A 72,089-nucleotide genomic window follows, 5' to 3' on the forward strand; every position below is an offset into this window, starting at 1 on the left:
GGTCGTTAGCCGAATGGGTAGGATAGGACCTTAATCCTCATTAAAAGTATAATGAAATTATAAAGTAACTAAACCTTTATTAATTCCCAATCTTAGTTACTTTAGGAAAATGTGAAATAGGTGCTAACCCATGAAAGTACACTTTGCACCTTGTCAAGTCGTTAGTGTAGCGTGTGTGGTTAACCGGCACACTAACAAGGACTAGTAAGAGTGGCAAAGGGTGACTTAAGTTTTATCATAGATCGGTGGAGTGTGTGTGGTTAACCGTCACATCGATTAGGTGTTAAAATTAAGGGTACCAAGTCAAGTTGCATGGTTATTCACACCTTGTTTGTGATCCTTGGCATCCCAGTCACAAACTTGAGAGGGAACAATCGAGATTCAAACATGCAATTGAAAGTTCAATGTATCTCAAAAGATCTAGGAGTTTCAAATCCAATTAAAACTTAATAATTTATTTCGTTTATTATGGTGGAAATTAGTAAATTGTCATTTACCGACCTTCAAATATTTCATAGTTTGGATTACGGCATCCCTCTTCCAAGTTATGAAATAGTTTGTGAGGTCCTGGCCTTAATATTTCATTTGGGTGACTTATTAAAGACTCTTCATCTAATTAAACTTATCCTTCTTTCTTTCAGATGTCTTCCAACACTACTACTGGCTCAAACCCTACAGGCTCCTTTTCCCTCATGAATTTGTGTGGGAAAGTCACTTTTGATGGGTCTAACTTCAATGAATTGATTAGAAACATCAGGATGATTACCCGCTATGAGAACAAGGAATATGTCCTTGATAAGGAGCTTAGGGTCATCAAGGAGTCCACTGCTACTCCTGAGGAGCTTGCAGAGTACACTACACATGAGAGGGATGCTACCAAAGTGTCCTGCATCATGTTGGCTACCATGACTCCCGAACTCCAGAAATCCTATGAAGATTTCTACCCTTTTGAGATGCACTTGGATCTGATGGATAGATACCATCAGAGCGCGCGTCAAGAAAGGTATGAAATCATCTCCTCCATGATAACGGTCAGGATGAAGGATGGTGAACCCATAACCGGTCACTTGCAGAAAATGCAAAGGTTCGTGGACCGGTTGCTGAAGTTGAATGTGGACTTCCCTGAGGACTTGGCGATTGATATCATTCTTCATTCATTACCTCCAATTTATGATCAGTTTCGTATGACTTATCATATGAACAAGGAGGAAGTCACGCTTAGCAAAATTCAAGGACTTTTAAGGACCGCTGAAAGTGGCCTTCAAGGTAAGTCGATTGTTACTTCTACTCGTACTCCTACAGCAGCCCCTGTTTTGGCAATTGGGCAGGGAAAGGGAAAGAAGAGGAAAACCCCTTCGAAGGGTACCAAGGGAAAGTCCCTTTATGTCTCCTCTTCAATTGGAACCAAGAAATGTCTCATTCCTCCTTCTTCAAAACCAAAGGAAGCACAATGCTTCTACTGCCACGAAAAGGGGCACTGGAAGCGAAGCTGGCCCAAGTAGCTGCAAGTTGTGAAGGATGGGAAAGTTAAACCCACCCATGCAGGTATTTATACAATATTGTCTAATAAATCATCTAATTCTAATTCTTGGGTGCTTGATACAGGTTGTGGTATTCATATTTGTACTGATTTGCAAGGCCTAAGAAGAAGTGAGCAAGTGGAGCACAGGAAGATAAACTTAGTCATGTGCAATAGGAAAGCATCACCAGTCACCAAGATAGGAGTTTATTCTTTATTGCTTAATAATGGGTTAATGTTAGATTTGAATAAATGTAGTTACTCGCCTGAAATGGAAAGAAATATTATTTCCCTTCATAGTATGTACAAACAAGGTTTCACCTTTTCGTTTGATAATAAAACTGGTGTTATTGATGCTTTTTATAATGATGTGTTTTATTTTAAAGCATTACCTTGTGATGGTGTATATGAAACTGTGACGATTGTAGACAACTTAGGAAATAATTTATATCATATTGATTCTTCGATAAGCTTAGATAAAGCATCCTTGTGGCATTGTTGTCTTGGACATGTTAACAAGAAGCGCATAGGCCAACTCCAGAAGGCTGGAGTTTTGGAATCATTTGACCTAAGGTCGGATGATAGTTGCGAGTCTTGTTTACTTGGAAAAATGAAAAAGTCACCCTTCACTGGTACTTGTGAGAGGGGTGAGGGTTTGTTGGACCTCATACACACAGATGTTTGTGGACCCTTCAAATCAGCCACAAGGGATGCTAATCGGTACTATGTGACTTTCACTGATGATTACAGCAGATATGGATATATCTACTTACTCAAGCATAAGTTAGAAACCTTTGAAAAGTTTAAAGAGTTTAAATAGGAAGTCTAGAATCAATTGGGCAGGAACATTAAGATGCTTCGATCTGATCATGGTGGCGAGTATCTTAGTACAGAGTTCCTCGACTATCTCAAGGAATGTGGGATCGTCTCACAATTGGCACCTCCCAGGACACTACAGTTGAATGGTGTGGCTGAGAGGCATAATCGAACCTTGTTGGATATGGTTCATTCCATGATGAGTCGATCTTCATTACCAATCTCTTTCTGGGGGTATGCCTTAGAGACTGCCGCCCATATCCTTAATCTAGTCCCTACTAAAAAGGTTGCCAAAACACCTCATGAGATGTGGACTGGGAAAGTTCCCAATCTAGACCACATCAAGATTTGGGGTTGTGAAGCTTTCATGAGGCGTGAGACTCATGATAAGCTTGAACCTCGAAGTGAGAGGTGTATTTTCATCGGCTACCCACAGAGATCCTTTGGTTACCTCTTCTACAAACCCAGTGATAATGTGGTCTTTGTAGCAAGAAGAGGAGTCTTTCGTGAGAGAGAGAATTTTATAATCCAAGGGGACAGTGGGAGGCAAATTGACCTTGAAGAGCTTCAAGAGTCAAGTGGTGAAGGAACCTCAAATACTACCGACCAACTTGAGGAGGAAACTCCTGTGGAGCCGATAGATGAGTTTGTACCTCCGAGGCGTTCCACTAGAGTTAGGAACACACCTGAATTTTATTATGGTTATCACATCACAACTGAAGGTGATACATTTATTAGTGATAGTACACTATTAGATTTGGATGAACCTAATAATTACAGGGCAGCCATAGCAGGCCCCGATTCTGCTAAATGGAAGGAGGCTATGGACAGCAAGATTCAGTCCATGTATGACAATCAAGTGTGGAACTTGGTTGACAATGTACCAGGTCGTAAGACAGTTGGGTGAAAATGGATCTACAAAAAGAAGACCGACATGGATGGGAAGGTACACACCTACAAAGCAAGACAGGTGGCAAAGGGCTTTACTCAAACTCCAGGAGTTGACTATGATGGGACCTTTTCACCAGTAGCAAAGATTAAGTCTATTAGAGTTTTGCTGTCCATAGCTTCATTTCATGATTATGAAATATGGCAAATGGATGTCAAAACCGCTTTCCTTAATGGAAAGTTGGCTGAGGATGTTTACATGGCTCAGCCTGAGGATTTTGTCGATGCAAAGTACCCTAATAGGGTGTGTAAGCTTGAGAAATCCATTTATGGATTGAAACAAGCATCTCGTAGATGGAATCTTTGCTTCGATGAGAAAGTCAAAGAGTTTGGCTTTTCGAGGAGTGAAGATGAGTCTTGTGTATATGTTAGGGCTAGTGGGAGCATAGTCAGCTTTCTGGTATTGTATGTGGATGACATACTACTCATAGGAAATGACATCCCAACCTTGCAGGAGGTTAAGTCCTGGCTTGGGAAGTGTTTCGCTATGAAGGATCTTGGAGAAGCTACCTATATCCTAGGGATAAGGCTAATGAGAGACAAGAGTAAGAGACTAATTGGACTTAGTCAAAGTACCTACTTGGATAAGGTGCTGAAGAGGTTCTGCATGCAAGAATCCAAGAAAGGGGAATTACCTATCCAGAGTAATGCCAAGCTGAGTAAGACTCAGAGTCCGAGTACAGAGGCTGACATAGCAGAGATGAGTCATATACCATATGCTTCCGTTGTGGGCTCTATCATGTATGCTATAACTTGTACTCTCCCTGATGTGGCCTTTGCTTTGAGCATGGTCAGTAGATATCAAGGGAACCCTAGCAAGGCTCACTGGACTGTGGTAAAGAGCATTCTCAAGTATCTGCGGAGGACTAAGGACTGGTTCCTTACCCTCGGTGGCAGTGATGACTTGAGAGTGGAAGGATATAGTGATGCTAGCTTTCAGACTGATAGGGATAATTTCCACTCTCAGTCAGGCTGGATCTTTATCCTAAATGGAGGAGCAATAACTTGGAAAAGTTCTAAGCAGGAGACAGTAGCTGATTCTACTTGTGAATCAGAGTACATAGCAGCGAGTGAAGCAGCAAAGGAGGCGATATGGCTAAACAACTTCATCGGAGACCTTGGAGTTGTACCAGCTATAAAGGAGCCAATGGAAATTTTATGTGACAGTGAAAGTGCGGTTGCTTTGGCTAAGGAACCAAGAGATCACGGGAGATCTAGGCACATTGACAGAAAATACCATTTCATCAGACATCGAATAGAAGAAGGACTCCTCGTAGCGAAGAGGGTATCATCGGATGAGAACCCAGCAGATCCCCTTACGAAGGGACTGGGTAGGGTTAAGCATATACAGCATGTGAGGCACATAGGGCTGAAGGATGACATTAGTTTTAATAATTAGATAGCTCTATGAAACTTGTAAAATGTAATTGACATTTTGATGATTAAATAAAAGTTTTTATTTATTTATGAGTAAAGTGTTACTATCTTATGTTAATCGTTTACTATGGTTTCAATTTTGCATGTTTTGACTTCCAGGATAATTATTTTATTCAAACTCTCCACATTCGGTCATATGTCGGAAGTAGATATTAATCAAGACTGTCATGAATTTGGCTTGTAAGATTTGTCTAAGGTGCATTAGACATAGCAATGGTTGCTACAACATTCATGAGTGCTCATAAGTCCTGGGTATTGGATTCAACCCACGCTCACTTGCATCACTTCATGGAATTTATCTCGAGTGATCATGAGACGATAATATCATATAAATCTTCAAACCTAGAGATATGAGTTGTTGACTATGAGTTGGTTATCCATTGCTTGTACGAAAATGCATCGGTAACTCAATGTTATAAAACGTGCTTTTGTGCATAATTCAACAAGTATTCAGTACAAGCATATGAGCCGAAGTTTATTTGTTCCTTCTAGAAATAGAAGCGATATCTGGGCCCCTCGATGATTTGGTTTTGACTTATGTACCAGGCTTGGTCAGAACCTAATTGATGTGTTCAATTTAGTTCTATGTCGAAACAAATCAGAGATCGAGAAACAAATGATGGACAATAAGTAAGACCATGTTCCATGTGTTTGTCCGGATGATATCTTGAGAGCAGAGGATTATATGATCGCTTATCTTAAATAGCGTATCATTATCATCTCAGTTCCGAGAGACTTTTAAAGAGCTAAGATTGCTAGTCGGATCCTGAAGTCATATTTGCAAATATAGTTATTAGACTTATCCAAGTGGGAGACTGTTGGATATAGTGTCTAAGTCCATAACTTTATTTGGTATGTACTTGACCCGACCCGGCATGGTCCATTTGGGTTGCATGGCATTGCAATATTTGGATAAACTAAATGAGAAAAAGGACACTTGTGATTAATAATATACTATAAGTTCTAATATATTAATAATAGTATTATTTAATTAGTGTTGATCAAGTATTAATTTAAAATTAATTTGGTGATCAAAATGAGACTAATTAAATATATAGGGTTGATTATAACAATCATCTAATCTTTTATGCTGGAATTATGATCCATGGTTTATGGAGTTGGGTTATAATTTGGAGCTCCATGGATAGTTCATGGGAGATACAAACCCATGGATCAGTAGAAATGAAGAGTCATGACAATTAAGGGCATTCATGTGTAAACCCTAATTGTGACAACACTATAAAAGGAGCCCTATAGCTAGCAAAATTGGACTACTAGTGAGTTCCAAGAGGGCATAACCGATTTTGAGTGCAATTGTATTCTCTCAAGTTATTCCAAGTCTTGTAGTGTTGTGTGAAGCATTTGAGGCACAACATTTGGGGTTCTAGGCTCACAAAGTCTTCAAGGAATCCAAGAAACAACAAAGGTATGTACTTCTACTAGTTTTATATTACATGTTCCCCATGCCATGCTAGTTAGGAAGTAAACCTTGGAAAAATCAAATTTGCATGTGTATTAAAGAAAACATAGATCCAAGGTTTCTAGGGTTGCATGTACACCATAGGAGTGTTAGAATGCTCAAAACCCAGTAGTTACAACTTCAGATATTGGCTTAAGCACAAGAAACCTTTCTTAAAACTCATGCAAAATAGGGTTTAGGTGAAAATGAGCCAAGGAAAACAGTCTAGTACCTTCAAGAGAGTACTTACTAATGCAGATCTTGAATCCCACGAACTCTTGCTTCAACTAGCTTGTTTTCACCGAGTGTTTCCTTCACCAAAATCCTTCCTCCAAGCTTAAACTCTCCAAAATAACACGCACACTCGAATTAGGTTTAAAGAGAGACAAGAGGTTGTAAAGCGGAGGTTGGGGGAGGACAATGATCCTTTAAATAGGATGCAATGCCCCGAAATTTAGGATTTCATCTGCCACCTCCTACTCGTCAAGTCCTTTCTCGTACTCGGCGTGTAGGTCACTAAAACGCGTGGACCATCCCGCTACTACTCGACGATTAGGGCGACCAACTCGTCGAGTAGACCCAAAGACCAAAAAGGATTCATACATAATCAATACCTGAGAATCGGGGCGTTACAATTATCCCCCACTTGAACTAGACTTCACCCTCGAAGTCTGTTGAGGTAAAAAATGTCGGGTAATGGTCTCGCATCTCCACCTCCGGCTCCTGTGTCCACTCGGATCCCCTCCGATGTTCCCACTACACCTTCACCAAAGGTATCTCCTTGTTCCGTAGAATTTTCTTCTTCCTTTCCAAAATGGCCACAGGCCTCTCCACGTAATTCAGGCACTCATCGACCTGAATATCATCCAACAATACTACTGCCTCCTGGTCCATAATGCACTTTCGCAACTGTGAAACGTGGAATGTGCTGTGAATCCGGCTAAGCTCGTCTAGTAGCTCTAGCCTGTAAGCCACCTTGCCAATCCTGGGAATGATCCTGAATGGCCCAATGTAACGGGGACCCAATTTTCCCCTCTTTCTGAAGCGGATCACACCCTTCCAGGGTGAGACCTTCAGTAGCACCATATCACCCACCTGGAACTCTAACTCAGATCGGCATCTGTCGGCATAGCTCTTTTGCCGACTCTGAGCGGTTTGCAATTGCTACCTGATCTGCTGAATCTTCTCGGCAGTCTGTAGAACTACCTCCATCCGTCCCATCACTCAGTGTCCAACCTCACCCAAACAAACCGGGGTGCGACATCTTCACCCATACAATAACTCAAAAGTCGGGGCGCCAATGCCGGAATGGTAGCTATTGTTGTAAGCAAACTCTGCAAGAGGTAAGTGGGAACCCCACCTCCCACCGAAATCAATGACACACACCCACAACATATCCTCGAGGGTCTGAATGGTCCGCTTGCTCTGACCGTCTATCTGCGGATGAAACGTAGTGCTAAAGTGCAAGCGTGTGTACAGTTCCTCGTGGAACTTCTGCCAGAAACAGGAGGTAAACCTAACATCTCGGTCTGAGACAATGAAGACCAGAACTCTATGCCGAGCAATGATCTCACGGACATATATGTCGGCCAACCTCTCGGCCGAAGAACTCTACCGTATCGCTAAGAAATGAGCACTCTTGATCAATCGATCCACAATGACCCATATAGCATCGAACCCTTTCGTCATCCTTGGCAGCTTCGTAATAAAGTCCATCATGATCTGCTCCCATTTCCACATGGGAATCTCCAGAGGCTGCAACTTACCATCCGGCCTCTAATGCTTGGCCTTGACCATCCTACAGGTCAAGCACCTCTCACATACCAAGCGATTTCTTGCTTCATATGTGCCACCAGTAACTCAAACTCATGTCTCGGTACATCTTGGTAGCCCCCAGGTGTATGGAAAATGGAGACTTATGAGCCTCCTGCATCACTGTCAGTCTGACTCCACCAGTCATCGGAACTCAAACTCGACCACATCGGATCAATAACCCCCGGCTATCTTGAACAAACTGAGCACTTTCGCCCTTGATCCTTTCCAACTTCCAGTTCTCTGGTCGTATGCCCTCGACCTGGGCAACTCTGATCAAACTAACCAGCGGGGAATCCACCGCTATCCTCATACACCTTGCTGGGGTGGAAGACCCACCTGACTTGCGGCTCAAAGCATCCACAACCACATTCGCTTTACCAGGGTGGTAAAGGATCTGACAATCGTAGTCCTTGACTACATCTAACCACCTGCATTGTCTCATATTCAGATTCAGCTTATCCATGATGTGTCTCATACTCTTGTGATCCGTGTATATGGTACAACGAACCCCGTATGGGTAATACCTCCAAATATTGAGAGCGAATACCATCGCTCCCAACTCCAGATCATGTGTAGGGTATCTCGTCTCATGTGGCTTCAGCTGCCGCGATGCATAGGCTATCATGATGGGTTTTGAGCATTCTAACACCCCTAAGTGTACATGAAACCCTAGAAAACATTGGATCTATGTTTATCTAAAATACACGCAAAATATGATTTCCAAGGTTCATAATCCTATCTAGCATACATAGGGAACTTTTAATCTTAAAGATGGCTAGAATTACATACCTTGTAGTTGATTTGATTCCTTGAAAACCTTGAGAGCCTAGCACCCCAAGTGTGATACCTCTAATGCTTCACACAACACCAAATGCTTTGGAATAACTTTAGAGTATGTATAACACCTGTATAAATCGGCTTGCCCTCTCTAGTCCTTAGTGTGTAGCCAATTTTTGGTGAGTATCATGTTCTTTATATAGTGTGTCACATCTAGGGTTACACCATGTAAACCCTAATGTGACATGACTCTTCATTTCCATGACCCATGGGTTTGTAACTCCCATGGAGCTTCCTATGGGTTTAACCCAACTTGATAATCCATGGAGCCTTTTAGCCCACTATACAAGTTATGGATGATTTACATAATCAACCCATATATCTAATTAGTTATCTTTGATCACTTAATTAATTCCAAATTAATTCTTGATCAATACTAATTAGATAATACTATTAATATATTAGAAATTATAATAATAATAAACCACAAGTGTTATTTCTCTCATTTAGTCTATCTAAATGCATGATGCCATGCAATCCAAATGGACCATGTCGGTTCGGGTCAAGTACATACCAAATATAGTTATGGACTTAGACACCTTATCCAACAGTCTCCCACGTGGATAAGTCTAATAACTGTATTTTTAAGTATGACTTTAGGAACCGATCAGCAATCGTAGCTCTGTCAAGGTCTCTCAGAACTGAGAAGATTATGATGTGCCATTTAAGATAAGTGATCATATAATCCTATATTCTAGATAACAGCCGGACAAATACATGGAACAATGTCTTACTTATTGTCCAGCAGTTTGTTTCCCGATTTTCGATTTGTTTGACATAGAACTAAATTGAACACAATAATTTGGTTCTGACCGCGCCCGGTACATAGGTCAAAACAAAATCATCGAGGAGCCCAGATATCGCTTCTAATCCAAGAAAGAACAGTTAAACTTCGACTCATATGCTTATTATACTACTTGTCGAATCACACACAAAAGTACGTTTTATAACATCGAGTTACCAATGCGGTTTTGTACGATCAAGGCATAACCAAATCATAGGCAACAAGTCATATCTCTAGGTTTGAAGACTTATATGATATTACCGTCTCACGGTCACTCAAGATAAATTCCATGAAGTGATACCAGTGAGCGTGGATTGAGTCCAATGCTCAGAACTTATGAGCACTCATGAGTGTTGTAGCCATGTCCAACAACTTAGACCTCTGCAACCATCTCATGACAATCTTGGTTCATACCTACTTCCAACATATGACCGACGGTGGAGATTCGAGTAATATGATATACCAAACATAATTATTCTAGAAGTCAAAACATGCAAAAGAAATATAGTAAACGATTGATAAGAGATAGCAAGGCTCGTATCTCTCTGAGAGTGGAGTGTGGGCTAGGCCCGTATCTCCCAGATAGTAGAGTGATGGTGAGGCTCGTATCTCCCGGCTAGCAAAGTGTGGGCAGGGCCCGTATCTTCACGAGTGTGGGCGAGGCCCGTATCTCCCGGCTAGCGAAGTGTGGGCAGGGCTCGTATCTTCACGAGTGTGGGCGAGGCCCGTAACTCCTAGCTGAATGTTGTATGTTATATGCTTGCATGGTATGAGGTATTATGGGGGAACTCACTAAGCTTTGTGCTTACAGTTTACAGTTTTGGTTTCAGGTACCTCTTCATCGAAGGGGAAGGAGCTGGCGCGGTAGCGGCACATCATACACACACTGGTTTCCGCACTTACGAGATTCCTCTGGGATTTATACTCTGATATTTCGATTGGCTGTATGATTTGGCTTTTAGACATGGTTTACGTTGTGATGTGGTTTGATCAAACAATGTTTTTAATTATTAATGTTTTCTAAAGTAATATTTTAAAAACGAAATTTTTGGACGAGAAAATTGGGTCGTTACAAGTTGGTATCAGAGCCCTGGTTTGAGGGATTCGGACACACCTTCGGGGGTATCTGAACTCAAATCGAGGGGTCAAAAGATTCTGAAAAAGAAAACGTTTTCTAAAAGGTCAAGTAAAGTATTTTAAGAAGAAACGAAGCGTGTGATGTGCGCAACCGGCCGAGCTATACAAGCTTATGTTGTGTTTATCAGTTTCAGTAGAACAGCATGCTAGAATAGGACTAAGGATCTAGTAGTGATGCCTTACGTGCCTGCTTTATGTGCTTCAGTGTATGAAAATTGCATGCTAGAATCGAGTAGACAGCAGTAGGATAGCCTGTTAGGTTATGCCTAATAGTATGAGTTTAGCTCTGTATGCTAGATCAGTTTCTCTTTATGAGAGCGGATTTGCTGGAGATTGTTCCCTTAGTTCGAATGTTGCTTGCTTTGTGCTATGTGAGACTCCGAGTGGTGGGAGTTAGCCATTAGTTGAATACGTCACGTCACATGTGATCAGGGTTGAATAATCTTAGAGTGCTAGATTTGGCCCTATTGCGCAGCTCTTGTTTGAGTCTAACCGTTATAGGGACGAGTCTGTTACTCGAAGGATTATCCGAGCCTCACCCCATGTGATGGTATTCAGGTAATGGTTAATTGGCATTACTAGGAGGCCTTCAACAGTTGAGGACCTGGTAGGGTGGAGCCTGAGATTTCCTAGGGCAAGCCTAGGATGAGTATAGCGGTAATCAGCAGTAGTGGAAGGATTCTGGTGGAGTCGAGGCAGTCCTTGAAGAAGGTACGGATAGATGTGGAAGGTAGTATGGGCCCGTACTACTGAAAGCAGAGGATCCGTACCCGAACCAAGGAAGGCCAATATAAGACCAGGGAACTTGTAAGTAGTTGTGATCCCTCAAGAAGTATCAGTATCACTAATGATTGTTGTTATGTATTGTAGAATGGTGGTACTACAATCGAGGCCGATAGATGGCGGTTCAGGAGAGGGGTCAGGTTCGGGATCAGGTTCCAAGCCAGTAGATGAGGGACTACGCGAGTTCATCGCGTCAGAGATCACCAGGGGTATCCTTGAGTCGACCCCCATTATCTTCGGGTCGATCAAGGAGGAGATCATCGAGTTGATGGAAGATTGCCTTCAGGAATTCAGGAGCGACATGGCATCTGGCCAGTCGGGATCTCGCACACTGTCCTTTAAGGACTTCAGGGGCAGTGGTGTGCCGGATTTCCATGGGGTGAAAGACCCCATTGCCGCCAGACGATGGATTGCAGACATCGAGTCTGCACAGTTGACTAGCTTCTGCCCCGAGGGGTCGAAGGTGAGGTATGTAGCAGGGTGTTTACGAGACCGAGCTCGAGATTGGTAGGAGTCAGTGGGTGACTCGTTGGGAGCCTCAGCGATTGAGGCTATGACTTGGTCGGATTTTGTAACCAGATTCAGGGCAGAGTTTGCGCCGGCTGTCGAGCTTCAGCAGCTGGCCAGGGAGTTTTTGGACATGAGGCAGACGACGGAGATCACCGCCAAGTTCCGGGAGAGGGAGTTGTTGGTGCCCCAGTATGCGGGTGATGAGGATATGAGGAGGACCCGTTATCATGACATGTTGCGGGCTGACACCCGAGAGCATGTTAGCTTTTCAGCTTGCCCTACCCTCGAGTCCATGATTGCCAGAGCAAGGGAAAGGGAGATTGATTTAAAGCACATTCGGAAGAGGAAAGCAGAGGTGGGGCAAGTGGTTGGGGCTTCAGGGAAGAAGCCCAGGGGATCAGATCGGAGGCCGAAAGGCCAAGGGGGACCTGGCCGCTGCGGGAAATGTGGCAGGACGCATGAGGGAGCATGTAGGATGGGATCAGCAGGCTGCTACAAGTGCGGCAAGGCAGGGCTCTTTAGCAGGGATGGTACGACTCCAGTTTTGGCTATTCAGACATCGGAGTTGTTGTGTTTTCACTGCAACCAGAGGGGCCACAAGCAGAACAATTGCCCCCAGTTGACAGCATCGGCGCCAGTAAAGGCGCCAGCTACAGCGACCTTGCGGATCACTGATGGCCGGCAAGGCAAGGCAGAGGCTCCGGTGGTGAGGAGCCGGGCATTTCAGCTGACTACCGAGGAGGCACGCACCTCACTCGACGTGGTGACGGGTATGATTCTTTCCCTCTACTTTATTTTATGATGTTATGATATTGATATGTGCTCTGTGTGTGTATATGTATGCATTAGGATCGTTCCATGTGAACGGCATCCCAGTTCAGGTGTTGTTCGACTCGGGTGCCTCCCAATCATTTGTTTCCCTTGCGTTTAGCAAGAAGTTTCATGAGTCTTCAGGCATATTGGATTGCTCTTTAGAGGTAGATATTGCTGATGATCGATCGATGCGAGCATCGATGGTGTTTCGGGATTGCGTATTGCGTTTGTCTGAGGAGCGCTATTTGGTAGACTTGGTTCCCATTCCGTTGCGCGGGAACAAGGTGATTATATGCATGGATTGGTTGAGCCCTAATGGGGCGGTGATAGACTGCGCACAGCAGCTAGTACGAGTCAGGACCCCAGGTGAGGGAGAGTTAGTGATTCATGGCGAGAGGCCACATTGCGGACCCATTGTATGTTCAGCAGTGAGGGCTAGACGCTATCTTCAGCAGGGATGCGCAGGATATGTCGCGTATGTGATGGATACCCGGGAGGCGGGTAAGGCGACAGTGAGCGAGGTTCCGGTGGTTCGAGATTTCACAGATGTTTTCCCAGAGGAGCTTCCTGGGATACCTCCGGAGCGACAGGTAGAGTTCAGGATTGACCTCGTTCCTGGTGCGGCTCCGATAGCCAAGGCACCGTATCGGTTGGCTCCTCCTGAGATGCAGGAGTTGTCTACCCAGCTGCAGGAGCTGCTAGACAAGGGATTTATTCGTCCGAGCAGTTCACCCTAGGGAGCCCCGATCCTATTTGTGAAGAAGAAGGATGGGTCGCACCGGATGTGCGTAGACTATCGGGAGCTGAATAAGGTAATGGTGAAGAACCATTACCCACTCCCGAGGATTGATGATCTCTTTGACCAGCTTCAGGGGGCGTCTTGGTTTTCCAAGATCGATTTGCATTCGGGATACCATTAGATGAGGGTCAGAGAGGAGGATGCGCAGAAGACCGCGTTTCGGATGCGCTATGGCCACTACGTGTTCGTGGTGATGCCGTTTGGGCTCACCAATGCTCCTGTCGCGTTCATGGACCTCATGAACCGCGTGTGCAGGCCGATGCTGGATCGGTCTGTGATAGTTTTCATTGACGACATCTTGGTTTATTCCAAGACACAAGAGGAGCATGAGGAGAATTTGAGAGAAGTTTTGGAGACCCTGAGGAGGGAGAGCTTGTATGCCAAGTTCTCCAAGTGCAAGTTTTGGTTGCGCGAGGTGCAATTTCTCGGACACCTTGTCAACCAGAACGGGATTATGGTCGATCCGGCCAAGGTCGAGGTCGTGATGAGATGGGAGGTTCCGAAGTCTCCATCTGAGATTAGGAGTTTCCTGGGATTGGCAGGCTATTATCGGAGATTCATTCAGGACTTCTTCAAGATAGTCGTACCCCTGACACGGCTGACGAAGAAAGCCGTAGTCTTTCGGTGGGGACCCGAGCAGCAGGCTGCGTTTGAGACGTTGAGACAGAGATTGTGTGAGGCGCCAATCTTATCCCTGCCAGAGGGTGTAGAGGATTTGGGGGTTTACTGTGACGCATCTATTTCAGGGTTGGGCGCGGTACTGATGCAGAGGGGGCATGTCATTGCCTACGCTTCGAGGCAGCTCAAGCCTCACGAAGTGAACTACCCAACGCATGATTTGGAGTTGGGGGCGGTGGTTTTTGCCCTCAAGATTGGGCGGCATTACCTCTACGGGGTTCGATGTACCATCTACACGGACCACAAGAGTTTGAGGTACCTCATGGATCAGTCGAATCTGAACATGAGGCAGCGTCGGTGGTTGGGCGTGGTGAAGGATTATGATTGTGAGATCCTTTACCACCAAGGGAAGGCCAATGTGGTAGCCGATGCGCTTAGCCGCAAGGCGGCGCCGATCAGGGATATTTGTATGAGGATGACTGTGGTGACTCCCCTGTTGGAGTAGATCCGGGAGGCTTAACAGGAGGCTATGAAGGAGGAGCATCAGAAGAGTGAGCGAATAGTGGGTCAAGTCACCTCTTTCGATTATGATAGCCGGGGTTGTTGACACTACAACGTAGGGTGTGGGTGTCGTATCATGGAGGCGCGCGCCAGATCTTGATGGAAGAGGTGCACAAATCCAGATTCTCCATTCATCCAAGGGTGACGAAGATGTACTGGGATCTTCGCCTAGACTATTGGTGGCCCTGCATGAAGCGGGACGTGGGGTGGTACGCCGAGCAGTGCTTGACCTGCAGGAAGGTAAAGGCCGAACATCAGAGGTCGCATGGTAAGATGCAGCTGTTGGATATTCCACTGTGGAAATAGGAAGATATCACGATGGATTTTATCATGAAGCTTCCCAGGAATGCGCGTGGAGTAGATTCGATTTGGGTCATCATGGATCGATTGACCAAGAGCGCCCATTTTATTCCGATCCAGGAGAGCATCTCGGCCGAAAAGCTGGCCAATATCTACATCAGGGAGATAGTAGCGCGGCACGGGGTGCCAGTGTCAGTGATATCAGATCGAGATGTGCGGTTCACTTCCAGGTTTTGGAAGAGGTTTCATGAGGAGTTGGGCACTCGTCTGCATTTTAGCACCGCCTTTCACCCGCAGACGGATGGTCAGAGCGAGTGGACCATCCAGACTTTGGAGGATATGTTACGGGCATGCGTGCTAGATTTTGGTGGTAGCTGGGATACCTATCTTCCCTTGGCAGAGGTCTCATACAACAACAGCTACCACGCGAGTATTGACCGCCCTCCATTCGAGTTGTTGTACGGTCGGAGGTGCAGGACCCCGATATGCTGGGGGGAGGTTGGCCAGAGGGTCATGGGGAGCACCGAGGTGGTGCTCAAGACGACCGAGAGGATCCAGCAGGTTCGGAGCAAGCTTCAGACTGCTCAGATTCGACAGAAAAGTCACGCCGACAAGCGTCGATCCGACTTGGAGTTCCAAGTCGGGGATATGGTTCTCCTGAAGGTGTCGCCTTGGAAAGGCGTCATTCGATTCAGTAAGCGGGGCAAGTTGGGCCCCAAATTCATCGGAGCATTCAGGGTTGTAGCCCGGGTGGGCAAGGTGGCGTATAGGCTGGATCTGCCAGTCGAGCTCAGCCAGATCCACAACACTTTCCATGTTTCTCAGCTGCGTAAGTTCCTAGTGGACGATTCAGCAGTAGTGCCGATAGAGGATATACAGGTTGATGACAGTCTGAATTACATTGAGCGCCCAGTCGCAGTCCTCGACAGGAAGTCGAAGGATTTGAGGAACAAGCGAGTGGAACTCGTGAAGGTGCAATGGCAGCACCGGAAGGGATCGGAGTGGACTTGGGATCCGATGGAAGAGATGATGGAGCATTACCCCCGAGCTGTTTCAGGATCGAGCAGCAGACTTCGAGGACGAAGTCTAAAATAAGTGGGGGAGATTTGTAGCACCTGGTTCCTGGTATGTAAGATTTATCTGAGTATTTTGTATTATTGGCCTTGGAATTGGCGAGTTGGAGGCCCGACTCGCCGAGTAGAGACGAGACTTGGGACGCGGTTACGTTGGCGACTCGACGAGTCCATATTATGGACTCGGTGAGTCTGCGCTGTCTGATGAAACCCTAATTTCCAAGGGTTTGCACCCTATTTAAACGACCATTTGCGCCCCAACTCCGCCCCCTTCACCCTCAGAAGCTCTCCATACATTCTAGCCCTTGTTCTTGTGAGTTTGAGGCTTTTAGTGTGTTTCCTTGAAGATTTTGAGAAGGAAGAGGAGTAGATCAATAGGAAGGGAAGGAAGCCAGGCATCCTCGTGTTCTCTCAGTAATTTCTTTGAGGTATAACTCGTTTTCCCTCTGTTTCTATGCATATTACTCCATTAGAGTCCTTCTTGAACCATGTCCCAAGCTTGGTTGTGCATTGTTGGTTGATTCAAGTTGTTAGCCTTTAGATCTAGACCCTATTCAGTCCACGGAGCTTGGATCTACTGCCTTTATGGAGTCATATTGCACACAAGCCCTAGATCTACCCCTTTTGGTGCACTTTGAGCCTTAGAACCTTTATTGGTTATGATCTACACGTAAAGTTGGAAACTTTATGTGTAATCCAGGCCCTAGGAGCCCAGATCTATGAATGACATGGACTGGATTCGAGCAAAATCGTGTATATGGCTTTTGCATGAAGTAGACTCGGCGATTCGCTCATCTAACTCGGCGAGTCTGGTCGCGAGTCTCCGAGTTTGTCCCCTTTTCGTTGTGTCGAGTTGAGTAGTGAGTCCTGGGTGGACTCGGTGACTTGGTAGTTGAACTTACTCATGAAGGAACTCAGCGAGTCAACGCCCTGACTCGGCGAGTTCAAGGCAATCTTCTTAGATCAAGATCAGACTCGGCGAGTTGTTCATACAACTCGGCGAGTCACAGCATAAATTGTTCATCGGATGAAGATGAACTCGGCGAGTTGTTCATACAACTCGGCGAGTAGGATGAAGGACTTGGATATCAGTTTAGAAGGAGAACTCGTCGAGTCAACGCCCAACTCGACGAGTAGAGACGGGTTGCAGGACAATTGATTGGATAAGGACTAGGCGAGTTGGGGAGCCAACTCGGCGAGTCGGGTCAATTGAAAGATGACTCTGGCTTTGACTTTTAACTTGATCAAGGGTAAAATGGTCAATTTACCCGAGGGTCAGTTAGTGGTGTTTGATTGAGTGTTTTGCGGGAATTATAGCCGGAGGATTTCCGGAGCAGCAGCAGCAGCAGACAGTCAATTCCCACACAGACCAGCAGCTATTTCGAGGTGAGTTTCTTTCCAGTAGGAACAGGTCTAAGGCACCAAGGCCGACCCGTGCAGATGAGATGTTAGCACTAGAGTGTGAGCCGAGCCCGTATCTCTTGGTTTAGTTAATTATGATATATGTGTCGGTATGATAGAGTTGCCTATACTTGTTGTTTGTGTGATACTGGTATATTATGAGTTAGCGGTTGAGTGTGGGCAAGGCCCGTATCTCTCCGAGAGTGGAGTGTGGGCTAGGCCCGTATCTCCCAGATAGTAGAGTGTAGGCGAGGCCCGTATCTCCCGGCTAGCGAAGTGTGGGCAGGGCCCGTATCTTCACGAGTGTGGGCGAGGCCCGTAACTCCTAGCTGAATGTTGTATGTTATATGCTTGCATGGTATGAGGTATTATGGGGGAACTCACTAAGCTTTGTTCTTACAGTTTACAGTTTTGGTTTCAAGTACCTCTTCATCGAAGGGGAAGGAGCTGGCACGGTAGTGGCACATCATACACACACACTGGTTTCCGCACTTACGAGATTCCTCTGGGATTTATACTCTAATATTTCGATTGTCTGTATGATTTGGCTTTTAGACATGGTTTACGTTGTGATGTGGTTTGATCAAACAATGTTTTTAATTATTAATGTTTTCTAAAGTAATGTTTTAAAAACGAAATTTTTGGACAAGAAAATTGGGTCGTTACAAATATAGGCAGCTTCTCCTAGGTCTTTCATAGAGAAACACTTCCCAAGCTAGGACTTCATTTCCTGCAGGGTTGGGATGTCATTTCCTATGAGTAGTATGTCATCCACATACAGTACCAAAAAGCTTACTATACTCCCACTAGCCTTGACATAGACACAAGATTCATCTTCACTCCTCGAAAAGCCAAATTCTTTGACTTTCTTATCAAAGCAAAGATTCCATCTTCGAGGTGTCTGTTTCAATCCATAAATGGATTGCTCGAGCTTACACACTCTATTAGGGTATTCTCTACTGATAAAATCCTCTTGTTGACTCATGTAAACATCTTCAGCCAAACTTCCATTAAGGAAAGAAATTTTGACATTCATTTGCCATATTTCATAATCATGAAATGCAGCTCTGGCTAACAGAACCCTAATGAACTTAATCTTTGCAACTGGTGAAAAGGTCTCATCATAATCAACTCCCGGAGTTTGAGAAAAGCTCTATGCAACCAGTCGCGCCTTATATGTGTGTACATTACCATCCATGTCGGTCTTCTTCTTGAAGATCCATTTGCACCCAACTGTCTTACAACCTGGTACATTGTCAACCAAGTTCCAAACTTGATTGTCATGCATGGACTATATCTCGTTGTCCATTGCCTCTTTCCATTTGGTAGACTCGGGGCCTTCCATGGCTTCCGCATAACTGTTAGGTTCATCCAGACTTACCAATGTCTCATCACTGATAAGTGTCTCACCTTCCACAGTAATATGGAAACCATAATAATGCTCAGGTGCATTCCTAACCCATATGGAACGCCTCAGAGGTAGAGACTTGTCAATTGGCTCAACAGGAGTTTCCTCCTCAGGTTGAGTGTTTGGGTTTGAAGTTCCTTTACCACTTGACTCTTGAATTTCTTCAAGGTCAATTTGCCTCCCACTATTTCCTTGGCTTATGAACTCTCTCTCTCGAAAGATACCCCTCCTTTCTACAAAGACCACATTGTCACTGGGTCTGTAGAAGAGGTAACCAAAGGATTTCTGTAGGTAGCCGATGAAAATACACCTCACTTTGAGGTTCGAGCGTATCATGAGTCTCGCACCTCACGAAAGACTTGCAACCCCAAATCTTGATGTAATCTAGTTTGGGAACTTTACTAGTCCACATCTCATGAGGAGTTTTGGCAACTTTCTTTGTAGGGACCAGATTAAGGATATTGGCGGCAGTCTCTAACGCATACCCCCAAAATGAGATTAGTAGCAAAGCTCGACTCAACATGGAACAAACCATATCCAACAAGGTTCGATTGCTCCTCTCAGCCACACCATTAAGTTGTGGTGTCCTGGGAGGTGTCAATTGTGAGATAATCCCATATTCCTTAAGATAGCTGAGGAACTCTGTACTAAGATACTCACCACCACGATCGGATCAAAGCATCTTAATGTTCCTGCCCAATTGATTCTCGACTTCCTGTTTAAATTCTTTAAACTTTTCAAAAGTCTCTGACTTATGATTGATTAAATAGACATATCCATATCTACTATAATCATCATTAGAAGTCAGATAATAACGATTAGCATCCCTCGTGGCAGATTTGAAGGGTCCACACACATCCGTGTGTACCAGATCCAACAAACCTTCACCCCTACCACAAGAACTAGTGAAGGGTGACTTTTTCAGTTTTCCAAGTAAGCATGATTCACAACTATCATCTGACTTTAGGTCAAATGACTCCAAGACTCTATCCTTTTGGAGTTGGCCTATGCGTTTCTTGCTCACATATCCAAGATGACAATGCCATAATGATGTTTTATCCAAGTTATTATTACTCGAAGAATCAATACACAACACATTATTTCCTAGATTATCTACAACAGATACAGCTTCATACACACCATCACAAGGTAATGCTTTAAAATAAAGAACATTATTAAAGAAAGCATTTATTCCACCAATTTCATTATCAAAAGAAAAGGTAAACCTTTGTTTGTAAAAAGCATGAAAGGAAATAATATTTCTTGCCATTTCTGGCGAATAACAACATTTATTCAAATCTTAAGTAAACCCACTACTTAGCAACAAAGAATAAACTCCAATCTTGGTGATAGGTGAAGCTTTCCTATTCCCCATGATCAAGTTTATCTTTCCATGCTCCACATTCTCACTTTTTCTTAGTCCCTGCAAATCAGAACATATATGAATACCACAACTGGTATCAAGGACCCAAGAGTTAGAATAGGGTGAGTTATTAGATAGAATAGTGTAAATACCTGCATGTTTGGGTTTAACTTTCCCATCCTTCACATCTTGCTGGTACTTTGGGCAGTTCTGCTTCAAATGCGACTTTTCATGGCAATAGAAGCATTCAGCCTCTTTTGGGTCAAAAGAAGGAGTGATGAAACCTTTCTTGGTTCCACTTAAGAAGAGCCATCAAGGGTCCTAGCCTTGGTACCCTTCGAAGAGCTCTTCCTCTTCTTCCCTCTACCTTTCCCAATTGCCAAGACAGGGGCGGAGTTTGGAGTAGGAGTAAGAGTGTTAACAACCGACTTACCTTTAAGACCTGTTGGTCCAGTCTTTAGGAGTCCCTGAAGTTTGCTGAGTGTGACTTCTTCCTTATTAATGTGGTATGTCATGCAGAATTGATCATAACACGAGGGTAAGGAGTGCAAATTGATATCTATTGCAAGCTCCTCAGGGAAGTTCACATTACGCTTCAGCAAAAGATCCACATACCTTTGCATTTTCTGCATGTGGCGCATGACGGATTCTCTGTCCTTCAACCTGGTTGTTATCATGGAGGAGATTATTTCATACCGCTCTTGACGAGCACTCTGATGGTATCTTTCCATCATATCTTGGTGCATCTCAAAAGGGCAGTATTCCTCATAGGACTTCTTGAGTTCAGCTGTCATGGTGGCTATCATGATGCATGCCACTTTGGTGGCATCTCTTTCATGAGTCCGGAAGTCAGCGATCTCCTGGGGAGTAGCAATGGACTCATCGATCTCCTTTAGCTCCTTGTTGAGGACATATTCCTTTTCCACGTAACGAGTCACCATCCTGATGTTCCGGATCCAATCCATAAAGTTGGAACCATTGAAGATGACCCTCCCACATAGGTTCATGAGGGAGAAGGAGCCAGTAGGGTTTGAGCCAGAAGCAGTGTTGTTGGAAGACATCTGAAAAAGAAGAGAACAAGTTTAGTTTAGATATAAAGATAGTCCTTAATAAAACACCCAAATGTAATATTAAGGCTAGGATCCAATCACAATATATCATAACCTAGAAGAGGTACATCGTAATCTAAGTTATAACATATTTGAAAGGTAGGTGAATGACGATTCACCAATTTCCACCAAAAACCGAAATATAAATTATTATGTCTTAATTGGTTCTTAGAAATTCCTAGATTCTTTTGAGATTCAATGAACTTTTCAAAGGTGTGTTTCAATCTTGAGTGTGCCCTCCAAGTTTTGTGATTGGGATACCGAGGATCACAAAACGAGGTGTGAATTAACCATGCAAATCACTTGGTACCCTTAATGTTTATCACTCAATCGATGTGTCGGTTAACCACACGTGCTCCACTGATACTATGATAAACCTTAAGTCACCCTTTACCTACTTTGTTAAGTCCAAGTTAGTATGTCGGTTAACCACACACGCTCCACTAACGACTTAAACAAAGTGTAAAGTGTAATTTCATGGATTAGCACCTTATTCACATTTTCCTAAAGTAACTAAGATTGGGAATTTAATAAAACATTTAGTTACTTTATAATATTCATCATACTTTTTATGAGAATTTATAATTCCTTGTCATACCTGTTCGGCTAATGACCCTCCACCGATCAAGGAAGCAGTGGGTGCGAGTGGACACCCATTACGCTGCCATTCTATAAGCAACAACCTTATACCCCCCCCCCCTTATAGATCGGCTTCGTGAATGAGGCCTACTAATGGTAAGACGACTTGCCCTTATACATATATATATATTATTAACTTATAATATTATAAAGTACAAGGGTTGATTTTTAGCTTTTAAAAATCTAGGGGTTGGAACTAAAGTTTATTAGATGACTTTACATGTTCCAAAACTTGAGGGCAAGTTTTGTAACTTTACAAAACCTTTCAAATTCATAACTTATGAGTTATTAAAATGAAGACTCTTCATTTTATAACTTATGTGTTCTTTTAATGGTTTTTAACACAAAGAGACTTTTGGTTATCCAGAACTTGAGGACAAGTTATGGACTCCATTAAAACACATAAAGATCATGAATTAAACATTTAAACAAGTAATTCTTATGATCTATCAAAAACTCATAAGAACATGAATATTCATATCAAAGTTTCAAGAACATATGAACACATAAGATCATGAAAAATTGATATTAGCCATTGAAAATGGATTAGAACAACCATTACACCATCTAAAACAAGTTTTACAACACAAAATAGTTTAGGGTAATGTTTCTAGTCCATTTCTAGCAGCAAAAATCAAAATTATGCACTCTGCCTGGCCAACTCGTCGAGTGCACGAACTGACTCGCCGAGTTGGTTGCATTTTCACTTGGACTCATCGAGTCCCCCATGGACTCGTCGAGTCCCCTGTGCAGACAGCTCAAAAATCCATTTTTCCACTATTTTGCATCACGTATTTACAAACAAACCTGGTTCTGATACCACTGATGGGTTTTGATCATTCTAACACCCCTAAGTGTACATGCAACCCTAGAAAACCTTGGATCTATGTTTGTCTAACATACATGCAAAATATGATTTCCAATGTTCATAATCCTATCTAGCATACATGGGGAACTTTTAATCTAAAAGATGGCTAGAATTACATACCTTGTAGTTAATTTGATTGCTTGAAAACCTTGAGAGCCTAGCACCCCAAGTGTGATGCCTCGAATGCTTCACACAACACCAAATTCTTTGGAATAACTTTAAAGTATGTATAACACTTGTATAAATCGGCTTGCCCTCTCTAGTCCTTAGTGTGTAGCCGATTTTTGGTGAGTATCATGTTCTTTATAAAGTGTGTCACATCTAGGGTTACACCATGTAAACCCTAATGTGACATGACTCTTCATTTCCATGACCCATGGGTTTGTAAATCCCATGGAGCATCCTATGGGTTTAACCCAACTTGATAATCCATGGAGCCTTTTAGCCCACTATACAAGTTATGGATGATTTACATAATCAAACCATATATCTAATTAGTTATCTTTTCATCACTTAATTAATTCCAAATTAATTCTTGATCAATACTAATTAGATAATACTATTAATATATTAGAACTGATAATATATTAATAAACCACAAGTGTTATTTCTCTCATTTAGTCTATCCAAATGCATGATGCCATGCAACCCAAATGGACCATGTCGGGTCGGGTCAAGTACATACCAAATATAGTTTTGTACTTAGACACCTTATCCAGCATATCACTCGTCCTCTCTGCATGAGGAACGCCCCCAAACCTGTGATCGATGCATCACAAAATACCACAAAATCCTCTACTCCCTCGGGGAGTGTCAAAATTGGAGCCTCACACAAACACCGCCAGATGGTCTCAAACGCCCTATACTGCTCGGGGCCCCACTGGAAATCCACCCCCTTCCTCGTTAGATGAGTGAGGGTACTGCAATCTTAGAAAAGCCTCGAATAAATCTCTGGTAATACCCTGCTAGCTCCAGAAAACTCCTGATATTTGAAGGAGACCTCGATACCTCCCACTGCATAACTGCCTCGATTTTGGCCAGATCGACCAAAATCCCTTCCTGGTTAACGAGATATCCGAGGAACTAGACCTCTCGTAAACAAAACTCACACTTTGAAAACTTGGCATATAGCCGTTCTCGTCTCATAACTTCCAACAACTCCTTGAGGTGCTCCTCGTGCTGCTCTTGGGTCTTAGAATACACCAAGATATCATCTATGAACACGATGACCGAGCAATCAAGCATCGGTCTGCAGACCCTATTCATCAGGTTCATGAATAATGTCAGCGCGTTGGTGAGCCCAAACAGCATCACCACAAACTCGTAGTGAGCATAACGAGTCTGAAACGCGGTCTTCTCCACGTCCTTCTCTCTAACCCGGACCTGATGATACCCCGACCTTAAGTCAATCTTGGAGAACCAAGATGCACCCTGTAACTGGTCAAAGAGATCGTCTATCCTTAAGAGTGGATAACGGTTCTTCACCGTCAACTTGTTCAACTCCCTATAGTCAATGCACATCCGGTGCGATCCATCCTTCTTCCTAACGAAGAGGATCGGTGCTCCCCATGGAAAAATGCTAGGTCGAATGAACTGCTTTCCTAACAGCTCCTGCATCTCGGGTGGTGCCAAACGGTACGGCGCCTTTGAAATAGGAGCCGTACCTGACACCAGGTCGATTCGGAACTTCACCTGCCTCTCCGGAGGTATCCCTGGCAACTCCTCCGGAAACACGTCGGCAAACTCCTTAACGACTAGAGCCTCTGAAACTAAAGTCTGGTCTCCAACTCGCGTATCCACCACGTATGCTAGGTAGCCTGCACACCCGTGCTGAATATATTGTCGAGCTCTGGCGGCTAAACAGAACCCTGAACCCGCTCTGGTGCCCTCTCCGTATACAATCAGCTCTCCCCCACTTGGGGTTCGAACTACCACTCGCTGGCCCTCGCAATCTATCATGGCACTGAAACGACTAAGACAATCCATACCCACAATCACGCATACTTCCCCCATGGGAATCAGGATCAAATCTATCAGAAAGACCACTCCGAAGATCTCCAACTGGCATCCTCGGTAGACCGAAGAAGCAGAAACTCCATGTTCGTTGGCGATAGAAACTCGCAACGGACACTCAAGCTCGCCAACTGGCACACCAAACCCCCTACTAAACGTCTGAGAAATGAAAGACCGACTCGCCCCCGAGTCAAATAAAACCAAAGCAGACAAGGAGTTTACTAAAAACGTACCTAAGCACAGGTACCACTTATAAGCATAACACAGATGTAATAAATGAGGTGAAGGAGAGAAACATACCAACAACCACATCTGGTTCTGCTCTGGCCTCCTCTTCCGTAAGCTGGAAAACACGCCCCTAAGCCTTAGGAGGCTCGGCCTTAACATGCCTCCCATCAACAATCCTCAATGTAGATGGCGCTAGAACCTGCGTCGGTTTGCCGACTAGCAATGGGTAGTTGGCCTTCACATGGCCAACCTGATCATAGTGGTAGCATAACCTCATACCCGAAACCAAGGCGCCCTGGCGACAATCCTTCGCATAATGCCCCTCCTTGCCACACCTGTGGCATCCGCTACCCGCTCGACATACTCCAGAATGACTCCTACCGCACTTCCTACATGTGCGGCTCTTCTAACCCCCAGTCCTAGAATCAGCAGTCTTAGACCGCTTCAACGCCGAATGAGACTGTGTCGGGGCCGGACGCTGCTCCCTCAACTGTAGCTCGATCTCCAACTCACGCCGCCTGGCGGCCTCCTGTAACGCCAACAGAGTATCACATCGCTGGGTAGACACAAACTGACGGATGTCAATCTTGAGCATGCTCAGATAATGAGTCATCTGAGCCTGCTCGGAGGCAAACTCTGGGTAGAACATCGCCCTCTCTGTAACCATACGGGTGATCTCCATCACCGACTCTCCATCCTACCTCAAACTCAAAAACTCCTGAGCTAACCACTCCCTCTCCACTCGTGGAACATAGCGGGCGCGGAACATCTCCCTAAACAACTCCCATGTAACAGTAGCTCTCTGATCATCAGTGTATGATCCGGTCGTCAGTCTACACTAGTCCTTGGCCCCTAGCCTTAGCAGGTTCAAGGCACATCCGACCTTCTGGTCAGTAGGACATGAACACGTAAAGAAACAGCCATCCACGTTCGATAACCACCTCATAGCTCTAATCGCATCCTGAGTACCATCAAATTTCGGGGGCTTCGTGTTATCAAAGTCTCGGTACTGGAAACCCCGTCCAACTCCACCTCCTCATGTCGATGTTACAGTTGATGCAGCTACGGCGGTATCCTTCTCTGGAAGGGTTGCGTAATGCTCGTCAAATTACTCAACCATAACGGTCTTAATTGACCCAAACATCTCCGGTAGCTGTTCCCGGAACAAAGTGGCAACCTTATCATGCAGGACCTTTCGAATCCTGGCATCTAGCTCATCCGTCCCCATCTGTACCATCGGCTCAGATGCTACCGGCACCTCCTGGCCTCTGCCTCCTGATCCTGATCCCGACCCGGATGCAGTCGCAAAACGTCTTGTCACCACCATACTGAAAACACACCAACATACATCAGATGATTCGCGCAACAATGGGGAACCAAATCCCGACTAAACCCTAGGGGTTATGGCCCATACTACCTTCCACACCTACCCATATTTGTCTCAAGTATCACCACAACACCCTAACAATATACATAAATATGGCTAGCGCCCAACCCTCATTCCTAGAGGAATGCTAAACTATCTCATAACTGGCCTCACGGCTTCTCACGACCCACCCATCCATTAAACTTCCATCAACCTTGCAGCACTAGTGTATGCTAGCCATACATAATGTTGGATCCTATAGAATTTCGACTATCTGATCCTAACCAAAGGTCGAATTAAACATTTTCAGGCTATAAGATCGCGATTATGTACAACCATAAGGCTTACACCAGATAACTACAGTAATGATGTCAATCTCATATAACTGAAACCCTAGGCTAGCAGGCATCATGTAATCAGGCAAGTCTATCATGCAATTCCTGAAGATCCCTAGCCTAGCACTAGCATGTTGTTCTAACATATCGCATAATCAATTACTGTATGGTATTTTGGGGTTTACTTACTGGCTCTGGCTGATCGTACACCCTACATCCTCCTTTGATATTTTGAAAACCCTTTTTTTTGAAAAATCATTTTGAATTTCCTTCCCTTGGTTTGAGACTGGATTCACATAGTGTTCCTCCAATTCACTCAAACCAAGGCTCTGATAGCAACTTGTAACACCTAGAAAAATCAAGCCAAATTTAAACTTTAAAAATGCATTCCAAATTCAATAGTTATTACAAAACATGTTTTCAAATGTATTATATGAGAGTATCCCAGAAACATAATTATTAAAACGAGGAGTGGTACGACCACGCCTTCTCCACGCCACGATCCCCTGATGTACCTAAAACAATAAACTGAAACTGTAAGCCCGAAAGCATAGTGAGTTCCCCCAAAATACCGATACACATACAATCCACGTGACCATGTCAGCAATAACATAACATAACAAATTGAACAGCATGTAATGGGTCCACAGCAGACTGGATTACCCCATGGGCCCACAATGTGAGTCTGGATTGCCTTGCAGGCCCATAACTCACATCTAGCTTGCCATCGAGCCCACAGTACGAGTCTCCCTTAGCCCGTAACTAGAATGCTCCTAGGTTTGTTGGTTATTGCACGAAGCAGTCCCACCTCAACCCATCCCACATAACATATCAACATATAGCATAACCATCGAGCATGCAGATAATCATATAACAACACAGGTAGTCCTACGGATCTACCTAACTGGCATAACCACTAGCATGCAAAACTAACTTCATACTCAACATACTAACACTGCTATAATAACATATCCAATGGGTCGGCCTTGGTTCCTTAGACCCCTTAGTATAGTGAGGTAACTCATCTTGCAAAAGTCGGCTCGGTAGATAAACTCCAACTCTCGGATCGCTGCCACAAACTCCACCACCTATTATCATAATAGAACCATACTCATGAGTTCCCAACCTTCCAAGGTATCCCATAAGTCAACTAATCAACCCCTGTTCAAATTCAAAGTCAATAGTCAAGGTCAACAGTCCATGTTGACCCTAACTCGTCGAGTATCCTCAGCTACTCGCCGAGTTCCTTGAGATACTCGCCCACTCGCCGAGTCACCATAGTGACTCGTCGAGTTCCTAAGGATCGCGATCGAAGCTCTAGGGCCACTCGTCGAGTTTTCCTCTTTGCAACTCGACAATTTCACACGCATCCATCAATTGGGAAACTTTAACCGACTCGCCGAGTTGTTCATCCAACGCGTCGAGTCTACGACAACCTTCATCGGACTTGCCGATTTGTTCATCCAACTCGTCAGGTTCATGCCCATCTTCATATGACTCGTCGAGTCGACCGTGCGACTCGCCGAGTCCCTTCAGTTCTTTAACCATACAGACACTTTTTAAGCCATGCCAAGGCTCCAAATTGTAGATCCAACTTCCTTAGGCATGCTTATCACGTAAAGTTGCAAATTGTACGTGCATGCAAGGCTTTTAAGACCCTATAATGGCAAAACTAAGCTTGCAATGAAGTCACGCACTTGAGGGAAGGATCATACTATGCAAAGCTGGTGACTTTATGAATCTAGAGGCCAAGGGGAGTCCAGATATGAAGTTACAACTTCAGATCTTGGCTTAAACACAAGAAACCTTTCTTAAAACGCATGCAAAAGAGGGTTTAGGTGAAAATGAGCCAAGTAAAACGGTCTAGTACCTTCAAGATAGTGCTTACTGATGCAGATCTTGAATCCCACGAACTCTTGCTTCAACTAGCTTGTTTTCCCCAATTATTTCCTTCACCAAAATCCTTCCTCCAAGCTTAAACTCTCTAAAATAACACACACACACACTCGAATTAGGGTTAAAGAGAGACAAGAGGCTGTAAAGGGGAGGCTGGGGGAGGCCAATGATCCTTTAAATAGGGTGCAATGCCCCAAAATTTAGGGTTTCATCTACCAGCTCCTACTCGTCGAGTCCCTTCTCAGACTCAGCGAGTAGGTCACTAAAACGTGTGGACCATCCCACTACTACTCGACGACTAGCGCGACCAACTCATCGAGTAGACCCAAAGACCAAAGAGGATTCATACATAATCAATACCTGAGAATCGGGGCATTACAATTCTCCCCCACTTGAACTAGACTTCGCCCTCGAAGTCTGCTGAGGTAAACAACGTCGGGTAATGCTCTCACATCTCCGCTTCCGACTCCCATGTCTACTCGGATCCCCTCCGATGTTCCCACTGCACCTTCACCAAAGGTATCTCCTTGTTCCGCAGAATTTTCTTCTTCCTTTCCAAAATGGCCACAGGCCTCTCCACGTAATTCAGGCACTCATCGACCTGAATATCATCCAACAATACTACTGCCTCCTGGTCCATAATGCACTTTCGCAACTGTGAAACGTGGAATGTGTTGTGAATCCGGCTAAGCTCGTCTAGTAGCTCTAGCCTGTAAGCCACCTTGCCAATCCTGGGAATGATCCTGAATGGCCCAATGTAACGGGGACCCAATTTTCCCCTCTTTCTGAAGCGGATCACACCCTTCTAGGGTGAGAGCTTCAGTAGCACCATATCACCCACCTGGAACTCTAACTCAGATCGGCGTCTGTCGGCATAGCTCTTTTGCCGACTCTGAGCGGTTTGCAATTGCTACCTGATCTGCTGAATCTTCTCGGCAGTCTGTAGAACTACCTCCATCCGTCCCATCACTCAGTGTCCAACCTCACCCAAACAAACCGGGGTGCGACATCCTCACCCATACAATAACTCAAAAGTCGGGGCGCCAATTCCGGAATGGTAGCTATTGTTGTAAGCAAACTCTGCAAGAGGTAGGTGGGAATCCCAACTCCCATACAATAACTCAAAAGGCGGGGCACCAATGTTTCAGGAGCATGATTTTGTGGTTCAGTCCGGCATTGCAAGGTGAGTTATCCTCACTATAGCAACAGGGTCTAAGGCAGCTAGGAAGGATGTGGAGCGAGCATTTGGTGTACTTAAGAGACGTTGGCAAGTACTAATGGTCGGGGCAAGGTCATATGAGGTGAAAAAGCTACAGCACGTAATGTATGTATGTATCATATTTCATAATATAATTTTTGAAGATGAAGAAAAAGTGATATGTCGATACAAAGAAAATGAAGGTTTGCCAAATGTCGAAGGAGTAGCCGTTGGTACACAATAGTATAGGGTGAATAGAAAAGAAGTACACAATCGCGACATTCATCACGCCCTTCGTGCTGATTTGGTGGAGCACATGTATAGGGCTCATATTCAGCCCCCGTTAAAGTTTTCTCACGATGATTTGTTTGACGAATCGGACGATGATTCTGATGTCGAGAGTGAAGATTCCAACGACGAGAGTGACGCTGGGGAGAATGATGAAGACGATCAAGGCGATGACGAGGATGATGAGGGCGATGACGAAAACGATGATTCTGAGTGACGTATTTTAGTTTAAATAAAATTAGGATATTAATTATGTTTTCTATGTTGTGGGTTGTTTGATATTTTTTTTTTGCGTTTTTATTTTTATTTTTCTACTTATTTAAATATTAGGTTTAATGTATTTTTTATTTTAATTAATGAATTGCTTTTTATTTTTAATTAAATTTATGTTTAATATTAATTTAAAAATTATAAATCATAAAAAAATTAATTTTATTTAATAAAAAAAGTGAGGGAAGGGTTTCCCACCCATTCTTTAGGTTTTAGGTAAGGGAAAGAAAAGTGATGGAAAGGGGGGTATGGCCCACAAAAAATAAAGGAAGCTTCCCTTCCATACCATCCGGTCTAATCCATATCATCGACATAGAAACAACAATTTTTTTTTCAAAACATTTAGTTTGGTGACATTCTTATATGAATTTGAACTAGTGAAATTTTCTTTTTAATACAAGTCTATTAACTTATACATGTGAATCTTTACTTATACTTGTGAATCTGGATTATATGTAACTAAATGATTGTTGATGTCGACATTGAATCTGCATGTAAATTCGAATTAATATTCACAATTTCATATATATTCACATGCATACGCACACACACGTCCACACATATATGTTCGCACACTCCCACACATGTATGTGTATGTGATTATAACATCATTTTTATCAGGGATGACGTTTTAATCTTTGTTTAGTCAGTTTTTTTTATTTGTTTCGTCTCTCCTTTTGATCAGGAATGATGTTTTGGTCTTTATTTAGTTAGTTTTTTGTTTGTTTTGTCTTTGCTTTAGGGCATGTCCCTTAGCTTAGGCTCGTTTTTTTTTCTTGGGTGTTTGCCCTCTTTCTTTTTTTTTTTTGTAATTCCCTTATTTTTTTAATAAAATTTGTCAAGGGTTTTTTCTTTTTTACAAAAAAAAATCATGCTTTACAAAAATAAAAGAAAGGGGTTTTGGGCCCTATGACCATCCTTACTTATTATAGTTGAATCATCGATTTCCACTCCAAAGCCTACAACCAAAGAATGTGGGTGTCATAATATTAAAAGTTTAAACATACAAAAAGGGGTTTTTAACACTGTAGCACGACGAAGTTTGACCACTTTGCACATTTAGGCACTCATGTATATCTTGTTTATACTTTGTTGACCATCATGGTCTACATATAGGGAAATAAAACCATCGGCTCCAAAAGCATCAAAATTGAAACTAGCAAAATTTCATTACTAATAGCAGTTCCGAGATAATAAGGGCTTACCTGGCTCACGGTAGTATAGCTTATTTATACTTTCTTGCATGAGTCGTTCGAGAAAGGTGATACACTCAAAGTATGTTATTCCAAAAAAAATCATGATCTTTTGAATGTGAATTTGATACCATGATTATATGAGAAATGATCTCGAAGAAAAACACCTTTGAAGTTGAGCTCCACTATAAGATAGAATTCATCAGGATTTGACTTCGATCAAAGGAAAACGTGTAGAACCATAGTTTTTTCGTTCTTGGTCTCCGATAGATGAGAAAAATGAAAAACGAAGAATAGTGGCGTGTGTGAATAAATGTGATTATTTTGACTTCGATTTCTTACATGGATAAGGTAAGGTAAATATCTTATTTAATGTAATGTCACGTAAGATATACAACCAATTGTTCCATTTACCGGGTTCATAAGGGTGTAATTAGCCCGTATTTCCTAACGTTAAGGACTAATTGAGCATAAAACATAAATGAATGACTAAATGTGCAAAGCCTACTGTCCGAAAAAACCCTACAAAGAGTGGTCTAAAGGTACCATCAATCAATTGAGTGGGTGCAAAAGTATTTATGGAATTGTTCTCCAAATAATCGTGTATTCAAACCAAATATAGATAACCAGGTTATTACAGATTTTACGATCTTTGATTTTAAGTAATAATTTAACTAGTAATGTGGCAAAAGACACATCTAGTTTAGTTTACCAAAAAGAAGAGAAGTGGGTCGTTGCAATTCTTCATTGGGATTGGATTTGATTTGATTTGATGAAATGTAAAAAGTTGAGTGCAATCTTCAAGGGATTTGATAAAGACAAGCAAGCAAGCAAGCAATTGAAGCAAGAGTAGAGTAGTGATTAGTAAATGATATTTAACGGTTTTCTAGTTTTATTGTTGCGTACAAGAATCAATTGGCTTACCTTGTTTATAGGTTGATATGAGAAGAGAGTGTAAAAGATTACAGGCAATATAGTAGTATATTATATAAAGCATGAGAAAACGATTGCAAATAAAAAAGTTGAGTGTAACTTATAACGGAAATTCCTTTTGAAGAACATCAAGATTCCGGGAGTCGCAAGCTTCCATCATATCATTCCTGGAAGCACAGCTGCAAAGCAAAAAGAAGAGAGGTTGGTTTGGTTGGTTATAATTTATTATACTCCAATAAATAAATGTTTGACTCACCTTAGAGAAATTCTCAAGTACTGCCAGGCATTATCTGCCTTTGGATTCATTGCTAGTGCACGCACATAGTAGCGAATAGAGTCCTCATACATGCCCTGGTTTGCATAACTAATACCCATGTTTGCCCATGCGCGAACATAATTCGGCTTCAAATCCAATGCCTAACACAAGAAAAGCAGTAGCAGCATATCACATTTTTGTATAATAACGGTGCAAGAGCCAAGAGCCTAGAGGGAGGTTATTACCATTTGGTATGCGTATATTGCATCAGCACTCTGAACACTGTTTGCTTGTGTTGCCCCAAGTTTGTTCCATAATGAGTAATCTCTTGGCTTGAGCTTTAAAGCTGTCTGGAAGGATTCAATGGCTTTGTCATATTCTCTTGAAAGGTTATACAAGACACCGAGTACTATGTGTACATCTGCATCCTCAGGTGACATTTGAGCTGCCTCGTTGAAAGTCCGAGCAACCTATCATGCCATGTCATGTCATATTGTCATGTCATGTCATACAAAAGAGAAAAAAAAAAAAAAAAAAAAAAAAAAAAGATTTTCACAAACTCACATCAGCATAGTAGAGTGAATCGGAGAGTTGAGGAGGAGCGATTTTCCCATACTCTGGATGCTGGCGCAGCCAACTATACAAATATTTCAATGCAGCTTGTTGTTCCAATTCTGAGGACATTAAATAAATTAAACAAAATAATAAATAAATCAAACAAGTCCAGCTACTGGTTGGTTAGTGTGTGTGTGTGTAGATATACATACCATTTGTATGGCTGACTCCTAGTGCAAGAAGAACCTCCAGATTGGTGGGGTCAGCTTCATGTGCACGCATCATTGATGCAATTGCCTGGCATAACATAACATTGATATTTATTTATATATCAACACAAACACAATTATGCAAAAAGCAACCAAATCTAACCTACCTGTTGATCGTCATCATTCTCAGCATGTGCTACACCAAGCAACCTCCAACCTTCAGCATTCTCAGGATTCTTCAAAACTTCGGCCTCTAAAGCAAGAACTGCTTCACTTAACAGACCTTTACGGAACAGCTCCTGGCCTTCCCTCAAAGGATCAGGATGCCCAACATAAGGATTTAAATCAGAAAATACATACACCCCCCTTGAACTCTCAGATTTCTGCTTCATAACAGCTTGTTCGTTTAAGTACCTAAAACAACAATCCATTCAACATTCAACCAACACCAATAATTCTTCTTCCAATGCTTCTATGACTAACTCAACTCTCAAGGACTTCAAATACATTTTGGAAAACATAAATTATTCAACTTCAACCACCAGATGATGATGATGATGATGAATTTTATTTTCTTATCCACTTTTACTCGTATCATCAGGCTGTTTATATTTTCTCTTGTACTTTTTCTAGACCTCTTCTCCTTGAATTTGTATCTTATTTTTATGCAACAACTAAAACATCCCACTCTTTCAGGCTATGTGGCTAGGAATTAATAGGAAACTGATAGCTTAAGTAACGGGTTGGGGAAGGAATACAAGTTAGTTCTACTTCTACACCGAAAGGAAAGGGGGTGTTGGGCAGCAATAAATGCAAGGCGGCAGTTAGTGTTAGTCCAGGTATGTTGTATGGATTAGAATGTTTACAATAAACTTATTTAAAAACCATTAAGCTTCATTTCATTTTCATAGGTGTAGACTACTTTTCGCTTCTCTTATCTATTGCCCCATACATAGGTGCGGTAGCCCACTAGTTCACCATCACTAACTTAACTCAAAAGTCAAAATCAGCAAGCATTAATGAATTTTGAAAACTTAAAGCGGTTTGGTTGTCTTGTCCCTCTTCTTCTTTTTTCATCTCCTCCGATTATCTTTTTTCCAATAAGAGGCAATCGAACTTTGTTATAGTCTATCTAGGTGATTAAAATGACAACTTAATGAACAAGAAAGCTAACTGCTACCAACTCACTTACAACTTAGAAGAAGATATCAAATACTCAGGAAGGAACAAATAACAAAACTTACTCGAAGAATTGATTAAACATTCAAATCAACAAAGCTAAACCCCTAATGATTTGCTAGAGATTCTCCCAGAGGTTCTAAGACCAGAACTAGAACTTGACAAAAGATAACCTACACTGACACTCCTTCCATCTACTACTCCTTTATAAGCATTCTAAAGAAAATGCCTAAAATGCCCCTCCACTAATAAGATGTTATTTATTTTCCCATACTACCCTTTTCTATAATTGGATGTGTAGCAGTAACTAACACGTTTATCTATCCAATGTCTGGCCCAATCAGACTTTAGACATCTATTTAGTGGTTATTGCAAAAAAAAAAAAAAGTATGCCTTAGGGTGAATATTAAGAGTTCTGGATATGAGGAGGAATTCTAAGGTTACTTATATATGAGGTGCGGGCGGGGTGCCTAACATGAGCGTAGTAAAGCTAATAACTACAAGGGAAGCAGATTTTCTTGAAATGATTATTAGAACAGCAGATTGTTTTATGTGGAGAAAAGAGGATAGAAAAGTTACTCGTCATATGCAGATGCCCAATTATCAGCAGAATCATCTCCCAGAATGCCTTCACCAACCTGGCGACCAAATTCATCTGCCCAGTCGTTGACTTCCAACTTTGAAAATTCATTGACCCACTGCTCATCTACCGGGCCATGATGCACACGTTCGTTAGCAAATTCATCTGCCCACCTATCAGGAGCCCTAGAAACCTAAACACATTCATACACATTGATTATCGGATACCTGTTGATAAGATTAAGAGGAGAAAAGTTTTACTTGCCTCTTCACGTGCATACTGATCTGCCCAAGAGGTAGAGGAAGGGCCTGCATTATATTGCTGTTGATATTCATTTGCCCAGTCCCCAGTTGCAGGCCTGACCTGGTTATCCTCAATAGTCAATTCCCCACGACTCATCTTTGAAACAAACTGAAGGAACTTGGAGTTCTGCATATTATTTGCCAAACCAAATAAATAATATCCTGAAAAAAAAAATGACATTTTAATTCAAAGTAAGTAAAGTAACCTGAAACTTTGGATTGGTGTTCTGAGCTAAAGTGTGTGCTAGCATTCGGGTCTGCTCCATAGCAGCCAAAGATGGAATGTTTGCACCTGCCATTCGGTCCACAGACGTCATCTGCGTTTGCTCCTAAAATCAATAACAAAATAATTAATAGTAAGTCAACATTCAACTATTATTTTAATTATTTATTGAAGTGAAAGAGCTCACTGACATGCTGGAATTCAGAAGCCCAACCCCCAGCACCATGTTGTCGTTCAAAGGATAAAGCCCAAGCATTCGGGTCCCCACCGTGTTGTTGGGAAAATTCATCAGCCCAGCCATCTGCATGGGGCCTGGGCCCCATGACTTGCGACTCCCCCCAATACTGATCCAGCTCTGCATATCTACCAGGCATGTGCTCCCTAACCAACCCCCCATGATTATCGATCTCTAAAGAAGATAACAGAGCATTCACCTGAACAAGTATTAATGTATCAAGATTGTATCTTAGTTAGGTCAATAGAGTAGCTGTAGCCTGTAGCTACTTCCTACCAAAATGAAACTAACAGATCAATCAATGTCTTCAGTTTCAGTTTCGCACCAGCCATGTGGATGTGCTTGATTGTTTAAGGGCTACAAATCAAGATATTACTGAAGCCTCCTCAAACTAAACTATTTGTTAACTTAATTTTCATAGTTTGTTTATATAACAAGTGCTCGAGGTTCATTTGTAATTTCATCTTTAATATATTTTGATTTGGATACTTAATTACCAAGCAACCTTTCACATTACAGAAAATGACAAGAACACCAAGCAACCAAACGAGGCCTTAGCTTATTACAATAATAGAATTGGTTGTTGTTGTTGGAAAGAAGAATATTTGATTTTCAGCTAACTTTACTAATTCCTAATTTAATTCTCTTGTTTATATGTAAAATCTTCATCAACTTCTTTCTCCCTTGACCTTGAGCAGAATATCCAACAACTTCATCCCTTATCAATGAGCAAATTGCGGTAGGTACAAGTTTAATAAATTTATCAAATACTTTTATCCCTTAATCTATTCATTTCTTCATGTACCAAAACTTGATTCTAATTATAAAGACTACAAGGAAGGACATTTATGATGAAGAAAACAAATACCTGACACAAGATAAACCTTCGACAGAACAGGCCATTTTTTAATAATCTAATTCATTTGGGACCTGCAATTGGTTCTATTCTTATTAAGTATTAAGATTTAAGAAACAAGTATCCTACTTTTGCTTATCTAATAAGGTTGTTCCCTCCCTGCCTGCCTGAATCATAACATGGAACGTGTCTTTTTATTGGTCAAGACTCAAGACCGTATCAAGCTTCCAGGCTGTTACATCTAACTCATATAGCGATCAAAGATCCATAATATTTTTTCTAGAAAAAGTGGTTACTTGGCTGCTTAAAATTGCCAGCATCTTGTTAATAACTCAGTTTCTGGACTATAATATTACTCCACCTGACAGTCTTAAAATTGCAGTTCCCAGTGCTCATACTATTTTTTTTCACATTTGCCTCAAAAGGTCTTTGGTTTGGTTGTACCACTTAACTAAAGAGGGAGGGGCAGCCAGCTAATTATTCCCTTGGCACCAAGGCAATCCAATGAACCTGGTAACACCACTTCAGGCATCCTTATAATGTTCCTTTCCCTATTCCTCTTGAATTTACTGAAACTTTTATCTTGATATTCCAATTGCAATCAGAAAACGAACTTGCTCTTGCATTAATGATCCATTTATGTCTCTCTCAAAGAAAATTTCATTAAACAATTACATCGAAAATCTCCAAGAAAATTTCAGAGGCACCAGGGGATCCAAAATGACAAGTAGCAATAATGGATCAATGTGAGTGCTTTAAGGAAGAAAGGGACACGGATGCAAATGGGTAAATGAAATGCAAAGACCAACGGAAGTCTAGAAAGATACAAAGTGAGACTCACACGTGGCTAAGCCTAAAGGGTTTACCAAGATCTAACCTTATTTCTGTTCTATTGTCCCTTGCAGTTAGTTAACTTTGGTGGCCTTTTTGCACCAATTACTTATTCTCAAGGGCAATCAGGAAGAGGAGATGTTTATGTGTCCACCAACAGGATTTGAAAAGCTTGGTGGCCAAGATAAAAGACGTCCTTAAAGAATTTACAAGAGCATGCATGATTTGAACGATCTGGAAAAATCTATAAAAGGTTATGGCTATCATCAAAGTCCAGCAGACTATACTATGTTATTAACAGATGATGATCTTGAAGAACTAGTTACTTTCCTATGTTAGAGCTCTTGTAGACATATCCATATGCAAATTTTACTCGATTGAAGTAATCAACTTTTACTCACATTTCTTATGGTTATCACGGCAAAAGAAGTACTAACTTCAGTTAAATATGCGAGAAACAAACCTGGCCATTGATGAAATCCTCAGTCTTGTCAGCAAAGATATGCCGAGCCATTATGCTGCTGCGGTCACGTATGCAGCGTTTGTCCCCTTCAGACAAACCCAACACCGGCAGTTGAGTGGGACCAAAAGGAACTCCACCATGACTGCTATTAACAAATGAATGCAAAAAGCTTGACAATACTCTTTGAGGTGGACCTGTATAATGTATTATCATTAGAGTATGTATAGTATAGCTACTTGATGAATGAGAAAGATATGACAACTTTACCATTTAATTCTGGTTGAAGTTGGTGTAGAGGGAAGTTGGTTTGACCTTGTATTCCAGGGAAATGAGGATTTTGTATTCCATCCCAAATTTCACCAAGCCTCTGGGTCTGGTCATTTGCAGCATGGAAACCATTAATGAACCCTGAGCCCTCATGCTGCAGAGGATGTTCCAACTCCGATCCAGGAAGAGCTGACAAGGGCTCTCCCCCTCCTGAGTAGATACCGCTGCCAGACCCAGACGTATTCAGTGTTGATGTAGGAATCTCCTGCAACCTTTCCTGCTTGCAGAACGACATTCTGGTTATTTAATACCAATTTCTAACACACACACACACAGTATGTCAATGCGACTTCCTAAAAATCATTAAAGTTATGAGCTCAGATTGTACTAGTGCATCATCTCACACCAATATTGTTAATCAAACTATCTCAATGGAATCCATTTCAATTCTCAAGCATCTTTACCTCACCTAAAAGAATTGGTGATCACACCATACTGCAACAAGGAATTGACAAAGCATAGCATATCATTTTGGATGGTACAAGAAGGAGAAGAGCAAGTAGAAGAAAGCCACCAAGAACAACCAACCTAAAGGAAATAACTGAAAATATCTAACTTCAATAAAGGGTTTGTGCAAATCATTGTAAGGTTATAAACAAGAATAGGATATTAAGACTATCAGGTCTGCTAGAAATGCATACTGGCTTTCACTTCATGTATTTAGTAGAGTTCTTTGATGATAACAATGATATATTCAGATTTAAGATGAATCAATGACAACCACCAAACTCATCACCCTTTCCTTTCTATCGTTTCTTATGACCTTACACATTATCCATGAAAAGCAATTGTGATAAGTTTGGTGATTGCCAAAGATTTGCACAAAGCAGTAGCACGCACCACTTCAACTATCTCACTGATCCCAATACAGATTGAAGGGTTTATAATTTTAGAAAATGAATTTGCTATTTCAATCTCAAACTTGGATAACTTCTTAGTCATCCAAGAATATAGTAGAAACAAAAGCTTCATTTTAATTGAATAACAGATAAGTTCTTGTCTTTCTATGGGGTTTTCTTGGTGAATCCTTGTTAAGATTGGGGGCAAAACATTTGAGTTTCATGATAAGGGTTTAGCTAAGTACAGAAATCACCAAATACAAGTCAAATATGCTTTAGCAGTGATCTTTATGGTTACTAACAGTCATGTTGGACTCCGTAGGTTTATTTCTGAAGAAGATGGACTCCAAATATCCATCTCCCATAGATATTCTAACTTGATCGACGGAAAATATACAATTTCTTGATTTGTACTTGGCGTTCTTAAGGAGTTCCAGACTGGGATCAGCAAACTAACTACAAGAAGTTAAAGAATTATGAGATGATGGAAGTACCTTTTGAGAGGAAGAGCCGATAAGGGCGTTGGCGAGAGCACCAAGAGGGTTTGATGAAGAAGAAGAACCAGGCACCGCACACGCGGCCCCACCCGTGACCAACTCCCTCATCGCCATTTCTAATACCAATCGATCCAATTTCGATTCAATCAGGTTTGTGAAGCGATTAGTAGTCTCTTTGCACCGATAACGCGAACGATAGTAGAGGAGAGTACAAATATACACAACACAATCGTAGTAGATAGATAATGGACCAATTTTTGGGGCGTTCTTCTTTCCAAGAAAAAAAACAGTTGTATGATAATGATTATTATATAGATAAAAATGTCGTCCGGACTCGATTGTAAAAATTTGAGTAAATTAGACAAATGTTGTTAATGAGTAAATTAGACAAATGTTGTTAATGGTTTGGGATAATTTGTACGTTTCGTTGCTAATTTATTCTTTTAATTCGGAAGGTCTTTATTGTTTGTTTTTGTAACGCGTTTGTCAATACTGTTTGTTTTTGTTACGCGATTGGTTTCTTGCTTACCTAAAAATACTATTATTTAAATATGGAAAAATGGTGGTGTAGGTAATGTAAGGTAAAAGGGTGAGGTTGGGGGTGTGTTTATATGAATAAGTTAAAAAAATCAATGGCAAAATAGTCTTTTAGATAAAACAAGGATCATGCACGTAACAAAAACAAATAATATGGACCTTCCGAGTTAAAAAAATAAGTTTAGAGACAAGATGTGCAAATCACCCTAAACCATTGGGACCATTCGTGTAATTTACTCTAAAAATTGTGGAGTATCATTTTTTATCTTGTTATAAGTTTTTAAAAATTGAAGTATTTTGGTGATACTCCTAAATCCTCAATTGGATAATACTTAGAAGTTTGAGAACAAGAAAGAGAATGAGAAGTTCTCTTTTGTCTGTTGGTGCTTCAACGAAATGTACCATCTATTTTTCTAAGTTTGACCAAAACTTGATTTTTATATGTTTCTTTGCCAAAAACGGTTACAAACGGTTTAAAGTTCAAAACTATATAAAACGGACATTTAACTAATTGATAATAGCATAACTGACGTGTGTCCCAAAAAACTGACATTAAAAGTCGAGCCTGACACAAAAACATTCATTTTAACCATTGGACAAAACAATGAACCGATAGGTAAAGCATCAGATTGCACTCTTTCCTATGCAAGCTCGTTGCGAAAACAATTTCGTTGTGATCGTTCCGATATGAGTTGTTTCGATGTAATCCTATGTGGGTCGTAACGATGTGATCCATCTAAAGATCGTCTCGATGCGATTGTAATAATTGTTCCGAAGCACATCGTTGCAACGAGTTGCGAACGATCGCAATTGAACAATAACTTGCTATCCGATGTGATTTAACCCAATACAATAGTTCCAAAGTATTGTATTACAACTAGTTGAGATCGATCGCAATTGAACAATAGCATACTATCGTTGCGAAAGTGCATTCGCATCCAGTATTCTAAAATTATACTATCGTTGCGAAAATGCATTTGCATCCAGTATTCTGAAATCTCATTCGCATCTGATCGCATTCACATTTCATTCGAATTACGAACTCAATATTGGTCTGAGACCAACTTCATTATGAAATCAATTTCGGTCCAGTACTTACTTATTCCGAAATTGTTTTGTTCTGATTTCAAACCAATTCTGAAATCAATTTAGCCCTTACTTAAAATCTTAAATAAACTTAAACAAGTGTGTACTCCACACCTTCCTTACTTGTTTAATATTCATCAAAATCAATTTTGGTCAACAAGTCAGTCAATTACACTTAAATATACTTAGTGAAACAATTCACCAACAAACCTCCCTGATTTAAGTATAATATTGATTAACTTAAAAACAAAACATAACAACAACAAACTGATGCATAAATGAAATATCGTGACGATTGAATTTCACATTAGTATATTACTCATTCCAAATATTCGAATATCAGGGTGTCACTAAGGATTGAACCCTTTCTATCCAAATGAATACATGAAGATAATATACACAAAAGTTTGCATTCTCATAATTTCTAACTTGACACTATATTTTACTAGCTTGTGTCCCATCCTTCAATAAACATATCAAAGTCAAGTCCCAACTTTTTTGAAGTAGCTAAAATACATGCTTATATAGGTAGTTCTTTTGTTCTTGCACCGCAAATGCAATTTTTCAAAGAACTATTAAGAAATAAAATTCCAACCTTCTTACTTGCAGTACTAAACACATCATCCTGATGATGGCAATATTGTGTTCCAATCTTTAAATTAAGCTTTCCACGTTGAATTCAGCATCTAATATTACATTAGATGGGAATTAGGTATCTCAATATAAAATATTTTGAATGGACTTTAAACCCATCCATACATCCGTCTTGTGCACAAGATCTCTTGTTAACCCTTTGGTTAGATGATCGGTCAAATTTAACTGAGTTCTCACAAACTCAACATATATCACACCAGTCATGATGAGCTCACGAATCATGCTATCTCTAACACCTAAATGTCTATACTCCTAATTATAAACTTGAATATAAGCCTTAGCCAAGATTGAAGCACTATCACATCTGAAAAAATTGGTAGATATCAGTTTGGGCCATAATGGAATTTCGTAAATCAAATTCCTTAACCACTCAACTTCTTTACAAGCAGCCGATAAAGCTACAAACTCATATTACATGGTTGAGTTGGTAATACATGTATGTTTTTTGGATGCCCAAGAAATAGCTCCTCCTCCAAGAAGAAACACCCAATCACTTATAGAGGAGTGGTCATATAAGTTGTTAATCCAGCTGTCATCAGAATACCCTTCCAAAATAGAAGGATATCAACTATAAGTTAAACCATAATTCATGGTCCCCTTCAAGTACTTAAATACTGTAACACCCGGTTTTGAAAGTGTTTCGTTGCTCGGGGTTGCGGCTTAATTATCATTTGACATGGCATAAGTGATCCAAGTATTCGTTTGTGTCTTCGAAAGCCAAGGGTATGACTGTAATTTGATATATCGGTCTTCTATGGATTTTGAGTATAATCTGTGAAGGTTTTAAGGATTAGGAGAGTTACTAGGAGCGTAAGGCTTTTCGCCACCTTTTCGTGGATATAAGGTTCGTTGGAAATGAACCTCGGATGAGGAAGTTATGGCACTTTGAAGTTATTGACAGAATTGGTCCCTAGATGGAAAAGCGTGCATTTCAACCCATGCATGCAAAGGTGGCATACAAGTGAGTGCGCCCAACGTAGTACTGGATAAGTGAAACGCGGGTGTGAGAAACGTACGCCAACGTACAGGACGTACGCCCAACGTACGTTCAGGATCCCCAAACCCTAATTTTTAGGGTTAAGCACTATATAAAGAACATTATGTCCTTAAAGATCAGCCACCCTTTCACCCTTAGACAACTTTCACGAAACCCTAATCCCTCCTTGTCTGTTTTTGGAGCTTAGAAGGCTATTAGAATAGTATTTTGGTGCTTTTGAAGAAGGTGTTCACTCTTGAAGATTCATTGAAGAAGATAAAGCTTTTAAATCCAGACCCTCATCAGCTCTTGACTCTCATTTGAGATATAAATTCTTAAACTTGGTGGTTATTTTCGTAGATCTCTTGTGTTGGATTTTTGGACCTTTTGGTCCCAAGGATGAAGCTTTATGGATCAAATACATTTCCTAGGCTTAGGGTTGCCACCCTTTGTGATATTTGAGTCCCTAAGATCGAAATTTGCCATCTTGAAGGTCTTGATGTGTTCATGCATAAGATAAGGCCATTTTCATGGAAGTAGAATGTCATTTTTTGAGTTTGGGCTTATTTGGGGCATGAAAAGTCACCAAGTTAGTGACTTTATGGGCTTACACGTTAAGTAGGGATCACATATGTGATATGAACCATTTGTTTGAGGCATTAAGTGCTTAATAGCAAAAAGGGCTTAATAGAATAGTACAATGGGCATACAAACTGGTACGCGCAACATACACGTCATGAACCCGGTACGCGCTGCATACAGTTGAGTACGCCCTGCGTACTCAGTCAGAGAGGGCTTTGCACATGTGGGCTTCGGTTTGGGCTATTCTTTGGGCTTCTTTACTTTAGGCCTTGGTGGACCATCAAAAATCATATATTTTTGGGCTAAGAATGTGTTTGGGCTTAACGGGAAGGCCCATTTGAGGAGTTGGGACCAATTTGGAAATTGGGCCATTATTGGGCTTTTATGGATTTTACAGTTTTGGGCCTTGTCTGTTTTGGGCTTGGGACATAGTTATGAACCTTGTTGGGCTAGAGGTGAAATGGTCATTTTACCCCCAAGTATGGATATGGATCATGGTTCGGGACCCAATTGCTAATTAGGTGATATTTTGGTATTGATAGCTCGAGGAGTTGTCAGGGTAACGGATAAGGGTTTCTTGCAGGGAGCTTCAACATTCGAGGTGAGTCTCTTTACTGTTTGTATGGGTCGAAGGCACCAATGTTGGCCCATTTGGTTTATGTATTGTAGGAAGACTTGGGGGTTAGCCTATGACATCCTTATTTTCACGGCCAGAAAATACCGATTTGTTTATGCTTTGTTTAAAAATCAGAGTATCCTTTTTAAAGAACAATGTTGCGGAATTTTGTTCCCAGAAAACATGATAAAGGTTTTATCAAAGCATTGCATTTTGAAGAAATGTATTTGTTTATATTAAAACATTCGGATGTCATCGTCAATACAAAAACATAATCATAAACAGACCTTACATTCTTTTACACTAGTGATTTACATCTCCTTTAATCTCTCAGTGTAATGTAGCTTCGTATCGACACCTGTGATACAAATAAACTGAGTGGTTCAGGTTGGCAAACCTGGTGAGTACATAGAGTTTTCAACCCATAATAATAAAGTTATTATGTTTAATCATCAAACAATAAACTCAATTACCTATACCCATTATCTTCTTTATTTTTAAGTATCTTCCCTAAGAATCATCGATTCCTCATTATTTATTCCTAAGGATTGTCCTAAGCAATAGTCACAAAGTCCATATTTGTCAGGGTTTATATAACAAGCACTAAGTCCTTAGTTGCCAAGGTTCATCTAACAGACACTAAGTCCATAGCTTCCAAGGTTTATCTCATTTATTGACATTATTATTTTAGGTATTCCACCCACAATACATGTCAATGGGTTTTTAGAGTACACCGGGTGAACACATCACTCACAACACCTATAGGTTGCGAGTCTGCTAGTGTTCCACTGGACTGTCTACAATAGTATGTGGTTGTCATCTATATTCTGCTAGATGACGGGGCCATCGCTTAGGTCGTTGCTTGTCTCATCGATTCTTACTATCTTTTACCACTCATGTCTGTGGGTTAGCCCTAGGTATTATGTACGAAAGACCAGGAGGTGGCTCCCGGCACACTGTATGTTAATTAGCTAAGTAGAGTAGTATGTATGCTAGGTGTCTTTGTGATGCTCGCGTGGAAGACCAGGAGGTGGCTCTTGGCACTTGTTTGTAAGACCCAGGGGTGGCCCCCAGCTTGGCAAGAAATACCACGAGGCGGCCCATGGCATAATGGCAAGACTATGTGCGACACATAGCACCTTTATTGATTATGATATATGTATGATATGTATGGCTCACGGTTATGTATCGCATGTATGGATCAGTTGATATGTATGGTATGTGGTATTTGGGGAACTCACTAAGCTCCGTGTTTATGTTTTTTTAGTTTTGGTTTCAGGTACCTCTAGTTTTCAAATAAAGAAGTTCGGGACGATCACAGTGCATACACCCGTGTTTTCCGCAATATGTGATTTCTAGGAATGAACTTTGAGAAATGTTTTATTTGAAATGCTTTTCAATGTGTGAACAAAGTTACAATAGTGTTTTATTTATATTAAAAATGAAATTTTTACCATGAAATTTAGGGATGTTACAAGTTGGTATCAGAGCCTTGGTTTGAGGGATTCGGGTATACTCTTGGGTGTGCCTGAACTCAAAATGAGGGCTTGATAAAAATTGTAACACCCAAATTTCTTGGATACACAACTTGAGAATTTTATTCACATTATAGGACCTACTTGACGAGTTGGTTGGTCCCAAATCGTTGTGTAGGAGTTGAGATGGTCGCGTGATTCTTAGAGTCTATTGGACGAGTTGGAGGACCCCAACTCGACGAGTGGGAGTTGAGTGTGAAAACCCTAATTTTCAGGGTTTGTACCCTATTTAAAGGACCTTAAGCCTTCATTTTCGCCTCCCTTATCACCTTAACACACTGAGAGAAACCCTAATCGAGTTGCATTCATCTGTGTGTGAGAGAGAGAGAAAGATAGAGGCTAATCTTGCAAATAAAGTACAAACCAAGGGTTAAAATGAATACCTGAATAACAAATGTTACATTACTGACAAGAAACTTCTTACTTGAAGCATCTTCAGTCATGTACTTGGATTTAAGAGAACCCCACAATTCTTTTGCAGTTTCAACATTTTGATAGATATCAAACAGAGAATCAGACATACCATTGAGAATATGACCATGACAAATGTAGTCATCATTGTGTCACTTTGATCTTCTTTTTGTTGCCTCTAAAGTTTCGTCTTCAGCAAATTTTGGCATGTGTGTACTAAGAACATACACCACTTTTAGAGTAGTAAGGAGAAAATGCATCTTCTTTAGCCATCTACGAAAATCTTGCCCTTCAAACTTGTTTAGTTTATCAAACTTGCTTGTCATATCCTTCACAAAATCGCCACTAGCCATGATGACAAGAATACTTTGATTTTTGTTAGAAATATGCTTCTATTTCTGTTGGTGATTTGGGATTAAATGTAACACTCTGTTTCGAATCGTTTCATAATTTGGGGTCGTGACCCGAATATCAATTATCATAATGCTTTAGGCCTTGGGGAAAGAGATATTTAGACCCTTTTGGTTGTGGATAATGTCAGTTGTGGGTACTGAGAGTTCAGTTTGTGCTTTGGAACCCAAGAGTATAATAGTAAAGTGATGGTTTGGGACTTTCATGGATTTAGGATTTAATTTCGCAAGGTTTTAAGGCAAAGGAGAGTTGATAAGATTGTAGATCTTCTCATTACCTTTTCGTGGATATAAGGATCATCGGAATCGGAGTTGTAACGAAGAAGTTATGGCCTTCAGAAGTTAGGAGGATTTTGGGCTAAGTCGGGTACGTTGGGCGTACCAGGCAGGGAAGATCGGGGTGTGCCATTAAGTACGTTGGGCGTACTCAAGTCAAGTTGAAACCTTAATTTAGGGTCTTAGACCCTATTTAAAGTCATTAACTCATTCTCAAACCCTCTTATCTTCAACCTCCATCCCATTTAACCCTAAGTTCGAAACCCTAGCCCCTCTTGTGTAAATTTCAAGCCTTGGTGTGATTTTTGGTGTGCCTTGGAGAAGAAGGAGATCTTGTTAGAAGCATTGTTTGGCTTGAAGCTTGTGAATCCAAGCTCTAATCATCTTCATCAACTTCCAGGAGGTATAAAGCTTATAACTTGATGACTCTAGGTGTTAGATCTAGTCTAGGGCTTGTTTTGGATTTATTATGGTCCCTTGAGTCATCCTTGAGAGTATTAGCTACTCCAGGAGCTTAGAATATTATATCTTATCATTCCTGAGGTTGTTGGTGCATATAAATGTCATATTGATGGGTTTTGATGAATCATGCTAGAGTTGGTGTTCATATTATGGGTTTAGATGGATAAAAACGGGTTTCGGGTCCTATTAAGACATGCAAAGGAGTAAAGTTGGCAACTTTATGGATTAAGAGCTTATTTAGAGGTTAGATCTGAGTTTAGACGTTTTGGTCTTAAGCATTAAGTTCTTAATATGAGTTTTGGCCCTCTAATGAGTACATTGGGTGTACGTATGCATACACTCAACGTAATGCATGGATTCCCCATTATTAGGCTATGACGAGGTGTACTTTATGCAGCAGAAGGCAGTAGGCGGGGCGTACGCCTAGAATCTCCTTTTGAGCCTTTTAGGCCCTGGATCTTTTTGGAGTTTGGGTCCTTGGTTGTTGGATCAGTTATGAGAGGGGTAAAATGGGTTTTTAACCATTGGAAGGATAGAATATGGTTTGAACCTTGGATTTTGGGAAATGACCTTAATTATTGATTAAGGATATTTTGGTTGTGTTCAGTGTGAGGATTTCGGTAGCAGCAGCACGTGTGTTTTGGTTATCTCGGATTGAGATGAGTTTCCTCACTGTACCCGTGGGTCGAATACACCAATTTCGACCCATTAGGATTTGTTATGATAGTTGTCTTTGTGGCTCTTGCATGGTATGTTAGGCTACGCCCATTATATGACGGGCTAGGCCCAATGTATGTTATGTAGGATGATAGTTGTCTCTGTGACTCTTACATGTGTATGTTGGGCTGGGCCCATTGATTTGGAAGGGTTAGGCTCATTATTATGGTTTGGTCCTAGTATGCAGGCTAGGCCTAATGATATGTATGGTATGTGGTATTTTAGAGAACTCATTAAGCTTTGTGCTTACAGTTTTATGGTTATGGTTTCAGGTATTGTTGGTTCGAAAGGGAAAGGCTTAGCTTGATCGCAACGCATCCTCCGATGTTTTCGCAACTATATAATTTTGGGATTGTACTCTGATAACTGTTTTTATTCTGAAATACTTTTGAATGATTGGAAAAAAGGATAACTGGTGTTTCTGGTTGAATGAAAAATGAAAATTTTACCTTATAATTTTTGTGGCGTAACATTAAAGCACTTGGAAATTCTGAGATCGTGATTGACACTTTCAAATCGAAGTATTTGGGTGGTACTCCCACATCCCCAATTAGATAATACTCAGAAGTTTGAGAACAAGAAATAGAACGAGAAGTTTTGTTTTGTCCGTTGAGTGATTCAACGAAATGTACCATCAATTTTTCTAGGTTTGACCAAAACTTGCTTTTTATATGCTTCTTTGCCAAAAACGGTTGCAAAACAGTTTCCAACATTCAAAACTATATAAAACGGGCATTTAACCAATGGATAATAGCATAACTGACGTGTGTCCCAAAAAATTGACATTAAAATTCGAGTCTGACACAAAAACAATCATTTTAACTATTGGACAAAACAATGAACCGATGGGTAAGCGTCGGATTGCACTCGTTCCTATGCAAGCTTGTTGCAATTCATGGCTGCAAAAACAATTTCGTTGTGATCATTTCGAGATGAGTTGTTTCGATGCGATCCTATGTGGGTCATACCGATGCGATCCATCTAAGATCGTTTCAATGTGATTGTAATAATCGTTCCGAAGTACATCGTTGCAACACGTTGTGAACGGTCGCAATTGAATAGTAACTTGTTATCCGATGCGATTCAACCCAATGCGATAGTTCCAAAGTATTGTATTACAACTAGTTGCGATCGATCTCAATTTGAACAGTAACATACTATCGTTGTGAAAGTGCATTCGCATCCAGTATTCTGAAATCATACTATCGTTACGAAAGTGCATTCGCATCCAGTATTCTGAAATCTCATCGCATCTGATCGCATTCACATCTCATTCGAATTACGAACTCAGTATTGGTTCGAGACCGACTTCATTCTGAAATCAGTTTCAGTCCAACACTTACTTATTCCGAAATTGTTTTTTTTCCGATTTCAAACCAATTCTGAAATCAATTTAGTCGTGACTTAAAATCTTAAATAAACTTAAACAAATGTGTACTCCACACCTTCCTTACTTATTTAATATTCATCAATATTAATTTTAATCAACAAGTCAATTCATTACACTTAAATACTTAGTGAAACAATTCACCAACATATTGTTCCCGAGTTAGGAGGGAAAATAACTCGGGAACACAAAAACTTAAAAATTTCCTTTCATTTCCTTCAAATTCGAGATCATGGAACAAGGAAAATTTTATTTTCCCTACTTTTCTTTCTGTCAATATTTTTCTTCAATTTCCTTTATTGAATTTACAAAAAAATAATAAAAAAAACATGACGTAAGGGGCTCATTACCAAGAGTCGCGATGGGTGTGATGGAAGAAGAGATGAGAGAGAGTGTTGGATGGTGGGTTTTGATTGGTTGATTCTTTTTTTCTTTTCTTTTCTTAATTTTTTTTCTAAAATAAAAACCTATTAAAAGTAACATATTACAACTATCTACATTTTTTACAACTTTGGATGTATCATTCCTTCAGTCCTATGTGGGTTTGGGTTAAAAAATATGATGTGGCCTCAAAAAATCTTATGTGGCAACATGCCTAGCATGTTATCACTCTTTTCAGCTTTAAAGAAATGGAGAAATCTGTAAAAGAAATAAATAAATAAATAAAATATATAAATTTAGGAAGTTGTAAGATAAAATATAAGGTAAAACCAGGAAAAAGTTACAAAAAGGGTAAAACTAGAAAAAATTGCACAAATGATTTTCTTGCAAATATCCGATTTATGGTTACTCGATTTATGTTTCTGGATGATACTTGATACCAACACAGATGCTCTATAGTTACTTCTTTTAGTCCCTCCCGGCAATTGTACTTTGTAGTGTTATATTACTCTTTGAAAAGACTGTTGAATGATGGTATCCATCAAGGGACAAATTAAAACAAACACCTTTAACAAATAGAATAGTAGAAAATAGACTTTATTCTCCAAATTTCCCCAATAGGCCTCTACTACAACTAGGGTTAAAAATCATCATATTGGTATATTACATGTATAATATAACATCTTGATTAATCCTACGTATTTGTGATATATGAAATCTCATCTCCACCTTCAAAACTGAAAAGTGTGCCATTATGATGAAAACTCTTTTTTTTTTTTTTTTTTTTTTTTTTTTTTTTTTTTTTTTTTTTTTTTGATGTATCAACTTAAAAGCTCATCCAGTGTTAGCAGGCAGACAGTTAATGGCCATTGGAAGTCTTGTCTTGAATATGAATATGGTCTTCTTCTGACCTTGGCAGATACTCATGCCCCCTGCGATTTATCTCCTCTCTGCTTCAACAATCATAAATTAATAAATAAATAAATAAAGGTAAACCTAAGTCAACCCACCCACGTGGGAGGTCAACCGCAGATCGCTAACAATATCAACTATCATATTAGACACTTAACTTAGAGTGCACCAAATAAAATCAAATGTTATAGAGACTATGGGTGCATTTGGTTGTGGAAAACTGTTTTCAGTTTTCAGAAAATGGAGTGGAGTTTTCACAGTTTTCAATAGAAAATTTCCAAAACATGTTTGGTTGTTTACATTTTCTATTTTAGAAAAGTAGAAAACATGTTTGGGCGAGCATTTGTTCTATGAATTTTGTTATTTGAAATAATACAATATTTGAAAAAAAATTCCAAGTAGTTTGTAATTTTGGAAAATGGAAAATATGAAAACCCAAACCCATTTTCAAAATTTTCAGTTTTCTGGAAAAGTAGAGAATTTTGCAGCCATCCAGGCTGTCCCTAAAAGAGGATAGAATTTAGAAGTAAAAAAGGAGAGAGTATAGATTTGGACCTGAGACAGTTCCAGACAGAATGGTAATAAAGAATAGCAACAATCCGGGGCTTTCTGTGTTGTTGAAGATCAAAAGAAGCAAAGGCACGCTGCTGCACCACAGGCAGTTGCTTTATTTCTTTGGCCTCCATTAGCTTTTTAGCCATTGCCAAATCCGTATCAGGATAACACGTTACCAGTCCACGTTTTCTCCCACGATAGCTTATCCCTCTTGTACACACACCAGAAACAGCACACTCGCTGAACTGCAAAATCATAATCATAATCATATTATTATTATGATTATTATATTATTATTATTATTTTTTTTTTCTAATTACACATACATCTGGAGTTGACGAGCCACCCTCGGAAGCTTCATCATAGTTCCTCATGAGGCCACGTTTGATGTCACCGTAGGTCAAAATCCCTTCTAAATGCTCTTCTTCAGGTTGGTTGTTGTTGTCTACAACCAGCACACAACTCTGTTGCCCATTGTCCATGCATTGTACAGCCTCTTTAATAGTCGAGGATAACTGGACTTTCAGGTAGTTGCTCGACATAGCCTGTGAAACCTGATTCACACCCCCACCCACTCAGTGAGCTCACTTGAAGAAAATAAATATAAAATAACTAAGAACCAACCTTCAAATCCTCAAGAATGATATCTTCATCGATTGCTTCATGGTTCTCATCAGGCCCCATGATGCAAAGTTCCAAATCATCCGAGTCACCGGTCTGTCTCCAATTTTCAAATTTATCAACTGGTGAAAGCATGGCATAACCTCCTCCTCTTTCACCCTCCTTGGACTGGTTTGCCACAGATGGTACCCATATTGCTAACCCAACAGCCCCCTGAACTCAAATTATAAAAATCAACCCACCTACCCATAACTCGGATACTAACATCAACAAAAAAAATATATATTTATCATTTATATTATTATACACTACTAATATACTGTAATTGATGCTTAAAGATGTAACAAACCAATTATTTTCATAATACACAAAGGATTATGACCTCTCTCTCTCTCTCTCTCTCTCTCTCATTTACAACCTATATACATATTCGGCTAGTGGTTATCCAAAACCAAAAAGCATAAACATTACTGATAACCCACTTAAGTAACCCAAACCAAAGTGATGTATTTATTTATCAAGCAAACCACACCTAGCCAATGCATACTTAGGCAACACACAAATGACAAAACTGAAGAAGAGACTAGAGAGAGATATGTATTATTTGTTTGACAAAGTACAAAAAGATGTAGGATAACCTAACAGATATGGTGTGGGCAGGGCATCTAGAAGGAACTTATGATGTCTGTAAAACAAGAAGAAAGGCATGACTGTGACCAAGTAACAAGTAACAACTAATAACAACAGCTGAGATTCAGGTAAAGCAATAGTTGATCAAGACATTACCATGAGCGGAAGCAAGATTCTATAATCCTTTGTGAGCTCAAAGAGAAGTAAAACCGAAGTCAAAGGCACAGAACAAACTGAAGCCAAGGTGGCAGCCATTCCAACCTAGAGAATTTATCAAGAATCAATCAGTTTTAAGGTTAAGCACAAAGAAGAAAGCAAAGAAAACGAACCAGTGCATATGCCTGTGGCTCGGCAATGGCAGTGTTCCCTGGAATGGCGGAATTGATCAATTCTCCTGCTGAGCCTCCGAAGACGGCGCCCACGGCTGCACCTATCATCAAACTTGGAGCATACAAGCCACCAACAAGCCCTGAACCTTTGCATAGAGCTGTGGCCACAACTTTTGCTGCAGCCAACTGTGCTAGCAGCCATATTCCAGGGGCTGAAGCAATCTTCCCGGTATGTAAAATTTCATCAACATTGGTGAATCCCCAGTAAAGGACTCCTGGATACTTGAGTGCTATTATCCCTGCTCCTAAACCACCTAAAGCCGGAGACACAATAGCCGGGAGCCCAAACCTTTCTTGGATATATTCAAATGCCTTGTTGAACCAAGACACCAAACGGGTAAACAGTACACTAACCACCCCACATAGCATGCCTAGAATCAAGTACAGAGGCAACTCTGCAGCAGATTTCAAATCATACGTGGGCACCGTGAAGGCCTGCTTCTCTCCAAGCACAGCATTTGAAACAGTGGAAGAGATAACAGAGGCGAGGATGATCATTGCAGTTGTGAATGGAGGAGAGTTTTCAGCGCGAAGAGGTCTTAAAACAGTCTCGATGGCAAAGAAAGAACCAGCAACCGCTGCATTGAAACCTGCAGCTATGCCAGCAGCCGCACCGGCTGCAACAAGAGCTATCCTGCGCTCCTTGTTGCTTTCCATCATTAGAGAGCATCCATTGGCACATGATTTTCCAATATCTACACTTGGGCCTTCAGGCCCCAAAGAACACCCCGTCCCTAAGGTTACAGCCGCTTGGATAGCCTTCACTATTGGAAAGAATCCAGATAGGAAATTCAAACCGTTTATTCCAGGACTTGACTGCTTTTTTATCTGCTCCAGTATCTCAAGTAAACCATGCAGCATCCCAACAATCACTCCTCCCGTCACTGGTATCAGAAGTATCCTATGCCACGTGTCCGCCAGCCTCTGTAACCGCAGCCAAGCAGCACCTTCATTTGGAGTCCCAGCCCAAGCCCATCCATGTATTACATGTACCTATCAACCAATATATTTTTTATTCCTAGCTTAGAGTTAGCTGCCTATCAACACTTCAACATTTATCATATCTATCTAACACAATTTCATAACTAGTTAAAAACTAAATAGTTGGAAATTACCCCACGATTAAAGCCAGCCACACAGAGACCGGTCGCAAGCCCAAGCAGACATCCAATAAGCAGTAATGCCCATTCAGGAGGAGCACCGTCTCCAAGAATCTCATCATCACCACCACCACCTCCATTTTCCCCGCCTCTTCTCGGGGAAATATGATCTCTCACTGATCGTCGTGCCCTAGGTGACCGCCGCTTGATACTAAGACGTCGACCGGAAAACGCTCGATCCAGTCTATTCCATAGATCTTTGATGCTTTTTGTACTTCTTCCTGATGACACCTGCCCTTCCAAATCTTTGTCTGAAGACGACGAATTCGACCGCAACAGGATAGCGTGATCACTGTGATCGCCTCCAGACATATTCTTTCACGCCCTAACTTGCACATACACTAAAATACGAATCATTCTCCGATGCCTGCTTCGAAAATACCTCTAAATCGACCCGATCAAGATTTGGATCTTGTTGATCAATCAATTGCGTTATATTTCAACTTCTCACAGCAAAATTATAATTAGTTTTCCCGTTAGATACCGGCAACAAAGATTTACCCTCTAAATTGTAAAGGACAACTGTAGGGTTATGGATCCGGCAAACCCAATGATGGTAGCCGGAAACAGATAAAAATAAAAAAGGCCGAGAAGAAAAAAAATAAAATAAGGAAAAAGACGGTGACGATGAATCGCTGATGATTAATGATGGCGCTTTTGATGCAATCAAAATTTTGATTCAACAAAACAAATCCATACCATAATTCACAGGCTAACTAAAATATCAAAGTGGAAGTCGCATACACCAATTTTATATTTGTAAAATGGAATAAATTCATTAAATTTATGAAAATCTTTGATTTTCATCCTGTGTTTTTTTTTAAATAATTTTATCATTATGTTTATAATGTTATTTTGATGTCAATCAACTGATTGGTTTTTTATGTTCTTTCGGTAACTCAGTGTCACATAACTGGTTGTTGCCACATTGATTATTATTTACCAATGTCAAGTGTGTGTATAATAAATATTATAAACCCTATTTGTCCTAATTTCTACATACTTCGACAATCGATGAAGAGAAACCTCACAATCGAAGTGGGACATAGATGAGCCAACACCATCACATGAAACACATGTTGATCCAAGGTAAATACTTTTGATTTCGTTGTTATATTTCTTCTCGTCTAGAGATGTCCCAATTTTGATGTTTTTTAACATTTTGTGTATAAAGCTTGCAACTTCCCATAAAACTCTTTCTTTTATGTTGTTCACACATCTTCACCCTTAGAATAAGCTTTAGTACTTCCTTTTTGTGGGTGATTAATGGACCCTTGAGCATTAGGTAGTTTTTCATGTATATCTTAACATGCATTATGTTTTTGTGTTGCCTTTTCTTCCTTATGTCATCTTCCAAAGAAAATTATTTGGTATTTATAAATAAAATTTGAGACAATTCATATCTTTTTATCTATTTGTGTTGCCTTTTCTTCCTTATGTCATCTTCCAAAGAAAACTATTTTGATATTTATAAATAAAATTTGAGACAACTCATATCTTATGTAATTTAACCACAACAGGAAATACTCCATGTTTTACATGTTAATATAGTAAAATGGGGCTTAATGTTTTGCTTTTAATATATTTTGTTGAGTCCTTGATGTCGACCGTTGACCTTAACATATTATGTTTCCTTTTTCTTGTTCGCTGAATGTTTGGCTTTAACATATTTTGTTTCCTTTTGATTTATTAAAGTGGTAGAGGGTAACATTATGATTCAGATTTTGTAGAAAGTATTTTGGAAGGATAAACATCTAGTCAATTAGAAGATGAAGCATTTGTGGTTGATAAGGAATTAAATGACGAGAATGAGGAAGAAGGCAATTCTCGGCCTAAATATGTTGGCTTTAATGACTTTATGTATTATATTTGCCATGTACTTATTACATAAGATGAAATTGACGATGAAGTAATTAAGGAGCGTGGAGCATTTGATAATGAAGGAAGGTTGGATAGGGACATTGATGATGAGTTGGGTGAAAGAGCTACTCAATATGGTATGTATAACCCTAGTATTGATTGGAATCATATTATAACTCCCCGTTTATTAAATAAATTAAATAAATTAATTAATGAATGACTCGTAGCCTAAAATCAATAATTATATAGTGAGGTGTGATTTTGAGGGGCTAATCGTCATAATTTTGAAGTTGGGGTTAAAAGTGTAAGTTCTTGATTTAACTTGAGAAGGGTTTCAGAAGTCAGGGTGCGTTTGGTAATTTAAGGATCTATTATGAAAGAAATTTATGGGATCAGGGTTTAAATGGTAAACATCGGCCTTATTCTAAAAGAAAATGTCATGGGGAGGGACTGTTTCTGCCATTATGGCAACAAGTTTGGAGTGGTAGCGGGTATAAAACCATCTATGTAACCCTAACCCTAGAGATATGTAGCAGTCGCCACCTCCATGAGTCGGCAACCTACCACCACTCAAGTGTCGCTACCATCGTCCCTTCGTGTCTTCTTTTTCTTCTTCAGCCTTCTGTCGCCATCCATGGATACTTCACGACAATCGTCGGAGCTGCCCCCCGCCCCGACCACTCTTCACTGTGAGCTGTTGCCTATCTCCGGGACCGCCGCATGCCACCAAGAAGGATGATTGGGCTCAAGTTTTTCGCTATCGGGTGTGTTTGTTGCTGTTGAGGACGTGAACCACCATCTGTCGCCATCGTGGGTGCTGCTGATGAGATTAGGGCGCTGAAGACAACGTCGTGGCTGTGTGTTGCCACTTTCAAACGCGTTTTCCTCCGTCCCTTCTGCCTAGCCGTTGCCAACGTCACCGCTGCAGCTGTTCGTTGATCTTTTTAGTCGCGTCGCCATTTGCTGCCACCTTGCGTCACCACCAGCCACAGTGGCAGGTGGTTGTGTACGTGTTCTGCCTTGTGTAGGTGTGTTAATACATTACGTTGTATGTTTTGTTTGGTCGGGTTTTGCTGGAAAGCCACCGCCGCCACCGTAAGGTGGTGGCTGCCACCATGTACCACTGTGGGTGGATGTATTTTAGTGTGTGTGTGTCCATTTAGTATTGTTCATTGTAAAACTGTAACCTGAGTTGGAATAATGAAAAAGAAAACTGAGAACCACCATTGTAGGGTGGTGGCTGCCGCCACCGACCACCGCGTTGGGTGGCGGTGTTCTTATTTGTGTTTGGATGTCGTTTGGGATGCTTGGACTCGTTTGGACTAGAAACCATAACCACCACCGTGAAGTGGTGGCCGTCGTCGTGTGCCACCGTTGACTACCACAAACCGAGGTGGTAGTGGGTGGTGCCCGATTAGTGAAACCCTAATGGGCCTAGCAAAACCCTAATTGACCTAAGGAGACCCTAATGGGCTAAAGGACCTAGCTATTGGGCCTATTGGGCTAATATGCGTTGGAAACCCTAATTAGGGTTTGGAAAACCGTAACGCCATGAAACCCTAATTTGGGACTTATCGGGACCGCATCAGAATTATTTAATGAACTTAAAATATTAATTAATAATCATTGCAAATTAACCTAAGGCCATGTGGGACTTAATGAATTAAGTCCTTAATAGGTTAAGTGAGAAACACTTAACCCTAATTGTCATTTTATGTAAAACCCTAATCTCACTCGGGCCTTAAAGTTGGGCGTTTCTATTGGGCTTTGATGATTGAGATAATAATGGGTCGTCCAAGAACAAGCAATTAAGCTAGAATAATTTAATGGGCGTAGGGTAAGGCCCATGTAAGGGGTTTGGGCCCAATTTGGAAAATTGGGCCATATTTTGGGCCTTAATGATTATATAATATTGGGCCATTAGAATGTTGAATGTTTGGATTGGACTAAATGGTTGGGCCTTTGAATGAGGCTATGTAAAGGTTTGGGCCCAATTTGGAAAATTAGGCCATATGTTGGGCTTTGGCCCATTACTTGAATATTAGGCCTTTAGGGTGTGAGTTGGACCTTGGGCTTGGAACCCAATTATTAATTGGGTATTGTTTGATGTTGGCAGTTTAGGAATCTGTCAACTAGCAGCTGGGGTTGCATCCGCGGGACTTTAGCAGTGTCAGGTGAGTCTCCTCACCATACCAATGGGTCTAAGGCACCATGGCCAACCCATTCAGTTAGTTATAGTGTTTATTGTAGATTCACTACTGATATGTCGGGTATGCAAGTATATGTATTATGCTAGTGGTTATGTGATATGCTATTGACAATGTGGTATGTGGTATGCTAGTTGTCTTTATGATACTTGCATGGAAGACCATGGGGTAGCCCATGACACCTGGATGTAAGACCATGTGGAAAGCCCATGACTTTCCTACTAAAGACCATGGGAGAGCCCATGGCACTTAGGTGTAAGACCATGTGGGGAGCCCATGGCTTTCCTATTAAAGACCATGGGAGAGCCCATGACACTTAAGTGTAAGACCATGTGGGGAGCCCATGGCATCCTGGAGTAAGACCCTGGGGACGAGCCCACGACATCCTTATATGTTTATATGCATGGTTATGTGATTGATATGGATATGTGATTGATATGTTTTATGTAGTTGTTATAGTTAATATGGATTATGTGGTTATGTGGATTGTGTGGGGTATGCTCTAGGGGACTCACTAAGCTTCGTGCTTACAGTTTTGTTTATTGTTTTAGGTATCATCGGTTTGGAAAAGAAGGGCCGGAATGATCGCAATGCACACACCCATGTTTTCCGCATTGAATGATTTTGGGATGGACTCTGATAAATATTTTACTTAATGATGATTTGGAATAATTGGTATCAATATTTTAGCTATATTAAAAATGAAAATTTTTTTACCCTTGATTTTTGGGTCGTTACAAATATGAAACCACACATTAAGGATGCTAAACAATAGCAATTAAGGTTTTTTTTTCTCACAAATTATGTTGTGGCCAATGAGTATCTAATAAGAATGGTGAGATACTCTTCTTAAAGGCTTTAAACTAAGTGTAGTAAAAACATGAACAATAACCAATGTCCCCTCAAATTGTGGGCTTTATGGATGAACAACAAAAAGGTCCTTTCAAATTAAGGGATTGAATGAGACATGCACTTGAATTAGGGAGTTTAGGCAAAGACAAAAGCAATATTTACCTTATTGGAAGATATAAGAATTTACGTTAGGGAGAGGTTTTTCAAAATGAAAAACAAACACCTTACTTGGAATCAGGATGTTTATCTTTCAATCTTAAGGAACCTTCAAGACCAATGTGGTGACATGTGGTATTTTTTATTGTTTCTTAACAAAGATTAAATATTTATGCTAATATGTAACATCCCAAAAATACAGGTCAAAAATTTCATTTTTAAATAAGTTAATATAAAACCATATGTAATAAAACCATCAATAATAATGTCTCATGTCAAAACCAAAGCGTCAATAATAAAACATAATATCATAAAACCATATCAGAGTGTAATCCCAAGGAGATCATGTGCGGAAATCATAGTGTGATGCGCAGCAATCAAGCCAGCTCCTTTCCTTTGAAAACAAATCACCTGAAACCAAAACTGTAAACCGTAAGCACGAAGCTTAGTGAGTTCCCCCATCATACCACATACCACATAATACCATCGATATCTTTCAACCGGTAACTGCCATCAGTACCTTTCAACCGGTAACCAGGGACTATTTTACCCCTACCACTATCACATAATAATATATCATAAACATATTGATCACATAATTGATGCGTTTTGGACATAAGAACTTTACCTATGTGCATATACAACCGTATAGATTGGACCTAGGTTTCTCTAATTGAACATGCAATATATATCCAAGACTTTCAAGGCTAGATCTAATGTAAACTACAAATAAAACATATGAAAACAGATCTAGAATAATACCTTGAGTTACTTGCTTGAAACCGTCTTCTTCTTGGAGCTTAGAGTCACAAACGTCACTCCTTTAATGGCTTACAAACACCAACTAGCAAGAAGATGATTTTAGAGAGATGAGGAAGAGGGAAATTGGCTCTAGGGTTACTCCAATAACAAGGATGTCGATTTCCACAACCCCAAGGGTCTATTTATACTGGTGAGCTTCTAGGGTTTCACCCTAAAACCCTAATTGGATAACTTAGCCTCAAAGCAATCCAACTCCCCTCTTGATAAGGCCTTGGACGATTTCTAGGTGATCCACATCCCTAAAATCGTCCAACCCATATCCATAAGGGTTATCTGCTCAAAATACAACTTTCACACATTTGACAGTTTATACCCCTTTCTTCAATTAATCTCTTTAAGTCACCAAATTAATTCCTAATTAATTTATGACTTATATTAATCAAATAATATTATCATTCATTTAACATATTATTCTTATAATACATTAATAATAATATCTCTTCTCTCTAAATCACCCTGTCAAGTTGCTATGGTGAAGGCAACCCAAAAGGACCATGCACAATCGGGTCAAGTACTTACCAAATATAGTTACAGCCTTAGACATTAATCCAACAGTCTCCTACTTGGATAAGTCTAGTAACTATAAACGCAAACACAATCCGATTAGCAATCATAGCTCTCAAAGACGTTGTCAACTCTGATCTTATCAGTAACTTGTCCTTTAGATAAGGGATCGTACAGTCCTCTGTTTAGATATCATGCAGACAATCGTCATACTTGTCGTCCAACAACTATTTTCTCGATCTCAGATTTAGTTGACATAGAACTTAATTGAACACATCAATTCAGTCCTGACCGGGCCCGGCACATAAGTCAAATCAAATCATCGAGCGGCCGTGATATCGCTTTTACCCTCTTAGGATAAAAGTAACAAATAAACTTCGACTTATATGAATTTACTTATTGACTAATCAACTATACACAACAATGCGTTTTATGACATCAATTTACTGATGCGGTTTCGCATTATCAATGTACAACCAATTAGCAAATAATAAACCATATATCTAGGTTTTAAGACCATATGATATTATCGTCTTGCGATCACTCCAAAGTGATTCTAGCAAGCGCGGGTTTATTCCAATGCTCAAAACTTGTTCATAAGCACTCATGAACGTTGCAGCAAACCTTTGCTATGTCTAATACCATTTAGACAATCTACACACCAATTCATGACAATCTTCATTCAAACCTACTTCCAACATATGAACGATTGTGGACTATTTAAATAATTCGATTATTCTTAATAAACTCAATTATTTTGGAAGTCAAAACATGCAAAGTGAAACAATAGCTAAACAATTAACATAAGACAATAACTTTACTTATAAACAATACTCTTTTATTTAATCATCAAATGTCAATTACATTTATCTATTACATGTTTCTAAAACTATCTAATCTAAGCTAATATCATCCTTCAGCCCAATACTCCTAACATGCTGCAAGTGCTTAACCCTGCTCAGTCCCTTCGTAAGTGGATCTGCTGGGTTATCTTCTGATGATATCCTCTTAACCACGAGGTGTCCTTCTTCTACTCGATGTCTAATAAAGTGATATTTTCTGTCGATATGCCGAGATCTACCATGATCCCTCGGTTCCTTGGTCAAGGCAACCGCTCCTTCATTATCACAGAAACTTTCCATGGGCTCCCTTATAGCAGGCACAACTCCAAGATCGCCAATGAAGTTCTTCAACCATATTGCCTCTTTAGACGCTTCGCTCGCTGCAATGTATTCTGATTCGCACGTTGAATCAGCTACAGTTTCCTGTTTGGAACTTTTCCAAGTCACCGCTCCTCTATTAAGGGTAAAGACCCATCCCGACTGCGAACGGTAGTTGTCCCTGTCGGTCTGGAAACTGGCGTCACTATACCCTCGCACCTTTAAGTCATCACTCCCTCCGAGGACTAGAAACCATTAATTGGTCCTCCGAAGGTACTTAAGGATGTTCTTGACCGCAATCCAATGCGCTCTTCCAGGATTCCCTTGATATCTACTGACCATGCTCAAAGCAAAGGCCACATTAGGTCGAGTACAAGTCATAGCATACATGATTGAGCCAACTGTGGAAACGTAAGGTACTCGACTCATCTCAGCTATCTCGGCTTCGGTACTCGGACTTTGAGTCTTACTCAATTTAGTATTACTTTGTATCGGTAGTTCTCCCTTCTTCGAGTTTTCCATACTAAAACGTTTTAGTACCTTATCTAAGTAAGTATTCTGACTAAGTCCTATTAGTCTCTTACTTCTTTCTCTCACTATCCTTATTCCCAAAATATAGGAAGCCTCTCTGAGGTCCTTCATAGCGAAACACTTCCCGAGCCAGGACTTAACTTCCTACAGAGTCGGGATGTCGTTTCCTATAAGCAGTATGTCATCGACATACAAAACGAGGAAGCTAACTATACTCCCACTGGCCTTGACATATACACATGATTCATCTTCGCTTCGTACAAATCCAAACTCTTTGAATTTCTCATCAAAGCAAAGATTCCATCTGAGAAATGCTTGCTTAAGTCCATAAATGGACTTCTCAAGCTTGCACACTCTATTTGGATGCTTCGGATCGACAAAACCCTCTGGCTGAGACATGTAGACATCCTCAGCCAACTTCCCATTAAGGAAAGCGTCTTTGACATCCATTTTCCATATCTCATAATCATGAAATGCGGCAATAGCTAGCATCACCCTAATAGATTTTATCTTCGCAACTGGTGAGAAGGTCTCATCATAGTCAACTCTAGGAGTTTGAGTAAAGCCCTTCGCCACCAATCGCGCCTTATACGTGTGCACATTCCCATCCACGTCGGTCTACTTCTTGAAGATCCATTTGCACCCAACCCTCTTACGTCCGGGAACATTTTCAACCAAATTCCAAACTTGGTTGTCATACATGGACTGAATCTCGCTGTCCATTGCCTCTTTCCACTTTGCAGACTCCGGGCCTGCCATGGCTTCCTTATAGTAATTAGGTTCATCTAGATTTATTAGTGTACTATCACTAATATACGTGTCCCCTTCGGTAGTAATATGAAAACCATACAACTGGGGTTGAACTCTAACTCTTTCGGAACATCTAAGAGGTAATGACTCGTCAATTGGTTCAACCGGAGTTTCCTCCTCGGGTTGAGCGCCATCGGTACAGGTTCCTTCATCACTCGACTCTTGAATCTCTTCAAGATCGATCTGCCGCCCACTGTCTCCTTGGCTTATGAGTTCTCTTTCTCGGAAAACCCCTCTCCTCGCAACGAAGACAACATTGTCATTCGGTCTATAGAAGAGATATCCAAAGGATTTCTGCGGGTTGCCGATGAAAATACATCACTCACTACGGGGTTCGAGCTTGTCATGAGTTTCTCGTCTTACGAAAACTTCACAACCCTAAACCTTGATATGTGCCAACGAGGGAGCTTTCCCTGTCCACATCTCGTGAGGTGTTTTGTCAACCTTCTTTGTAGGGACTCGGTTAAGGATATGGGCGGCAATCTCTAAGGCATACCCCCAAAATGAGATAGTTAGTGAAGCACGGCTCATCATTGAACGAACCATGTCTAACAAGGTTCGATTGTGCCTTTCTGCCACACCATTTAACTGCGGTGTCCTAGGTGGAGTCAATTGTGAAACTATTCCACATTCCTTGAGATAGTCGAGGAATTCAAGACTAAGGTACTCTCCTCCTCGATCGGATCGAAGCATCTTGATTTTCCTGCCCAATTGATTCTCCACTTCACTCTTGAACTCTTTGAATTTTTCAAACATTTCAGACTTGTGCTTGATTAAGTAAATATACCCATATCTACTATAATCATCGGTGAAAGTCACGTAGAAGCGGTTTGTGGTGGATCTAAAGGGCCTACATACATCGGTATGTATGAGATCCAATAAACCCTCACCCCTCTCACAAGTGCCAGTGAAGGGTGACTTGGTCATCTTTCCAAGTAAACAAGACTTACACGTGTCATCTTCCCTAAGGTCGAATGACTCCAACACTCCATCCTTTTGGAGTTGGGCTATGCGCTTCTTGTTGACATGTCCAAGACGACAATGCCACAAAGATGCTTTATCCATACTATTGGAACAATCTATACACAACACATCATTTCCTAGGTTATGTACAACCATAACAGTTTCATAAATTCCATTACAAGGCATTGCTTCAAAGTATAAAACACCATTTAGATAAGCATAAATAGAACCATTCATATTATTAAACGAATATCTAAATCCTTGTCTAAACAAACCATGAAATGAAATGATGTTTCTTGCCATATCTGGCGAGTAGCAACAATTAATTTAAATCTAAAACTAATCCATTACTAAGCACTAAAGAATACACTCCAATCTTGGTAACAGGCGACGATGTTCTATTCCCCATGATTAGATTCATTCTTCCTTGCTCCACATCTCTATCTCTTCTTAGTCCCTGCAAATCAGAACAAATGTGGTAACCACATCCTGTATCAAGAACCCAAGAAATAGTATGAGGTGAATTGTTAGATTTAATTGTTTATATACCTGCAAAAGATGGCTTGATCTTTCCATCCTTGATGGCTTGCAGATATTCCGGGCAGCTTCTCTTCCAATGCCCTATTTTGTGGCAATGATGGCACTCGGCCTCCTTCGGGTTAGGGTTGGGCTTAGCGGGATCAAACTTGGTACCACTAGAAGAGGAACCATCTTGGGACTTTCCCTTGCGGTGGCTCTTTGACGGAGCCTTCCTCTTCTTACCCCTTCCTTGCCCTATAGCCAAAATAGGAGCAGCGGTTGGTGCGGGAGTTGGTGCAACAAACTTGTCCTTTAGGTTGCTCTCAGCAGTCCTTGGAGTTTGCTTAGGGTGACCTCTTCTTTGTTCATGTGGTAGGTCATCCTAAATTGGTTATAGCATGAAGGCAAGGAGTGAAGAACAATGTCGATGGCCAAATCCTCCCCAAAGTTAACATTTAACTTATGAAGACGATCGACATATCTTTGCATCTTTTGCAAGTGCACAGTTAACGATTCTCCATTTCCCATCTTAGCGGTGATCATGTTGGTGATGATCGCGTAGCGCTCTTGCCTCGCGCTTTGGTGGTATCTCTCCATCAAGTCTTGATGCATTTCATAGGAATACATGTCCTCATAGAACTTTTGGAATTCTTGGTTCATAGTGGCTATCATGATGCAATGGACTTTCGTTGCATCACGTTCGTGTGTCTCAAAGACAACCATCTCTTTGGGAGTAGCGATTTTTGGGTTGACCTTCTCGAGCTTTTCGTCGAGGACATACTCTTTGTCCTCGTAGCGTGCAATGGTGCGAATGTATCTTATCCATTCGCTAAAGTTCGTACCATCGAAGGTCACCTTTTGTCAAAGACTCATTAACGTGAATGAGTTAGCAGCAGCGTTGTTTACGTTCGACATCTACAAATAGAAAGGACAAAGTTTGATTAGAATTGGATCCCTAATTAAACACCCAAAATGAAAAATTAGGGCTAGGACCCAACAACATCATTTACATATTAGAAAAGGGATGCCGTAATCCAACATGCAAATAATTTGGAGGTGAGTGAATGACGATTCACTAATTCTTCACCTTGAAAACATAACCTTAAGTTTTATTGAGAATTCCTAGATTTTCTTTGAGATTCATTGAACCTTTCAATGGCATGTTTAAATCTCGATATGCCCCTCTAGTTTGTGACTGGGATACCGAGGATCACAAAGTGGGTGTGAATTACCATGCAAATTTACATGGTGCCTTCATTGTTACAATCATCTATTCGATGTGCCGGTAAACCACACACGCTCCATCGAACTATGATAAACAATGAATCACCCTTTGCCACCTTTGCTTAGAACCAATTAGTGTGTCGGTAAACCACACACGCTCCACTAACTTCTTAGCAAGGGTGCAAAGTGCAATTTCATGGGAATGCATCAATTCACTTTTCCTAAAGTAACTAAGATTGGGAATTTTATAAAATAGTTTAGTTACTTTATAGATTCATTATACTTATTAATGAGGAGAGAGAGTTGCCCTATCCTACCCGTTCAGCTAACGATCCTCCACCGGTCAAGCAAGCGGTGGGTGTGAGTGTACATCCATTAAGCGCCATTTTATAGGCAGCAACCTTATACCCACCTTATAGACCGACTTCGTGAATGACGCCTACTAACGGTAAGACTAGCATTTTAATTTTACTTATATATATATATATATATATATATATATATATATATATATATATATATATATAAAGCTTTTAATAATATAATAGTATAGGGTTGAATTTTAAACTTGTAAAACTCTAGGGGTTGAAATTTAAATTCTTCTAAATTAAACTATTAATCACAAAATTCAAATTTCAAAACTTCAGGATAGATATTGAACTTTTCAAAACAATAGGGATCAAATAACAAATAATTCAAATTAAACGATTAATTTCATAATTATCTATATTTGACCTAATCCAATTTTAGTCATTAGATAATTACCAAATAATATTAAATAGTCCATATTTATCACATAAATAATCAATATTTAAAAGATTTGAAATTATCTATATTTATGTCAAGGATAATCATTAAATTAAGTTAAAATTCAGATTTTTACATAATAAAACGATTTAGGTATCAATCCAAGACAAAACAACAATAAAATCCCGAATTATCCCCTGTCTGACGCTCGGACTCGCCGAGTAAAGCTTTGGACTCGCCGAGTAGGGCCAACTCGTCGAGTCTAAACACTGACTCGCCGAGTTGGGTCGGACAGAGGTGAAGAAAAACGATTTCCAGCAAGCAAAATAGTTAAGCATCATATTCAATTGAAACCAATCATGTCTCTGATACCATTGATGGGTTTTGGACATAAGAACTTTACCTATGTGCACATACAACCCTATAGCTTGGATCTAGGTTTCTCTAATTGAACATGCAATATATATCCAAGACTTTCAAGGCTAGATCTAATGTAAACTAACAAATAAAACATATGAAAACAGATCTAGAATAATACCTTGAGTTACTTGCTTGAAACCTTCTTCTTCTTGGAGCTTAGAGTCACAAATGTCACTCCTCTAATGGCTTACAAACACCAACTAGCAAGAAGATGATTTTAGAGAGATGAGGAAGAGGGAAATCGGCTCTAGGGTTACTCCAATAACAAGGTTGTCGATTTCCACAACCCCAAGGGTCTATTTATACTGGTGAGCTTCTAGGGTTTCACCCTAAAACCCTAATTGGATAACTTAGCCTCAAAGCAATCCAACTCCCCTCTTGATAAGGCCTTGAACGATTTCTAGGTGATCCATATCCCTAAAATCGTCCAACCCATATCCATAAGGGTTATCTGCTCAAAATACAACTTTCACACATTTGACAGTTTATACCCCTTTCTTCAATTAATCTCTTTAAGTCACCAAATTAATTCCTAATTAATTTATGACTTATATTAATCAAATAATATTATCATTCCTTTAACATATTGTTCTTATAATACATTAATAATAATATCTCTTCTCTCTAAATCACCCTGTCAAGTTGCTATGGTGAAGGCAACCCAAAAGGACCATGCACAATCGGGTCAAGTACTTACCAAATATAGTTACAGCCTTAGACACTAATCCAACAATACTAACATCTTAAACATGTTGATTACATACTAACATATCATAAACAGACATATAAGCATTGCATGGGTTCTGTTTACCCCTACGGTAACTTTTAACCGGTAACTGCCATCGGTATCTTTCAACCGGTATCCGCCATCGGTATCTTTCAACCGGTAACTGGGGACTATTTCATCCCTACCACTATCATACAATAACATGATATAATCATACAGTTAGGCATATCTAGGGTACTGACCTACCCTTCGGTTCTAACGACCGAGTCAGGGAAAAACTATTCCCTGCTACTACCACTAACACACATAGCATATCACATAAGCATATCTCATAAGCATATCTCATGAGCATATCACATAAACATACCAAGATAATTATCACAAAGACAATTATCGGCCAACTACCCCTATTGGTGGGCCGACATTGTGGCCTTAGACCCACCCTTACTGGAAGGTAACTCACCTCACACTATTGAAGTCCCGATGAGACAACCACAACTACTGGATGACAGAATCTCGATCTGTCAATATCAAAACATCACCCAATTATTAATTGGGTCCCAACACATAACCATAAGTAAATTCTTTGGATAATTACTACATTACCCCAAGCTTGGCTTATTCAAGCCCAAGGCCCAATCCATAGGCCCAAAGTTAATTAGGAATCAAAGCCCAACACATGGCCCAATTTTCCAAATTAGGCCCAGGCATATACATGGTCTTATTCTAAGGCCCAACATTATATAATTATTAAGGCCCAAACTATGGCCCATCTATGGCCCAATTTTCCAAATTAGGCCCAAACCCCTTACATGGGTCTTACCCTAGGCCCATTAAATTATTTTAGCCCATTTGCTTATTCTTGGATGGCCCGTTATTATCCCAATCATCAAAGCCCAATAGGAGGGCCCAACTTAAGGCCCAAGTGAAATTAGGGTTTCACATAAAATGATGATTAGGGTTAAGTTTCCTACTTAAACCATTAAGGACTTAATCCACTAAGGACTTAATCCATTAAGTCTAATATTGCTTAGATTAATTTTTGCTAATGATTATTATTTAATATTTCAAGTTATCAAATAATTCTCGTGTGTCCCGATTAATTCCCCAAATTAGGGTTTCATTGCATTAAGGTTTTCCAAACCCCAATTAGGGTTTCCAACCCATATTAGCCCAATAGGCCCATAATCAAGTCCTTAAGCCCATTAAGCCTCATTGGGCCCATTAGGGTTTCAAACACCCCAAACGAATCAACACAACGAGGCAAAGCACACCGCCACCCGACACGGCGGCAGGAGGCGACAGCCACCACCATATGATGGTGGTTAGGGTTTCTTTTATTATTTTTGGCACCATTACAATGTACAACTCGATAATACACCCAGACACACACACACACACTAATAATAGCACACACACGCACACACACACACACACACACAGCTACCTTGTGGTGGCCGGCGGCGACAGATGGTGGCAGCCACCACCTTATGGTGGTGGTGGCTTTCCCGATTCCCCGACCAAACAACACCATAAACGCAAATAACCTAATAACGGAAACACACCCACCCATGCTTCCTTTTCAAGCATCCAGCCATCCCTTCCGGTGGTGCATGACAACGATATGGTGTGAAGCGGTGACAACAACAAGGCGACAAGGCTCCGACAGCCACCAACCGATGGTGGCTGTGAAGAGAAGAAGAGGGAGAATGGCGTCCACAGTCGCGCCAACAGTCGGCGACAGCAATGGTTCGTTGGAAGTTGTTGCTTGACGTCGGCGACATTAGCGATTACGGACAACACGACCAGAAGAAGAGGCGCATCTGGACATGGTGACCACGACTACGACGAGGGCCCAAGGCGTTCTCGGCTTCACCAGTAGCCAAACGACGACAGAAGTGACGATGGATGGCGGCGCTCCGACTGCGAAGTGGTGGTGGTTGCTGTGGCTTGGTGGTTTTCGACGTCAAAATGGAGGCGGCGACGGATGGAGATTAAGGTAGAGAGGGTAGCGACTGTATAGTCTATTAGGGTTAAGGTAATGTAACAGGGAAGAAGTAGCTATTGGGTTTAAATCCCGCTTCAATCAACCTTTTCCCGTTTTTACAAGTTCGGTCCCTCCCCCTTGGGATCTTTTCAAATCAGCTCCAATAATTACAATTCTTCCCCTCCTCTACAAATTTGTTCTCAATAAAGTCCCAATAATTCACAAGTTAGTCCCTTAGCCTCCAAGATCTCTTCAATGAAGTCCCAGAAGTTACCATATAGCCCCTATCTTTTAAAATATATACAAAACTAATCCAAAATTTACAAAACCACCCCTTGTTTGACAATTTCTTTTCAATTAAGGTCCAATGCTCAAACTTCAGCCATGTTAACATTTTTAGTCCCTACCTTCTAACATTGTAGCCTTTGGTTCCCAAAAACCAACACCTTGCCATATAATTATTTATTTTAGTGCTACTAATCGTTCATTACTTTATTTATTTAATAAAGAAATAAACGGGTGTTACAACTCTCCCCCACTTAAATTAGATTTCGTCCTCGAAATCATTTCTTACCATTTCTGATGCACCAAGCCACTCAAGTAATATGGTCACCATCTTGGGCACACCCTGGCCTTCCCAGGGTAACTGTGACCAATATTCGCAAAGCCCTAAAATATGTTGTCTCGAGATGGCCTGATTCCCTGACATCCCAGTCATATTGAATCATTATCCTTGAATTCAATCCGTTTATCCCTCAACTGACTACTCAACTTCTAATAACCCGAGGCTCCCACTAGCAAACTGAAATCGCATACCCAATTATCCCTATTGGTCATTTAGCATATCCCAAGCAATATGGTATTCCGTCCGAACTTGCAACCCATAACACAAATACTAATGCTGCCCAGACGCTGAAACTGCCCGAATATTGAACTGCCTGAAGCAGTATGTTGCCACATGGCTGCTTTCCAAAATCTAATGAGACCTCCCTGGTCTCTATTCGTTCACCAATCATCTGAAATACCGGGTTCTAACTGGCTGCAGAGCCAAAGGACTCCCACTTAGTCGCCTCTCATGATTTCTTAACGAGATCCTTCTCTGGAATTAGTTGCCACTAGTTATCATGCCACTTTGGCTCAAACATCCTTATGATCTAACCGATCGGGTCCATGCATTGAATCCTGTCATCATCAAATCCAAGGCTAAAAGTGATTGTCACCTAACCGATGGTGGACTTATATCACAAGCAATTCTATACAGTCCATTGCTTCCCTGATCCCATAACTGTAGTGACACTCCTACAGTCTTATCACTGGCTCAACTTGATCTAATCCTTTTGGGAAATTCCGAAATCCAACCCGTAAATTTCCATATCCTCAATATTGCACCCGAACTGGTGGGTAATACTATCCTTTTCACGATCTATGAATGTGCTCATGCTATCTAGCAATCTAGTGGATGTTACGGCTACACCCGCAGTCTTATAACACTCTAGCACTATCTGACCGCTAGTGAATGCTACGACTACCCCCGCAGTCTTACAACACTTCCCATGCTAACTGACCACTAGTGAATGCTACGGCTACCCCTGCAGTCTTACAACACTTCCCATACTAACTGACCACTAGTGAATGCTATGGCTACCCCCGTAGTCTTACAACAATTCCCATACTAACTGACCACTAGTGAATGCTACGACTACCCCCGTAGTCTTACAACACTTTCCAAACCGGGTCAAACACACACTCGACCTAACACACCACTAAACTTGAGTCCTAATCGGAACTCTAACTTGGTTCTCGAAACCTGCTATCACGTGACCCCCACTGTATCAGTACCGCACCAACGCCCGTGATCAAAGCGTCACAGTAACCCATGAAATCATCTACACCCTCTGGCAGGGTGAAAATCGGTGCCTTGCACAATCGCTGTCTGAGAGTCTCAAAGGCTGCCTTCTGCTCTCGCCCCCAGTGAAAGGCCACCAACTTCTTGGTCAGTCAGGTCAAAAGAACTGCAATCTCAGAGAAGTCCCGTATAAATCTCCGGTAACAAACCGCTAGACCCAAGAAACTTTGAATCTCAGCTGGAGACCTCGGAATCTCCCACTGCATCATGGCCTCTATCTTGGCCGGATCGACCAAAATACCCTTCTGGTTGACAAGGTGTCCAAGAGATTGCACCTCGCGCAACCAGAACTCATATTTGGGGAACTTTACAAAAAGTCTCTCCCCCA

General features: G+C 40.9%; 2 protein-coding genes across 2 annotated transcripts; both read right to left on the reverse strand.

Annotated features, from left to right (window-relative positions):
* Positions 1–32,622: 32,622 nt before the first annotated feature.
* LOC111888712 (peroxisome biogenesis protein 5) lies at positions 32,623–40,350 on the reverse strand. Its single transcript, XM_023884839.3, has 13 exons — positions 40,067–40,350; positions 38,674–38,950; positions 38,407–38,600; positions 36,213–36,455; positions 36,005–36,127; positions 35,761–35,925; positions 35,496–35,689; positions 33,905–34,151; positions 33,741–33,825; positions 33,538–33,647; positions 33,219–33,443; positions 32,974–33,134; positions 32,623–32,896 (listed from the first exon to the last, which is right to left on the reverse strand). Exons 1-13 carry the CDS (start codon positions 40,181–40,183, stop codon positions 32,818–32,820), a joined length of 2,220 nt encoding a protein of 739 aa, XP_023740607.1. The 5' UTR covers positions 40,184–40,350; the 3' UTR covers positions 32,623–32,817.
* A 10,330-nt stretch (positions 40,351–50,680) lies between these two features.
* On the reverse strand, positions 50,681–55,085 carry LOC111888711 (chloride channel protein CLC-f). The gene is made up of 7 exons (XM_023884838.3): positions 54,322–55,085; positions 53,147–54,199; positions 52,974–53,078; positions 52,191–52,400; positions 51,893–52,120; positions 51,567–51,811; positions 50,681–51,049 (listed from the first exon to the last, which is right to left on the reverse strand). Exons 1-7 carry the CDS (start codon positions 54,676–54,678, stop codon positions 50,959–50,961), a joined length of 2,289 nt encoding a protein of 762 aa, XP_023740606.1. The 5' UTR covers positions 54,679–55,085; the 3' UTR covers positions 50,681–50,958.
* Positions 55,086–72,089: the final 17,004 nt, after the last annotated feature.

This window comes from Lactuca sativa, chromosome 5, assembly GCF_002870075.4.
Source record: "Lactuca sativa cultivar Salinas chromosome 5, Lsat_Salinas_v11, whole genome shotgun sequence".
In the NCBI taxonomy this organism is placed as follows: domain Eukaryota; kingdom Viridiplantae; phylum Streptophyta; class Magnoliopsida; order Asterales; family Asteraceae; genus Lactuca; species Lactuca sativa.

Excerpts from the sequence above, each read along its gene's own strand:
- LOC111888712 (XM_023884839.3), bottom strand. The coding sequence starts at position 40,183 with ATGGCGATGAGGGAGTTGGTCACGGGTGGGGCCGCGTGTGCGGTGCCT. Across the intron at positions 38,601-38,673 it reads ACTTCAACCAGAATTAAATG|GTCCACCTCAAAGAGTATTG; the intron begins GTAAAGTTGTCA and ends TACATTATACAG. Across the intron at positions 35,926-36,004 it reads ACACCAATCCAAAGTTTCAG|AACTCCAAGTTCCTTCAGTT; the intron begins GTTACTTTACTT and ends AATAATATGCAG.
- LOC111888711 (XM_023884838.3), bottom strand. The coding sequence starts at position 54,678 with ATGTCTGGAGGCGATCACAGTGATCACGCTATCCTGTTGCGGTCGAAT. Across the intron at positions 52,401-52,973 it reads GAATCTTGCTTCCGCTCATG|GGGGCTGTTGGGTTAGCAAT; the intron begins GTAATGTCTTGA and ends ATTTGAGTTCAG. Across the intron at positions 51,812-51,892 it reads GTGGCTCGTCAACTCCAGAT|TTCAGCGAGTGTGCTGTTTC; the intron begins GTATGTGTAATT and ends ATGATTTTGCAG.